We start from the raw sequence: 60,948 nt of genomic DNA, 5'->3' as shown, positions 1-60,948 counted from the left end.
TTTAGAGGGAAACCTCATGGAATCCATAGCTGAGGGTAGCCTTTCCTCCAGGCTCTAAGGAGTCAACGCCCATTTTGGTCTCCCAGCGCTTGACTGAGCAGCCGAAACAATGAAAAAATAACACACAGAGCTTTTATGCACTTGCTGATGATGTATTGTAGGGGTGGATTCTCCTTTGCAGTAAAGCAACTAAGTTTACAATACTGTTATAAGAACATAAGGACATAAGAAAGTTTACAAACGACAGGAGGCCATTTGGCCCATCTTGCTCGTTTGGTTGTCAGTAGCTAATTGATCCCAGAATTGCTCACACATTGACATACGGTCATGTTTTTCGAAATAGTTTTGGAACCGGAACTGGAATCAAAACACCCGTTTCAAAACCGATTCCAAAAATCTCCTCAAATGCACATCACTACAACAAAGGATTTAAAAATCACCTGCTTCCACTTTCAGATCATGTGCTCACATATGAAAAGGGGCCAGTGGCCAACTGCTATTTAACCCCGGGAAGTCCTTCACATGGCTATGTCCTATAATGAACAATAGAGGAGTTTATTTTGCTGCAAGACATCTTAAACCAAAGTGAAATATAAAAACGTTCCTTCTGTTTTTTGAAAAAGGAGTCACATTTTAAGCTTAGGTGTTGATAACACATTTTAAGGTTAGGTATTAATATCTGATGAATGGCTTATATTTTGTTACATTTTATGTTCGATTGCCTTAGGTGTTTGGTGAGTGTAATCCATAACTTCATAAATATTAAGTTGTATTACTGTAAAAATCAAAACATAGTTATATAAAACTAAAAAGTTTACTTTAACAACTGAACATTACATTTTTGCTTGTGATTTATTTTTTATTCAAATAGACATTTCAGCTAGTGCTTCACCAGTGGACTATTCTTATCAAAGACACAAGGATACAATAAGGAAATCCTATTTTGTCAATAGTATTGTTGAGCAATAGAATACAGTATTTGGTAAGCACACAAAGTGCTGTTGTAGGACGGTTAGTAGGCTGTCCTTACTAATTATTTGCCAGTACTTTAAGTGTGGGTGTGTGTGTATGTAATACTTAATTGTTTGCAAATTAATTGTTCGGGGTATATAAGATCACACATCAACGGAAAAATCAGTTGGACGTGCCTGGAAAGAATATTTATTGAAGACAGACATTAATTAACATAAAAAGAAAAAAAAAAAAAAATATATATATATATATATATATATATATATATATATAGCTATGGTAGAAAGGAGAAGAATTGGGTGTGCAGCACCTTGTCCAAATGTGGTCTCTTGTGCATTTCTGAAGACAGCTTATCTTTTAGTAATAGTTGTTTTATTCATGGTCCTGCTGCTGCAATCTGGGAGGCAGTCCTGCAAGCCCGCTGACATCTCAGAGAGATCAGTTCATCTACTCAGTGGAAAGAATCAGGATTTTTTCAGCAACTGCTCCCGAATCATCAAAGGGGACGTGGAAGCCATTGAGCAGGCACTCTTGAGCCAGTTACTTATTGCAAATAAGAAAAAGCCTTTAACTGAGAATGACTATTTGGACATGACTGTGGATTGTCCTGCCTTTGTAAAAAACAGAAGATTCCTTACCTTCCCACTCAGCCAGGAGGAAAGAGACTTCCCAATCGCCTACTCCCTTGTGGTGCATGAGAAAATCGAGATGTTTGAAAGGCTTCTGAGGGCCATTTACAATCCCCAGAATGTTTACTGTGTCCATATAGACAAGAAGTCTCCAGAGGACTTCATCAAGGCTGTGAGAGCCATCGTGTCCTGCTTGCCAAATGTCTTTGTGGCCAGTAAGCTGGAGAAAGTGGTCTATGCTTCTTGGTCAAGGGTGCAGGCTGATCTGAACTGTATGAAGGATCTTCTTGCAGCAGGTGTCCAATGGAGGTATCTTCTGAACACCTGCGGGACTGACTTTCCAATCAAGACCAATGCTGAGATAGTCCGATCCCTCAAAGTGCTGAACGGCAAGAACAGCTTAGAGTCTGAAACTACCTCAGAGCATAAGAAAACCCGTTGGATGTACCATTACGAGGTCACGGATTCCATAGGCAGGACTGATACAAAGAAGAGCCCACCTCCTATTAGCTCCCCAATGTTCTCAGGCAATGCTTACTTTGTTGTCTCCAGGGAGTTTGTGGAGGACCTGTTTGAAAACCCTGAAGCACAGAAACTTATTGAATGGGAAAAGGACACCTACAGCCCTGATGAGCACCTCTGGGCCACTCTCCAAAGAATGCCTGGGGTACCGGGCTCCAACCCACCAAATGAAAAATTCCACGTCTCAGATATGAACTCCATTGCCCGGCTAGTGAAATGGTCATACTTGGAAGGGGATGTCAGTAAAGGAGCTCCCTATCCACGCTGCACTGGGATTCATCGAAGAGCAGTTTGCGTCTATGGCTCTGGGGATCTTCAGTGGATGCTCAGACAACATCATCTCTTTGCCAATAAATTTGACCCTGAAGTGGATGACACTGCAATCCAATGTCTTGAAGAGCATCTCAGACACAAGGCTATTTATGGAGAAGGGTTCTAGACACTGAGTTTGATGACTGTAGGAAGACACCAACCACACAAGGACTCTCAAATTCCTACAGGAACATTATTTATTGCAATAAACATCTTTTCATGTGTTGTAGTAATACATGAATTTAACCTTTTTTTAATTGTATCATGTGGACTTTAAAGGAGGTATTTATTTGTTATTTGTATACCATTTATATAATCTATACTAATATCTAATATTGTATTGGTAAAATCACTTGCTAAAACTTTATTTTTTTTGAGTGGTTTATTACCTTAACCAACTAGATTAGTGGCTAGAATGTTATTTTATGTTTAAAGTTGTAGGCTCCTATTAGATGTACTATGTATTACTAGTATAGTTGAAAGGTATATATATTTTCGTTCTTAAATACATTGTTGTTCATTCATCTTCCCATACTTTGACATTACCGGGAAGCTGTACTTTATATATGGATGCTTTTTGACAGCTTAAAAATGACTTGCAAACGACTACTGTTGTATCTACAAATCAACAGCTGTTCTTTTTCTTTTCTACTGTAGGATTCTAGATAGGAAACTATGAAGTTTTTATAAATAACAGGATGCATGCAAGAAACAAATATATTAATCATTCATGTGAAGGATCCATTCACAAGGGTGTGCCACATATTGCTACATATTTATAGAGAATTGCAACATTAAGTACATTTCATCTCCCTGGACCAAGATCCCATCAGAATAGGTGGTTGTGTGAAAGTGATATCTTATCACCTCATTTCAAGTTGCAGAAATGCCATTAGTTCACAGCTAACTTTCTCTTATTTGTTTTATCCTTAGTGGGAACAAGATAATATATAAAGCCCAACAGACCTTTTGTAAAAGGGTCAGTTTTGTTGAAACCCATGTTTTATCTTGATAAATAATGTTTTTTTTCATTTCCCAGTGTTGTAAAGAGGGTGCTGACTAAACAATTCTTGTTTGTTTTAGTACTGTACGTTAAATCAAACACCAGTAAACATAAAATTATAACACTCAGTTGTAACAATTGAAGTACACACCTCAACTGCAAAGTCTGGCCTACAAAAACAATACAATTGCTAAGTGTCCTCTATTGTGAAGCTAAGGGGTGCTTTAGATTAAGATTTCTCTACGGCTGACATCAATAAACAACACATTTACCTCCAAAGGCTCAATTCAATATAGTTTTATTAAAAACCAAAAAGATTAAGCACCATAAAATAACAAGGGAAATTAAAATGACATGTGAAGCTGCTTCCTCTTTATTTAATGAATGTACATACCAAGTGTGACCATTTGTAACAAAAGCTAGAGGAGTCTTGCAATATTTATCTAAATGTATAACTTAATTTTCATAACTATATTCCTTTCTGTCCAAACATTTGCAGGTGGGCAGTGGAATGCTTACCTAAATGCCATTTAGCTGTTACAGAACACTCTCTCAAGACACTGTTTAAATAAAAGTTTATTAATTAAATCTTAGGGATAAAAGAACACTGACAAACTAAGACAGAAAAAGAAGATGAGCCAGGAATTTGAAATCTCTTATTAAAAAAGGTAATGAAATCTTGCAATCCCTGCCTGACCCACTTGGCACTGGTATTTCCATTATTCCCGCTGTCCCATTACTTACAGGGCATCTCAACAGAGAAACCTCTGGAATAAATTATAAATACAGTCCTGTCTGTAAGTGTGTCCTCATGAGCCTGGGCTCCTCTTCAAACAGAATTTTTTTACACACAAATCGCATCTTCATTTCATTCAGCAGTATTGGAACCAGTATCTGTGAAGTAAACAAAAGTTAACAGTAGGGGTGCATCGAAATATTTTCTTGGCCGATACCTATAGCCAATGGTTATCTACCCATATCGGCTGACACCGATTAGATGCCGATAATAATAGCTATTGATTTGTGTGTTGCGATAAGTATGGCAACATAGTTATGTGACCTTAATTTTGAAAAAGGATCCTACTTGCTCGACACTTGTTAAGTGTTACTACAATAAATCAGACTCATGGCTCTTGCTAAGTTACTCTTCAGTTTATCAAGGGAAAGATCTAGGTTACTATGAAGGGCCTGACATATTAACACACAAGTTAATTAAAAAAAAAACAAACAGCTGGGTTCTCTCAGAAAACGCTGCATACAGTCAAACACAATTATATATAGACAAGAGGTATTTAATTTTGTAAGACGCACATATAGAAATGCAAAATATATTCCAAAGCATATACTTACTTTTTCCATCACAAGCTACGATCTTCACTTTATCGACTTTGACCAGATCTGTAACCTCTCTGAACTCAACATCATTCAACACAAAAGTCCAGACATTATCACAGAATCGATAGGTATTGAGGGAACCCTGAGGGGGGAGGGGGGGAGAGAAACGGTTTTAAATGAAATCTAAATTCACATCACCTATTTATTTATACAGCATCAGTCTCACACAATGTACAACGTTTGGGAGAACTACTGAAATATAACCACAGATCAGTTTCTAATTTTTTTAAATAACTGGGAAAAAAAATAAATAAAAAAAATAAATAAAAAAAAAGCTTCTACAACAGAATCCTGTTCCTGAAATTCCCTAGGTTGTGCCAAATCCAAAGTTTTGCATTGGGCACCCCCTAGTGTTTGGAAAAAGATCCATCAACAAATAAAAGCTACCCTCTTGTAGTCCAGATAGGGACTGCATCTAGCTTCAAGAAGCAAAGGGTTTAGATGCTGAATATAACGTAATTGAGACATTTTACTTTGAATTCAAGCCAGGGTGAAGAAAGCCTTTACACTTGTTTTTGAGTTTCATTTCCAATGTTGCTTTATACTGTACCTCTGTCAGGAATGTATTATTGTGTTTAATGGTCTGGCACTCGTTTCAGATTAATATACACCTTGGTTCAGTGTTTTCAAGCAGGTTTGTAGACTGTACTGCTGTTAAACACCCCGTATAATCAATTACTCTTATGCAAGCTGTATGACTTTCTTCAGGACACCAACTATATTGTTGTCCATTTTTTTCACCCATTTAAGAAAGATACTAGACAGCAGTTTCCCTAATTCTCACACAGCTGCAGTGTGCCACTATTTGGAAGCCAGACACTCACCCGGAAGTTGACTCTGTTCCTGACCCTCTGTGCCAGCGCTGTGTTTATAGCTTTGTCAAACTGAAGAAGCACCTGGAGAGCAAGCTGGGGAGTGATCTGCTGGGACTAGAAACCAAACAAACTCTTATTGAATTACAATAAAACAAAACAAACAAACATCCAGGGATATAAAGCTACAAAAAACCAAACAATTCTTCATTTAGATATTTAATGTAAGGTGCTGACTGAAGAGGATGTATATGTTTGTATAGAACATTAATCTACAACGAACAGTAATAGAAAAAACTAGAGTGTGCAATATTTTGCATCTAATCATCTTTACAATGGACACAAGTTTAGGCACTGGGGATGGCCCCCTAACTGAATACTGAATCAGGGAAAGTCCTAAAGGTCAGATGTACTGGCATAATGTATTTTAATAATGTCTTCATATCTTACTATTGTGTTTTATATAGTTATTTATTATGCAGACCTAGCTAGCTTGCACAGGAAAACCTGTGTCACACTGTGCCTCAATTACCAATGGATTGGTAGTGCTTCACTGTTCACCATGGACAGGACTCCATCAATAACAATAAAAAAGAATCCACAAAATGAAATGTCTCCCACGGCATAGCGGCTTTCGATATTCATGGTATACAGTAATGGGGTTCATGTGAGGCTGCCACCATGCCACTTATATTAACAATGTTTGTGATAATTGCTAATAAAATAACTAATGTCGTTTTTGCTTACAAGTTCTTGAAGAATATAACAGGCAACAGTACCGTTAAGAGTGAGTCGGGTACTGCACGTAATTAAATCTACCAAAATCTCACTAAGCAGATATTAGACAATATAACAGGGATCGCCTTACTTTAAAAACAAAACAAAATAAAACAAAAAAAAAACCCCACACATTTAAGACGAATCAGGGAAGAGCTCCAGCTTTCTCTTTTTATAGTTAGATTAACGTCACTCGGAGCTGGAAATGAAAACAATAACAGTACTTTTGATTTAAAAAAAAAAAAAAAAAAAAAAAAAAAAAAAATCTTTAGTAGCATTTCATGTTTGGTAATTGCTTTCTGCACCATTGTATTTGCACGTTGGAAAATTAAGGAACATCGCAACCCAAGACAGTACCAGTATGTGCAGCATTTAAAACCGTACTGTTTTTTAACGAGAATTTCGGTTTGTTTTGATGTATCCCCGGAGCACAGAAACGATTCGCAGAATTAAACATCGTGTATTTATCACCTGAATGAGCTCATCCAGACTTTCCTGAAGGCTGTTGCCAAGCGTAGTATTTCGGTAAAGTTGGTATGCCATCTCTACTTGATATTAATAGGGGGGAAAAAAAAAAATCATAAATGTACAGCTCATCCGTAACAGAATGGAGAGTCCTTTACTGCTTGTCTTCCCCCCCAGGAAACTGACTCCCAGAGACTACTGCACGACGAAGAGGACAAAAATAACAAGAGGCGAGGAGACGCGATTTATAGGGACTGTACTGTTCATTTCCACATACATTAATCGTCCCCTGGAAGGCAAAATGTACAGTGAAAACAATACTTTTGTAATCATACTGTGACTTACACGATGTTGTTTCCATATGATATTAAAGTTATCAAGTCTTATGTCTATTTTAAGTTCTATAAAACACAACCAACTATATAACTAGTGTATAATGCATCCAGGTGTAAAGCAAATCAAAACATGAAAACAACCACAGGAAGATGGACTGTTTCTATAGTTATTGTAGTGTGGCGGGATCCCCAAACACATACATTGGTCGGGGGGGATTATTGACCTGGTTTGTACACTGAACCAACAATGAGACCCCCCCAACAATGAGAAATTATTTTAATGACGTTCTCAAAATTAAATGTGATTCCTCTGTGTGTGTATGTGTATGACATGCAGCTTTTCCCCTTACATTAGAATTGTAGTGATTCAAAATGAGTTATTTTGTTAAAGCAATCTTTGAATGTAAACATCAATCTCTCTTTCCTACTTTCACCTGAAGAAGAGACCTTTGAGGTCTTGAAAGCTTGAGAATAAGTATTATTTAGTTAGTCCAAGAAAAGGTAGCACATCTCCTCTTGATCTGTGTATTTTAGTTGAAAGAATAAATACGTCACTACCCCCGATTTCAGTTTACATCAAATATGTTTTTATTATGGCATTTTGAGGGAATACCCATTGTAACAGAGCTCATGTTATAATTCAGGTCACACATACAGTATAACTTAAGGAGGTGTATCACACTAACAGACAGAAACATAACTAATCGCGTGTTACTGTTCCAGTTTTCGATTAATTGCATTTGTTGTCTGATTACCTTTTATAGTTATACATATAAATACGCTCTCTCTCTCTCACTCAGATAAAATGTTATAGCTTTTATGGATGGAAATCATTTAAAGCAGAATTTCAGACTAATATATGAAATATTTCTTACATTTTTGGTTTCAAATCTCTAATTGAATTAAAATGAAAGCAGACTGTTGTGGGTTTTAGTATAAATGATTTACAGTAACAGTAACAACTGACAGCTTCTACATAATACTGTCAAACTGTACAGTAAACTGAAGACGTTTTAATTTCCTAAAATACAAAACCTATTGCTTACAAAAAGAAAGTGCAGTTCAAACATGATTCCACCTCTACAGCATGTACAGCAAGGCTTGGCACTGTGCTGTACAATGTTCACGTAAGGCCAGCATCATTAGCACAAGCTGTAGAGGTTACCCATTGCAATATCCCCAGCCAATAGGATTTGCTCATTTCTCCACCTGTTAAATACCCACGCTGATTAACTGGGCTCAAAATACATTTTAACAAAAGTTAATGCAGATGTGACAATAGCTGTGCTAAACACTGTGGTAGTCTTGGACGTTTGAGCGTTACTGAACAGACTGACAGGGAAAACAAGAATGTACTGAACCAGTTGGGAGGGGTAGGGAAGTGTAAGTAATACTAAACAAAACAAGATAACGTTAGGATTTAGACAAACGCTTCACAAAGTCTTTCTCAATATTAAAACCCTTCTCATCAAAGATTTTGTCAGTTTTTTTAGTACAGTTACATTATGTGGTTTTGGATTAAGTGAATACAATGTACAGCGTGAACAAACTGCTTATTTAGTGAGCAAATCCACATCAAATTTAAAAACCCATTCTTAATATGCTTAAACTTCTCAATAGGTTTCCACCAAGTCTCTAACTATTACACAACTATGAAGGTATATGCAAGAGAGCAGTCCTGTGTTGGTTTGTACGTGTTCCAGTCCCCCAAGGCTCTCTGCGTTGGGCACAGTATTCCTTACAAAAGAAATGTTTTACTGTCATTCCCTGTTCCTCAGTTTCATTAAAACTCATTGAGCGTTACTCGCTAGTCAGTGCTTGGTATGTTAAGGGGTATTACCAACAGATAGCTGAAGGCAGACCTTCATGTGAGAAAAAGTTATTTGTGACGAGAAGTTGATCTGCATAATCATAAAGGAACAGGGAAATGTTATTGAAACCAGAAAAGAACAGAAAATAGATCTGACCATACATATTTTCGGAGCTTCCATATTTAAAACACAACCTTCAATTGATAAACACACTCAGATATTATTTTAAACAGTAAAATGACCAGATACAGTGTATTCCTCCTGGAAGAAATGCAGCTAAAATGTACCATTATTCCTGACTAAGCAGCAGCTGTCCACACACGTCTTGAGCTCACTGGTTAGAGAGCTGTGCTGCCGAGGTCTAATCATTATCTAAACTTAAGTCATCAAAAATGCATAACTCATAACTTGCACAGTACCGGAACCACATAAGCTCAGGAAATGAGTTGTCACTTTTTATAGCTGAAGCAACTTTTCCCTTGAGGTTTGTAACAACATTCTGGCGCAGCTGGGATTAACTGAATGGGATCATGGATATCTGGCACCTTCTAGTGGAGCAATGTTTTATTCAATCTTGCATTCCAGCACCAAAAGGGTTTATTAAACAGCCGGTAGAGTCCTATCCCACCCTACAAGCCACAATCAATACCTTTTATTACAAATGTACACTAGTACTGTATATACATAAATATTTTTAGATACGCACATTCATACATACACAAAAATACATAGATATGATTGGGTGTTTAAAAATAAATAACATGTAGTGGGCTAATTGAAGTCTTTCAACACTGCAGACCTCTACATAGGTCTAGGAGATGTAACACAGCAGACAATTTAATTAGGTCTTTGGTATGACCCTATGTTTTTGAAAGACTTCTTTTTGTGTAAGACACTGAAATGAATGAACAAATTATCCTGTAGAAAAGGGTTGTCTTTTTGCAAAGTTACTGCAGAGAGAGTTACAACTAACTCAAACTGGGATTTGTGAATTTAATATAAAATGTGTACAGTAATGGGCTTTTCTTGCAATAGGCAGTTTACTTGCAATCAGTAAATGTACAATAACATACTTTTTACATACATTTGACAAGTCAGTAACAGACTACAGAAGTTACATTCCCAAGTGAAAAACAATTCTTCTTTCCTCATTACATCTACATTCTCCCTTTTACTACATCTAACTATTAACAGGTTCCCATAATGGCTTATCTTTTATTGCATGCACAACAAACACATGCGAGCCTTTTAATGCAGACCACTAGCAGTCAAAAGAGCAAAGAAAGTCTCTGCCTTAGGCTTGTATAATACACATGCTGCAGGTTCACAGACCTATAAAATATTGCTCAATATTGATCATATCCACCATAAAAAATATATTAATCTCTATCCTTTTCCACTTATGAATATAAATATATATTTTTAAATGTACTGAAGAACATGCATCATTCAAAATTAGTGCCACACACACACACACATTATATATATATATATATCTTAAAGTTTGGCATGATAGGTACAAGATGCTTGTAGATCGTCCTGTACACAAGTGTTTGGCATACAAATACAAGTGACCGTTGCAATGACATCACAGGCTCCCACAATATTAAGAAAGGCTCTTATTTTAGAACAATAACATCTAAAGGCAATGGCTGACCAATGCAATGTAAATACATTAAAGCAGCATTCTTCCTGCACATTCTTCAGTCTGTCGCATCTTTCCATGAAGCAAGAGGATTGGGTCTCTCACTGTTGGGCTGCTGCTGTCTCCTGTTTCCCAAGCATATCCTTGTCAAGTCTGTGGATTCAAAATAAAAGCAAAACAGAGGTAGTTGGGGAGGGGGTCCCGATTCCACGCTGTTAATATGAATTCCGTACTTGCCCCCCTGCTTATGATAATGAAATTAAATACATCATGTTCTACAACAAGTGTCGTTTTTCACATGCTGGGCAACTGTACAATTCTGTCCTGCGTCTTCAGTCTCTAATGCGCCAAAAAAAAAAAAAAAAAAAAAAAAAAAAAAAGGAAGCTTCTGGTATGAGATTTTACTGATCTCCACAGAAAGCTAGTGAGTGAGTGCAAATCCTTGCTAAATCACTATGATCAATTAATTTTAATCAATTTTTCCTGCTTTGCTTTTTGCTTTGTAAGTGGATTAACCTTAACTGTGACGACCATCTCGTTATTTGTGCAAGTTTACAGGTACAATGGCAACCCTTGATTTGAAGAGAATTATCAGGAGAGGACAACATTTGTGTAACGCCTGTTGTCTAAACTAACATGGAAGAATGCTACAGTACTTACAGGATGAAAATGAAAAGAAACTGTACAGTTGACTGCGTATCTTATTTTGTCATGAAGGAACCACAATTCATGAAAGAAACAGCAACTGTTTTAATTTTGTCCTATGTACAGTAATCGGCCTATGCTTTCCTGGTTACTAGAATCTAACCTAATCACATAACACTTAGGAGAAACAGCAACTGCAAGAGAGGAAATCTCCCAGCAGCTTTTGCAAAGAACAAGCAATCGCTTTTTGCTTTCATAAAATATGGTTCTGTCATAACCAACAATTGTTGGTTTAGATGCACTGCCTTTAAAGGGGTCTTGAAGAAAAGAGTGCTACGTGACTTTTACAACCACCACAGTGCCACACCTAAGAACACAACAACCAATAGTCCACGGTCACCAAATAACCAGTGTGAACCCTGTCCTCCACAAACACAAAACAGCCACTGACTTTATTACCAAGCAAAAAAGATGCTAATTTTCCATTCTGGGGCTTCAGCGTTCAAACCTAATTTGCAGAATGATACAAAAAACATCCATTATCTTCCCGATGCAAACAATTTCCACTGTTTGTTGTTAACACTGGCAACCAGTGGGATTTTAGGACATGTCTAAACATTGCGTCATGCTGACCTGTTAGGACAAACTCATAAACCACAGGATAATTACTGGAAAGAACATAAAGAGCTTCTCTGTAATATTTCTCCATCAGTGAAGGATGCATTCACAGACTTTTTTTTTGTTTCGAATTCATATCGTGAAACGTTTCCAACACCATTCAAGCAAAGCTCTGTTCCCTTGCAGTATTCCTGCAAGAATACATTTTGAAGATAAAGTTCTTCAGTAAAAATGACATTTGTTCAAGTGCTCTAGAAAGGCATCTGCTCTGTGACACAACTGAGCGTTCACCCAAAAAATGTACTCTTGAAATGACATCACAGAGCAAGCTGACATTACTAACAGTAGTTAACTTTTCAGTAATTTGCTTTATCACAGTGCAGTAAACGTTTCAGTAAAATGCAACATCATTTGCATGAAAATGCATCTCAGGTTGTATTAACGTGTGAATCAGGCTTTATTAGTTGTTTTGTTAGCATCAGTCCCGTGATCTCCACCCTTTCTTCTCATATTGTTGTAAGAGGGCTGCCTTATGAGTTCTACATATGCAAGGCCTGTAATGCCAAAATGGCTACATCAATTTGTCTACTTCAGATAGGCCTGCCTTTGACTGAAAATAATTAAAAGTATTCCAGTTTCCTGTCATGAATTATGTCCAAATTCAATTCTCGTCAAATTCAAGGCAAGAAGGAGGAAGAGCACTGATTGATTAATCCAAAAACCTTTTCTTAATCTCACTGTAATAAGTACAACCCAATAAATCTAAGGAATATTTTGTGAACAGTGCACAACTGAATTATCTTTAAGAAGGGTCAAGTCTTTTTACATCAAGGATATGGAGGTAGTGGGTCAGTCTGTGGTTTACAGATTTAGACAAACCGATTTCAGCAGTGTAATGAGATTGGAGTTGATTGAAGCTCAGCTAGGCATACTGTTCAAATCAAAATATTGGTTAACTCACAGATTGAGACACTACTTTTTTAAAACATAAAACTATAGAGCAGTGAAAGGGGGAAATTGGGATGTTTTGAACAAATTACATTTGAGATTAAATGAGCAGGGTTTTGTGAAACTGATGTAGGATGAGAAGAAATGAGCAATGGTGAAATTATAACTAAATAGCCTTTTGACTTCCGTTAACAATTATAAGTCACATCCCCATTGAAACCTACCAGTGCACTTAGGATTTCACTGGGAGTGTAGATCTTGCACTCAGAATTTCAATGACAAAGCATTCTGTTTAAACTACAACAGATTACATATAAACAGATTAAGTGCGTAAATATCACATTTTTGTCTAAGATTTTGATTTAATGACTTATGGTATGTTCGATGGCTACCCCTAATCACGTTGAAAGCGTACTTTCTCTTGCCGTCTTTGTTATACAGACCCAACTCACTTCACTCGTGGGCCCGACACAGCAAGGAGTGAGTGAGAAATACACTTGCAGCTAGATCAGAGGTAGCCACCCCCCACCCCCCTCTCTCCTTGCTGCTTGGTTCCTGCAGAGTGTAGGGAGTGTTCCAATGTTCCTTCAGAGCATGGGACTGTCCATTCTTATTATGAGGTGGAACACAAATAGTACAATATCTTAATGTAAAATAATATACTGCTAGGGATGCAATACTCACAGATGATGTACTGAGCTTCCCTGTCTTAGCGAAAGAGAACAAAATAGAATTCTGCAGAAAACAGCAGAGCAAATGGTAAGAGACGACAAAGAACTTCAAGTGAAGCTGCATTTGTATTAGGAGTCTCCCCATTTTATAGGAATCGTGGGACGACCAACTGGTCTTTTCTCAATTGGGTACACCTGGGACTCATGACAAAAAAAGCTAGAAGCCTCAAGCAGATAGTTTAATGGATAAAGCTGGCTGCACCAGTAAGCACTATGGCTATAACAAATGAATTGAGCAGTGGTGCTGAGAATGTGGAGTCATTTTCAAAACTGAGGCAAAGCAATGTGCTCCTTTTTGGGGGGTTGGGGGTGTTTAAACAAAGCGTGTGTCACATTCCTGCAAGCCAACCAATACAGTAATTGCAGAGTTAGTTTCGTGCATTGCAATCTATGCAGGCCTAGCCAATTCCCTAAATAGGGGTACAGATACCTTTTACGTGTTTTCCTAAATTTTTCTTCTTCGTACCTTTGAAGGGTAGGGAAAGTGGTTATGGAATTAGGTCAAAGAAAATTGAACAGCCAACAAGACACTCAAGACAAACAAACAAACACTTGAAAAGAACAGAATTAAAATGCCGATTACCAAGTAGCTTATTTAAGTTTATAACGCAAAATCGATTACTCAGAGAAAAAAAATCAGTGTCTTGAAGACTACTCAAATTACGAGGCACTGAGAATTTAATGTCAAAGGGGTTTGATTGACAGACCATATTTTTTTCCTCCCAGAGAAGAGGTTGAGTACATTTATGTTCTATAGGCATTTTCGATATGAAACAAGAGTTTTGTTTATTTGTTACAAAACAATGCAAAGAGCTGCAGTGAACGGATAACAGCATCAGAACAGGCATTTCATGTTAAAAGTACTTTTTTCTACATATAACAGCAAACTATGAGCTATACAAAAAAACATACTATGCATATAAAACATATTGCTTACTGGCCTAATTAAAAGAGAAAAGATCACACTTACTGTTTGATGCACTCTGGTATAGAAACATACTCCATAGGGACTAGCTCAGCTAGCTCTGTTAAGGTGAAGACATACTTGATTTTTTGGCTAAATTTTGAGCTGGGGAAACAAGAAAAGACAGAGCCGATAACCCAGCTGTACATAGCAGGTATGTGTTATGCATAAACTGAGCTGTGCTAGAATGGGATTTCTATAACATTAAGGAGTGGTTTCACAGACACTGAATAATCTTAGACTACCTTACCCAAGGTAACATTAAGTGGTTTGAGATTAGTGCCAAGACAACCTAGTTCCTCTTGAAGTAGGACAAGGTAACACAAAGAAATATACCACATTACAGCTTCCATATATAAACAGACCACACTACAGCTTTAGCATCTGTCACACCTTCTCTGTGCATAATTATTATTAATATACAGACAAGGGGGAGGTTTCCATGTGAGGTTTCTCACATGTGAAGTGGCGATGTGCATGCATGTTTGGGAGAACAGCTAGACAGGATCAGATTTATGACCGAAACTAACGTCCAGAGAGAGGGGTAGGGTAAATCTAATTTACCCGTGAGTGTAACATAAAACCTGGGAAATCCACACCCACTTTCACATGGAAAACCGCATTTCACATGAAAACATCCACTGCTCCCAATCCAGGCAGCCTTGGGAGCATACTTGTGCTGGCACAGATCTCTACATCTCCACTGGTTTTCAGCCATGGTGATCTGCAATAGCTGGGCTGAACAGTTTCATTATATACCCCCGGGTTAATTATTTAATTTTTTCTTAATACGATGTGTTATAAATTAGTAGAAATATTATTCACTACTAACGATATGCCAACCCGCCAATGGATATCTGAAAAACAATTTGGGCAAGAGCAGTAAAACACATTATTAAACAACCAGACACAAGACATTTATTTATTTATTTATTGCATTTATATAGCGCTTTTTATACAAAAGTATCGCAGGTGAGAGTCTCTGGTCTACCTGTTCTCTGTGCATGGAAGACACATTTTCCCGAGCTGTCTGTGAAAACAGCATGAGAACGCTACGCATGGCTAATTTGCGTATCAACCTCCTCCTTTCCCCTTCATTTGCATGACGTCAGGTGAAAAGAGGGTCTTGTCAAGTAAAATAAACTGAGCCAATTGAAACCTGAAATGTATAGGGTCACTTTTCAATTTGCTTGAGCACAATGTCTCGAGAAAAATTAGAACACACATGGAAACTCCTCACAATGCCTGCCAACACACCAGAGGTGTGGCGATATCCCACAGTGACAAACACCCTGACTTAATCATCCTACTCCAATGCAGCTATTACTCGTTCAGCAGTGTTTTCAACACAGGATCAACTGTAGTACTTACCTTATGAACGGCCGTGTGACAGCCAGAAGTGTCCTGATAAACCAGGAAGGGTGAACAATTATTAAGGATTTCAGGTTTTTCCGTAACCTACAATGAGAATGCACTTTCTAAGTTCAGCTGACACAAATAACACAACTACCAATCTTTCCTCAAAGGTGGCCTAAATTTTACTCAAAACAAAAAAAAACCCCAGAGTTACAAACAATAAACAACTCATACTTTTCATTTTGGCTCAAGTTGTTTCTTACACATTTCGAAATGTATCGTGTGTTCCACAACGACGATGATGATTTGTTTTTCTAACATTATAACTACATTTCTTTTTTTAACGTTCCAGTAAAAGTTCATTCTTCTGGTGACCTTACCTCCTGTCGATCTGCTGATAGCATTTCCGGAGCCAGCCCAAACTTGGCATCTTTCGGCGCGTTGTAGCACCATTTAAATACACTATCATATAGTTCTCAGCGACCAGCAGTTCTAGGGTACCAATTACATACCTAAAGGGAAAACACTGGTTAGAGCTGCTCTTCAAATCAACCCCCTCATGTTTGAAGAAAGATGCTCAATAATAGCACACTGACACAATCAAAACCTGTATGAATATGAATGTTCACTTACTTAAAAAGATTGTCCATAATATATCTGTAATTGGGCAGACTGCCCTCTGGCATGAAACACACAGCAAACACGATGATGGCATTCAAGCCATCTCCATAGTAACCTAGAACAGAAAGCACAGTGCAGTTTCATGGTGCAAAATCCAACCTTTCTGCTGCATAATGACTGAAAGACATCCTTGAACACATGTCTAAAGTGGCATGCAAGAAAAAAAAAAAAAATATATATATACATTAATATAGAGCATCGGTTTTCAAACGGGGGTACACGTACCCCTTGGGGTACGCAGGCTCTCGTCAGGGGGTACATGAGAAACATTCTGTAATGGCGGACAACGCATTATTTACTACGACTTGGCAATCTAATCAATGTTAATCTCCTTTCTATAAAACTGCTGCTGTACTGATGTATGTTTCCATTCTGCTGAGTCAGGTTAATGCTAAACACCAGACTGCTGTGCTGACATCCAACGGTCAGTGCACACATGGCTAATTTACATTTTAAATTAGCCCCGTTGTTTATGTATATATCATATTTAAATATGTCACATTTAAACAGCTGGGTGGTTAAGAGAGTGATTATATATATATATATATATATATATATATATATATATATATATATATATATATATATATATTGTGAACGACGATCCTCTCACTCACGGAGTTCGTTGCCCCTTTAAGACCAGACCCAGGACACAGAAATGGAATTGATTTAAGTGCTGACGCGCACTTTTAATAAACACCAATCAAATAAATTAAACAAAACAAACAAACACCTAGCTCCTTCTTGGAGCACTAACTATACAGTCTGGAACCTAACTCAACCAGGACAGCTAAGCTGTTTACCTGTAACCCAAACACAACTCACAAAGTTTAACACAGCACTTTACCTTGACTGCTTGGAAGCAGACCACACCTTCTGCCTCCCTACGCACAGCAGCCTCGAACAGACTGGCTGCTCTCTCAAATACCCTGCACCTGGCTCTAATTTACAACTACCATCAGGTGCAGGGGATTACTAAACAATTAAACAATTACACAATTAAACCCCATAATACCCAAATGTGCATTCTCACAAGGGTTCACGCAGGGAAGGATTTTAACCCCCTCCCTGGTACCTTACAATATATATATATATATATATATATATATATATATATATATATATATATATATATATATATATATATATATGAAAACAATCTCAAACAAAGCTTTGTTTTTAGTTTAATTTAGTTACTTAAACAGGATGTTTTCATATAGTACGGCTGAGCTCTAATCCCTTCTCTGTGTGTGTTTCTGCCAGCCAATCGAGAAGTCTTGTTTTTTGCAATTGCCCGATTATTGGTTCATTTCAAAATACAGAATGCCTGGCCAATTAGAAGCCGAAGTGTTGCCTAGCCTGCAGACTACTTTGCCTCATTTTTACAAACCACTACACCCCATAGGCCTAGTGTGAAAGTTAAGTTTTTGTTTTCGATTTGGATAAAAAATATGGATCGTTGGCTAAAGACTGGTAAATTAGCAAAGGGTGGAATACATAGGGATCAGCAGGAGCTCAGTGCAGCCCCAATTTCAGCTGAGTCAACTACAACTGCAGGCTGTAGTGGTGCGAATGCGGAGGAGGCCTTGCATGATTTATGAGATGCCCTTTCTTTGTCCTGCACTGTCGCACACTTAGGATGTAAAGAATGCTAAAGAATTGATTAACGTTCTACAGTTTTCCTGTGTTTTCCAGCGTTTATTGGCAATTCACCTATTTAATTTTTTTTTTTTTGCATCAGGGCTGTTTTATCTGGAAAATCAGAAGCCCTAATTAGAATTGTTATCTAGCATTGGAACAATGGCAAACAAATAATGTACAAGCTGGAAACCAGGGGAATCGAACCGTTTATACTGGGTACATAGGAAAAAGCTTGAATACAAGAGAAGTAGGAACTAGAGCACCCACCACCTGTTTATTTGGTACAGTATGACCCACACTGAAAAAGAAAAACAATGCTCCCCATATTACTGTCTTTTGGTTCATTACATTTTACTTGAAGAATTTTCAAGTACCAGAATATAAATTTAAAAGTTGAAAATGACCTTTCCAGTACTACAGCCTCACAAAAAGGATCTAAAACAGGCTCTAAAGCAGCATGGTTGGCAAATTAGAATATGGAATACAAAAAAAAAAGAACAATAGAAAAGAAAAAAAGCAAGTGGAGAGTTTGTAATGTTGCAAATATGAAGTATTTTAAAGCCTTGGCTAAAAACACCATACTTTTGTAAAATGCAGCAAAGAGGCCTTACAGTTAAAATTTACCATCCCTGTAGTTTAACAGCAAAGCCATGGTCATTCCCAAGCCACTACACACATTGAATTAAACCAAAGAAGAAATAAAGCGCCCCTCATCACTGACCTCCGTGACTGATCACCCTCTTGTAGGGCTCGATCGTCTTCATGTCCACTCTGTGGTCCTGATCTCCGATCCTGAACAGTCGCCAGCGCCGCCCCTCCTCCCTCTCGTCCGTGGAGGAGTACTCCTGGATCGAGTCCACGCCCTTTCGGAGAACCTCAGTCGTCTTGGGCTTTGGAAGATCATCTGGAAAATTCCCCCCCCCTCAGTTACTGTAAACCACTTCAGATCACACATGATTCACAAGGTACAGTTCAAGACTCCCGGTTTACAGAGGTTTGAGACATTCCAGCTTTTAATGTAGAGACTCAATTAGACACACCTGAGTCTAACGAGACTCAGTCTCCCTCTTTTGTACACCTACTCCAAGACTCACGGGAAACCTGGAATGACTTCACCTGCTATGCAGTGGGAGTCTTAAATGATTCTCTATTTACAGGTGGTTTCCTTGTTCACTGAAATGAGTCGTCCCACATTAGGCTAAGAATCACGACTGTTATCGTTAGTCAGTAAGCACATTTGAGGCCTGGTTGATAAGCAGTAGTAGTTCTGAGTAAATATTGGAATCATCCAACCAAAGTAAGTATATTTTTCAATGTGGACTGCATGGTCTGTCCCCTCAGTAGGACCAAGGTTGGATTCATTATTTAAGCAAATGTTGTGATTCTGTACAATGTCTCGCTTGTAATTTGTCTTTCACGGTAAACCACTTTTCATCCTAATTTGGACGGTTTCGAATTTCACTTCGGTCTTATCTCTGGATTTTAACACAGCATTGATTTCAGAAGTGCAGATTTTATACATTGTGAAGTTTTTACATTGTTTTAATTTTAATAAACCTTTTTTTATTGACGGTCACTAAAGTGTATTATTAAAGCAGTTCTTTCAGATTGTATGAGCAAAGGAAAAAAAGGCATGCTTTAAAATTAGGATCAGAAGTGGTCAAACCGTGACTTTAAACAAAAATCTGATCTTGATTTTCAGTGACATTAATTTATCCAAGCAAATTCACATGAAATAACATTCATATAATTACAATAGGATTGGGGTAATGAATATAAATCAGGGTTTACATGTATCTGTAGGTATCTGATGACTTGATTTTATTTTACTGAAGAAAAAAAAAAAAACTTAAAATAAAGCAAATCACTTCTTCAAAACTTGGCCGATTTCTGTGTGAGCAAAACAAAAAGACATTTGTCTTTATGTGCTGTGAACCTTACCACATAAGAGACAGGAGACAGACCTACTGCCTGCCTGGAGCCTGCTTCCAAGACAAAGCAGTGAATGGAAACAATCCTTCCAGGAGAGAGAGCAGAAAGCAGCATTTGGAAACACAAAAACAAGACAGACACCCTTTTTAACATGTGATGAACTTAAAGGACAAACTAATGTTAGTCCACTGGGATATATGTTAGGGTTGTCAATGCTGTAAATACCAACAAACACAACACAGCTAGCTTGAATATCGAAGTGAAGAACAAGAAGACACATTTAATAGATTTCTGTTAGAAACGTCTCAGCATTAACTAACCGGGGGTTGTTTTAACCCACAGAATTATTATTCTTGCTAAGAAAACTTTACCAAGGCTATGACATAAAGCACAGAATCATGACAGTCCTGCATTCAAGATGAGAATGTCTTCTGTAGTGTCAACATCACAATCAAGCCTAGCTATAATACTTCAGTATCATAATATGACAGTGTTTTTTTAGTTTTTTTCAAATTGATTAGCAAGTCTTTCCTTTTGGTACTGTTGTAATACAAAGCAGCAGGCTAAACGTTTTTTTTTTTTTTTTTTTAATGTAGAAAAACACCTGGCAAAGTTTCCAAACATATTGTGTATTCTACTGAGTGTGTATGTGGTTCATTTCAGAAAGGGACCAGACTACCCAGATCGCCATGGTCTAGAAGTGAATGCGTCAGACGCTGTGCAATGTGCTTACCTTCCCATTCAAACTCATTGCTGTTGTCAGAGGGGGTGTCCATATCATCCAGATCCAACTCCCCGCTCTCCTCCAGCTCATCTGACAGCAGGGACCCATCGCTGCGATTCAGTGTCAGACTGATATTGGGGGCCGCTAGCTTCTTCCTGGGTTTCTTATCGCTGTTCATCTCAAAAGACTGTGGAACTAAACCACAAAAGTAGTACAATAAACAAACCCATAACATCTCTCGTAAAAAGCCCTATCAAAAACAGCATATAACATACTACTCTGTATACTACAATCCAAGTACATTACGCACTTTGTATATCCCCTTCGGTCACAAATGATTCATTTATTTTACTGAAATTTTAAAACAGTTTGAGTGAACTCTGTGGAGTTCGTGAAGTTGCTCTGCCATAGCTTTAAAAAAAACATACATGCATTATAAAACAGACAGTAAACTTACATGGTAAAATTGTGCACACAGGGACTGAAGGGGATAGAATGTGCAACATGAATATATACTGCTTTTGAACAACTGCATGCAATACTCCTAAAAGTATGACAGAGAACTTTATAAAGCTTTTTTTTTGACATACTAAAAACGTATTATATTGCATGATCAAAAAAGGAAGTACGATTCAAAATTAGGATCAGAAGTGGTCAAACCGTAACTGAATAAAATGTTTTTATTCATTTTCGTACTTTGTGTGTTTATGTATTGTCTTATTAACTTGCTGTCCATTGATTTGTACTGTAGCAGCAATCCAAACAGGATTCAAGGGACAGATCACTGCTTCTGCCTGCTTACCAGGATGGTTTTCTCTCCCAGAGGCTGTGAAAAGCTCCCCATCCATGTGGATGTCCTCCTCTTCTGGAAGTGGCCTGTGAAACCAGAAAAATGTACTGCATGTCAGTAACAAGCATATACCCAGACACAGAATATAAACCAGACAATGTAGAGTTAATGAGCGCCAGAACAAAGTCTGATCACAACTGGATTACCAGTTCTTTAATACATCTTATAGAAAATGTAAGCAGCGCTACCTACTGTCTGTACCTGTGCCACCACTTTACTCTAGGATAGGTTTTAGTCGTTCAAAGTTGTTTCGGTGATTTATATAACAATTATTGAAAAAAAAGCTGCTTTTTTTTTTTTAAATTAGTTCTGATAATCATGTTTATGACAGTCATCTAAAGCTAGAAAGAATCTGTGCCACACTTCTACCAAGAGGTTTTGTCCCTCTCTCTCTCTCTTCCTGTATACAAATAAATGTTGGGCATCTGAACATACATTTAATTCAGACCCCCCTTCTACTGTGGGAGAGAACAGTGGTCTGGCTTCATTATAAACACGAAAAGCAGACCAAGAAAAAATAAAAGCGTGTGAGAGGAAGAACGGCTAACTAGGAAGAAAGTTGCAACTAATAAGTTAAAAAAAATAATAATTAAATAAATAAAAAATGTATATAATCGTCTAACCCAACACCCCAACAGAGCTTTTCACAACCATCTTAAAACCTGTCCATAATCACAGCTCTGAATGGCTGTAGTGCGACTGTACACCAGCTGTTACTTATGGAGGGGGAGTCTCCTTTAGTTGCAGCAGTAAATACAGGGTCTGTCATCTGCTGTATCCTGGATTACTTTACCCGAGATAAGACACCCTAGTAGAAACAGTGTATTTACCTGCTGAATACATCAGTGGATTACTTGGATCATATCTGCTTATATCTAACGGTTAGCTGGGAGAGTGTCTGAAAAACACTTCAACACGAGACCACAAGTGGTTCTTTGTCCCTTACATTACAATTAGGAAAATGAATTGAACCATATTCACTTTAAAATGACTGAAATTGAGTACTGTTTTTAAATAATTGTCTGTATGGAAGCGGAGAGCTCCATTTGTTTAATTATTGGAATATTTAAACGATGTAAGCAATACATTGGGTCATGCAGCACTGCAGTTTAGAGAAAGGTTGTATATACTAAAAAAAAAAAACAGGCCTCCTCTTAGAAAAAATTGTCAGAATCTGAAGTATAATGCTGGTCCTTTTCAAGGTGGCATAATGCAACCACAGACCTACCTTGCACAGCTGTAGCTATGTAGCAGTCCATTGAATAAGGGGCTAACTAATGACTAAGCTTACTGCAATAAAGTACAATACATGAAAGGTTTATTTTGGTGATGAACAAATGACAGTACAGGAACCTGGGAAGGTTATGAAAGTTGTTTATGCATAGTTTAACACATCTATAAAAGTTACAGTAGAATTTTGGCACCAGACATATCATAGCATATCATACACACACACACACATATATATATTTATTAGAGGCAGGGAATAAAAAATAAAAATAAATCTGCAACATCAAAACCATTTCTCAAAGGAGAAGCACTTATTTCAGAAAAGTTACAGTAGATAAACTGTGCTTCACCTCAGAATTTCCGTTTAGCTTCCCTGAGAAAACTGTGCCTCACTAATTGCAACCTTCTAGTGCTGCCTGATGTGGGTTAGAGTTTATAAACAAAACCAGGGGTGGCGTTTGAAAAAGATCAGAGCCTCATTGTTTGAGTACCTTGGGAAATCTTCATCCTGCCATTCTTCTTTCAGCTCCACACCCTCCATCCTCAGCCTGGCCTCTGTGGTGGCAACCGACTCCTGCCTCTCGAGCAGGCTGCAGTGCAAACGAAAGGAAACCTGTTAGAAATGGACTCCTGCACACAGCCAAATCTTCCTTCTCCTCCCCTCATTTGGTCTGTCATGTGACCACTTGTGAAGGAGCATGTTGACCTAGGCCATAAACCAAGCCCTCTCTGAAAACAGCAGCGTTTAAAGGCCTTTGGTGTATAGAGCTTCAGAAGGATGAAACAAGTTGCATTTATAAAACACCCATGACTGTCCACGATATTTCTGGACACAAAACCTCTGGTATGAAGGAACACAAAGAAAATAATTTGCATAGGAAACAACAGTACTAACACCAGATCAGCTAGCCCTGTGCTGGTTAAGGGAATCAGTGAACTGTTTTCCATGCGCCTCAATTTTTCATTTTGTGTTTGTTATACAGTATCATAAGTTTCAATCGCTCTGCCAGATTGTACTAAATTGGTTTTGGTTGTGGCTCAGCCCCATGTACCATCATAATCACTTGATACTCATACTTTACAACGTTCATTCATACAGTATTACGTTAGAAGGGTGTACAATAAAAAACACATGAAACCACCATTAAACTTTGTCATGTTGTTGTAAAATTGAAGTTTTTTTTAAGTGTAACTTTTAGTCTGATTTATCGTAGGAAATATTTCCCAGTTTTCAGTTAAAATGTCAATATTCCACTGTACAAATGTTTTTCTTGGTCACTAACAGAAGCAGGCTTCAAAGAACTTCCTTAACTCTTCACAAGATATGTCAAGACAGATTACACCCTTCCAGAATGATCTACAGCTAGGGCCAAAAATGTAGCCTCAACCAGATTTTTAGGATTGAGAAAAAAACACAATGACAAATTTTAGTAGGGCAGCATTTCATGTTTGATTTCAAAATATCACATTTTAAATTTTTTGTCAGCTGTTCATTAAGTACATGGAAAACTGCAAAGCGGTATGTATTCCAACACGTAACATTATTCAGCAGGTTTCTTTCGACTTGATGAAGCAACATTTCTGAATTCTAAACAGTGATGCAAAACTTTTGGCCACAGCTGTATAATCCACCTGTCTTCCCTGAGTCTCTGCATTATCCTTAATGTTCAGTATTTATTCTTTAGAAGTGTTGCCCACTTCCTTCATTTTGAATTTGGTCCTTTGATAAGATGTGTGCATCATTCAAGGGTAGAATAGTTCTTTTATCAGGGACTCAATCCACACTGTGCACTGCATCTCTGCTTATCAATACCCCATTCACAACTCCTTGAATCAAATCAGACTAATCTTCTAGAGTTCATGTTGCATCCTTTAGTACAATTAGGACCCCCAACCCCGGCAAACCACACAGCATCATTATTAAATGCTCAGCCTGCTCCAACTAGCGTTCAAGTCCAAATCCCTCTTAAACTGCAGCTGCTTTCACTCCGCGGTGCCCACTGTAGTTGAGTTACTGCATTTACTTATTAAATATTACCACTGAGTGAACTGGAACACAGTAATCAACCGTTGTGTTGGATCTTTTATGGAGGAGTAACCCATTAAATGAACCTTTGACAGTAAGAGCTGCACCCTAAACACATCACATCAACTTATCGGAACTAATCAAAAACATACATAAGCAAGTGACCTTATGTTTCCATTCGCCTCCTTCCCCTTATACAGTAGCTACCCCTCGGCTGATCTGCAGTAATCCACAACACAGGTGGGGGGTTTCATGCCTCATCAGGTAGACCAGGTGGTGACATTAATGTTTCATGCTTTCATGTTGAATAAATAATACATTTTACTACAAATTTCTGTTATACAGTACAGTTACCATGTGCACTGTATCATACCTGTATGCAGGTCTTACTGTGATTTGTTGCAGAGACCTGCAGAATTTGATCTTTTTTGCAATTCATTTCTTGCAATTCATTTCTTCCTCCAGGAAATTCCATGTAAAACCCTACGGGATTTTTGGATCATATTCCCTGCACGGTGACTGCATGCTCACTGCTCAACATCTTGCAGTACTTTCTTTCATACAGATGTGCTTCTTTGTGTGAGGTTAACAAGTAAAACATTAACACTCACTTGTTAGGATTATCAAACCAAGACAATCATATCATGTCAATATAGTGTACTGTACTCCTTTTCAGCAAGTTTAACTTAGCTCATCTTTTTTTTTTTTACATTAACATAACAGAAATTAAAAAGCAAGGACGTACATTATCATTTTCTTCATGATTTTGCAGACAAAAAAATATTGTTGTTAGAATTTAAGGAAATTTAACACAGTAGAAATAAACTGCCATTACACTAGCTGAGGCATCTGTTACCAAATGATCTTCCATGGTCATGTGTCAGTACAATGGTATTAACAGACAGTGGGGAAGAATGATGGCACATGGTAATGGTAGCCTGGCGCTGTGAATCCGGTACTGTGGTCCAACAATTCATCAGCACTGCTGTAAGGACTGCACTGTAAAAGGGCATCCATGAAAGTATACAATACTGGTTCCAAATCCACTGTGATCAACTGCTACAGTATGCTTGCTATTTTTTTTTGTTTAGCTGAGGTTTATTCAAGGTAATACTGTTCCCCATATTAGTATAACTTCTCTGTAAGGGATAGCGACTGCTTTGACACGTTTTAAAGTGCACAACATTTATTTTTTAATACAATAGTAAAACACTGCTTGACTCCAGAGAACTAACCACATGCCGAAACTAGTGCAATCAATTTAGTCACATGTTATTTTTTTTTTAATCCTCACAACCACTATGGCTTCAGACAACCCCATCCATGCCAAATGTGTTCAACGCAGGATTCTTAATACAGAGGAAGAAGAAATTGTTTTGAAACCACCAGGGTGGATGGAATGTCTATAGAATGAGTCACTCCCTTAGAATGTGATGAAAACAAAGGCTTTCCAAAATGCATTTGGGACTCGCGATAGACGTGCATGTTGCTCTTACAGTAGATCTGTCTTGACAGGTAACAGATCAGGGAGCAGTTATTGCACTATTACAAGGCGTTTCCTTCACAATTTGGCCAAATTAGGTCTTGCTGTATCTGACTGCCATTCAAAACATGTACAGCCAGGCAAGAGCTTAAACTCACTTCATTACAGACCAAGGCATTCATTTTAACCACTACAGCGGTGACTGTCATGTTCCTGTGACCTGTGTCCTCAGATTACTGAAGTACTGTAGTGAATGAACCCAACTGTCTGAGACGATCTCCAAGGTTTATAATTGTATTATATATTTGTATTTCGATTGTGTATTTATACTGTGACTTTGTACAGTTGCTAAGTGTTAACAAAAAAAGGTTACTTAACCTGTACCCATGTTGTCTGTATTGCAGCGATACATTATTTCAAAATAATCCGAATTGCTTTGATATCTCTTACAAACACTGCAGTCTATCAACATAATGCTCCTTCCTGGAAATTTCCCATCATTGCCCCCATTTCCCATAATGGGAAAGCCAGTAACAGAAACCCACTTGATATGACTGGTATGATTTAATCCTGAGCAGGGAATAAGAAAGTCAGCTTGTTACCAGATTTCCTACTAGGAGTTCATTGCAGTGGGTGGAAATGTCTCATTTTGCTCACCCTTTGACCTCGTGTTTCTCCTGGCAGTAAAAATGTCATGTTGGAGCCACTTCCTAGCTTTGCAAAAAGTTCATTTGATTACTGTCAAAAAAAAAAATCTTCTGATTTTTTTTGAAAATGTGTAGTTTTGGACACCGAAATAACAGCAGCCGTTAAGTTTTATCATCTGTATTTTCCCTGCGCTTTATAAGTTAAGCTCATTGGTGAAGTACTGAAGCCTGTACAATACTCATATGCTTCCCCACAATCAGCCCGAGGAGTCTTTTCTGGAGCCATTCTGCTTCCCTGGTTAGTGAGCAGATTGTTTCCCTTTCCATTATTTTTTGTCAGGATTTTAATAATTCATATCAAGCCTAAATATTGATGTGTTTGCATACTGAAGCCTCTGTACAGTATTTGTGCTACTGTGCTTTACCGAAAGCAAAATGCATCAATCACAACCAAGGAGCTCAATAATGATCCTTACAGATCGATGTATCTTCTGATGTTTTTGTTGTCCATTAGGCTATGTGACTGGTTAGCAGTGAGTGAATGGCAGGACAGGTAGAGTACAAGCAAGCTGGTATACATATACAGTATACAGGGATAAGAGACTTGTCCAAAATGGAATGTTACCCTTGTTATCCTTGTAAAAACGTGAAATATCATGAACTGAGGCTATTGTGGGAACAGAGAAGCTTGGGAGCATGATCTGAGGAAGGCTCTGAGAAATCTATGTCCAGCTGATTTGTGTGTAAATAAAAATACTAATATCAAGACTTTTTTTAAAAAAAAAAGGTCTCTGTGATATGAGAGTTCTGAAATTGAGGACTAGGTGCTGGACTTTAAGTTCTTTAAGTGCCTGAAAATGTCCAATCCAACTACTAAACAGGCACCTTGGTGGAAGTGGTTGTACTGTAGTTCTGTGGCAGCAGCTATGAAAGTACTGGAGTTACACTTGCAGGTCTGGTACAGTACAGCACGGCAGAAATTAGTGCTCATTACAATATCTGTGTGGGTGGTTTTGCAATGTACATTTGTAAGAGGATTGAACTGTGAAACTTTTGATTTTATGTGGTTGCTACAGTATACCTGCCTAGATGAAATACAATTAATTCAACTATTATATGTGCCAAGAAAATGGTAAGCTACTGTAGCCTATGATGAAGCCTCTGTGTAACCCCCCCACCCCCCACAAAAAACCAAAACAAACCCCTATAATTAGTGAAAGGTGTTTTATTTAATTGTTTTTGCAAAAGGACACCTTTTCAGTGGACTTGCTGCAGCCTGAGAAGAAATTAATTACTTTAGTGTTCCGCAGCTCCTGACCAATGGTAGTGCCTGCTTTGTGTGTAGTATGTTCAGTGTACAAGCATTACAAGCCTAAACTAGACAGGGCCTGTAATTATGGCACTAAACATCAGGCTGAACTTTGCCAAACACTCAAACAGACATCTGACTGACTTGTCTCACCACAATACTGCAGCTGCCCAAGTCAGTCTTGGCATACCCCATTCTGGACAACTAGTTCTGCTCAAAATTGAAGAGGTTCTGCACATTATTTTACTTGCATTCTTTCAACTGTAATCTATACCCGAGCCAAGACACCAGGGGTATATTTGGGTAATTTTGATGAACTAAGTATTGCCTTTCAAAAAAAAAAAAAAAAAAAGACTGGATTTGAAAACTACTGTAATAATTTAGTAGCAATTACTCACTGGCACTTTTTTAAATTAATGTTAGCAGCCTCGCATGGAGAACCATAGGGCAGCCTACAGTACATCTCCATTGTGATACACCCCAGTACAACCAACAGTGGTCTACTTTAGGTTTATACCAGACCAGGGTACAGCAGAACCCAATTTCAACACAGGTCTCAGACTGTATCAGAACATTTACCCCTTACACTGGTAAGCAGTACATTAGTCACATGATCCACTGTGGTCTTGGGGGAAGTGTGGGGGAGGGCAGCGGAATGTAGCAAGCTTTTGTGATAATTCAAGTCTATAAAGGGTGTGGCTAACAGCTTGGAGTATTTGTACAGTAACACCAGACACCTTTGGTGTTGGTGGGTTTTCTGACTTGCACGTATGTATGCAGGTCCAATGAGCATTTTAAATATTAACAATACTGCTCATTTTTGCTTTGCAAGTACTATTATGATACTAACGCCCAGTTTTCAAGTATTATTCGGCAACCTCCATACCCACAACATACCGAAAGGGTAATAATATAGCATATCTTGCCAGTTCAGTCCAAAAAAAAAAAAAAATGGTATGATAAATGCAAGGAGAATACATAGAAGAATTCATATGTTAAAACATTTTGTGTTTACAACAACAACTTATGCAACATTTAACAACAGCTGTTTAAAAGGGGTTAGATCGACTGCTGACAGATGTATTACATTGCAAAACTAGTTTGGGGATGGAACAGTAAGACAACTGTCACTCACCTTCCATTCTGTTCTGAGGAGAGCGGTTCATAACTTCTACCAATGCTAGAGGTCCTAACGTTCGCAGCCTCCTGTAGCGGACCTGCTGTTTTGGTTGGAGTCGCTAAAGCTGCACCATCAGTAGTCACTAATGAAGGTGACATCCTGTGCCGTGGCGATTCAGAGACTTCATCTGGGGTCAGTGTTGCTGCTGGTGGCCTCGGTTCCACTTTTTGAGATACGACTAGCCTGGGTGTGTCTGAATCTGATTCCGAACTGTTTTTAGTCGATCCAATATCACCTACCACTGCCTGACTTTCAAGTGCTTCGGCTGCCATGGGTACCAAAAGATTATGGCTTTTGTTTAAAATAGTCAATATTCAACGATTAAGATAGTTGCTAATAGCAGACCACAAGTTTTGTTTGCAATGCAACACTCGTTGTCAAATCACGCGCATGCAACTTTTAAACCAACTCTTGCTATCCTCCGTTTCGTACTTCTGCCTTTTTTGGTTATTTCGCTGGCCTGCTGTGTATAAGAAGCCTGCCGCTGTCCTTTTTGGTTGATTCACACTGGGAGGGTGCTTTTGTGGCGCCGGTCTATATATCCAGCCCTTTTTTTCTTTCCTTCCTGTGTGTTGGAAAAGCTAGACGGCTAAACTACCTTAACTCTGCGCTCTCTATCATCTTCGGGAGCCATCCATTGCGTAAATTTTAATTTTTGCACTCGATCTATCTTTCCCCAGCCTGCCACTTGTAAACACAATTAAGTATGTTTTAGAAAGTAATCGCGCATTGTGTAGCTCACGTCCCAGCTCTCAGGTTTGGCCGATCCTGCACTTTCCGCTTTGTTGCTCTCAATCTGTCACCGGGCTGGCTTTGCTCAGCCCCGTTACTCAAGCTATTTTCGCAAATGCAGCTGTCTCCTCCCATAAACTGCGAGGTTTCTCCGCTTCTGCCCTCTTGCGTCGAAGGAAGACTGAACTAAAAGACCACGATAACTGTTTTAAATGTGTAATTCATGGCAATCAGGAGACAGACTAGTTGTTAAAGGACACCTACAACGTTTGGAAATAGGCGTGTTCGAATTTCTTTACGGATTAGAAAAAAAAAAAAAAAAGTTCACTTAAATTCCCTTTAAAGATATAAGTCAACTGTTTGGTTTATACACTCTTAAATTAATTATTTTCAAGAAACTTGTCTGGGATTGTGTACACCTTTTTGACAGTCTAATTCTCCTAATCTATTACACATACAATAAATAATATATTTTTAACTGTGCCTTTAGAGTGTCTAGATCTAAAAAGACACATCTCAAGAGATTTGCAACAGTAGGAAAACTGCGGTAGTCAGGACAGATAGCTGCAACATAACAGTAGTGCAAACTTGTCACCTAGGCAACTGGATTAGAATGAGAACTTTAAATCTATTTGTGACACACTTCGCATACCTGATAACATGCCCAACCATGCAGCTCGGCTGAAAACAAAACGTTTCACATATACCGTGACCTGAACCCTGCACAACGATTCTATGCACACAGGAACTACAAAAAGCATTTGGAAAGAATGTGCTGTTGTTGTAGAGCTTCTGCACATGTGATTTAGCCACTTTTTATATGGGAAGTAATTATATTTAGTATTGGCTATGATGAAATGCATTTAACAACGTGCTATTATTTTAGAAGCTTTTTAACGCCGCCAACTGATCAGGGTAGCAAACTACTATTACAATATACAGGTATATTTTGAATTACTCACTGAATGTTAATAAACTCATGATGTACGGTTAAACACGGCGATGCCACCCTGTCAGTTGTTGTTGAGCGCTTTCATTTTACATAATATCTACCAATATAATTACACAGTTAGTAAATTTAACCCACTACTGTGATAGGGAAGAGGACTATCTTACATGTATTTGTTTTATGTTCTTTTACTAAAACCTTTTGAAGTAATGTCAGACTGTATAATTAATCCTAGACCGTTCAAATGGTCCGTCTATAAAGTGTTGATATACACGTTCAGAATTGAAAATAAGAGGTACAATTTATTGTTAATTTACTCATTCTTTTGGCGATTTTTTAAAATTCATGAATTAAAATTCTTAAAGAAACAAATTCATTTTGCACATTTTAAAACTGAGCTAAATAATTGTTTCCAATCCATGAAGTCAGTTAGGAATGAAAAAAAAAAAAAACAAAACAAAACAGTAATTTCTTTTTTTTTTTTTTTTTTTAAATCTAATTGAATTATGTATACATTAACAGTTATATTAACATTAACAGTTTGTCACAGCGGTACAGGTTCCTCCGTTACAAGAATCACGTGGAAACTGACTTAGGAAAGACAGTAGGAGACATGTTTTTACAAAGCGTGTGGTGAGAGTTATGGGTTGGGTTAGCTAGTCATGTTGTTAATGTTGAATGATCTGGACCCTTTAAGATCCAACTTGATAGCCTATTGAGATCAACCAGCTCCTAGGATCTGGCTGAGCAATGACAGCCGAATGGCCTCCTCTCGTTCATACATTTTCTAATATTGTTAAGTTCCTAAGTAAGGACCTTCACAGGCGTTTCACGGGGCTTCACAGGAGTCAGTGACAATGAAGTTCACATAAAGATCCATCCACACTACAGCTGAAGCAGGGTGTTTGTGAGTCTCAGCAAACCAACACATTTCCATCTGCCACTGGGATTGATTTGAAAGTTATTTGAATTCAGACTCATTTCCATCGGCAGCAGATCGATTTTTTTTTTTTTTTTTTTTTTTACAATTGAGACTCTGTCAGCCCACAACCTTAACTGTCTCTCCAGTTTGCACTGAAGGGGGAAATTACCTTGTGAGTGTTTAATGAGAAGGACTTAAGAGGCACGTTCTAAATCTTGCAGAAACAAAAAAAAAAAAAACGTTTCTGGAACGTGATGGCTGTGAATATATTGTACTGTCTCGAAAACATTGGAGGTGGAGGTTGGTTCAAAGTAGCAATTATAGAAAAATGTGATGCATACATGTTTACCATTGACTCTTGTGCTGTGCCCTGGTTTGAGATTGGCACAAGATTTTTTACTAGTTTCATGGTGCAGTTGGAAATGTGGCAATACACTGCAGTAATCAAATAATCAAATTGCAGTTTTTAATATTGGCCACTGGATGGCAGAAGAGAACTAGTCCTCAAGCGTTTCTAAATGTTGTCCCCGGTGATTTTGTCCTGCAGAACAGATACAGGTGGTTGATAAGGGTTTAAATAATAAAGACAGGAAGATGAACAATTGAAAAAAGAAGGCAAAGTGACAACTACTTCGAAGAAGAAGAAGAAGAAGAAGAAGAAGAAGAAGAAGAAGAAGAAGAAGAAGAAGAAGAAGAAATTCTGAAACAATTATAAATGTAATCCACATTGATTCATTCAATACAGCCATCGACAGTATCTTAGCATTACTTCCTTGCCTTTACCTCTCCTATCAATGTTAATAATCAATGGTCTAATTTTATTTTATTCAGTTTTTGTAAGGTGTACTTTTGACTTTGTTCCTCGGCTGCCAACTCCAATGTAATAATAGCAGGGGATCTATATAAAGATCGTTTGTATATATATATATATATATATATATATATATATATAAAGGCAGTGCTAATAATCAATATGTTTAAAGCCCTCTAGAAAAGAAAATATAATTACATTTTTTTTTTACTTTTAAAATCCTTTTACTAGACTACCAAAAAACTGTTTGAAGGCAGATGTGTATAATGCACAATTATTCATAAGAAGTGTTGTGTCCTGAAAAATGTCTAGGGCTACAATTGCTGGAATAAGCATTTGCATGTTTTAAATGGTTGATAAATCACTGTTTAACAAGATTTCTGTAAACTACTTACATGTACTTCAGCATAATAAACTGTCGTTTGGTAATGAATGGAACTGTTAAGAACTGGATTTAAGGTGACAAGCTTTACCATCACTTTCATTATTTAAAGAGAATGCAAATAGAGAAAGAGGCATTGTAAATAGAAAAAAAAAACTGTATGCAATTATTTGGACACTCTGAAAGCACTCAATATAAACTTTGCTATTAAAATTAATGTACAAATTCAGTTTCTTTCTGTAAAATGTAATTGCATTAATTTAACTTATTTATCTCTATATTATTTATAAAAACTGGAGAGGAATACAAAGAAGAAAATTATGATACATAGAGAAAATACCCAGGAAATGGGAACTGCTTCCTTATTTAATTACTGTGTCAGACTAAATTACTTCTGAGATCTACAAACCAACCACCTACATACAGTATAGCACAGTGGTATGTAGCTTCATAGTCAGCTATTAGCATCTGGGAGGTTATTTAACACACAATGTGTGTTATTCTATTGAGTAGCTGGATTAAATCTGATGTTGTTCTCATGTAATTGCTGAGTAGCTGGTTAGTTATTGCTTTAGGTAACAAAGCTTGTGAGTTCCACTTATGGACTTACCAAATGCTTACTTGTATGAGGATACAATACATAAACACATAAAGGCATACACATGTGAACATGTTTACTGATATTAATAAGGCATTCTTTAATTACAGTTGTTCCCAGCCAGCCAACATATTATACGTTATAACTAAATGCAGGGATTTATAAAAGGAAGATGAAGATATATATATATATATATACACACACACACACACACACACACACACACACACACACACACACACACACACACACAGTCAGCACTCACATATCAGACCCTATAAAATTGTAACTTAAGTGCTGGTTAAACGTGCGTGAAGCAGATCTGATTATTTCATTTTTGACCTGTTCCAACCCTTGTATTTGTCTGGGCACACAAAAAAAGATACAATGTCAAAAATACATAGCTGAAAGGACTTTGTTTTAAAATAAATAGGCTGCTATTTAGATGTACTGTAGTTGGTTTTGTTGGTACAGTACTATATTTTCAACAGAAGAAGCGTTTTTAATTCAGAACGATATGATTCTGAAAATATCACTTGCCAAAATAAATCATAGGATCTAAAACTTAATGATGAACTGTTTTACATTAGAGTAGCTGGTCTTGTTTGCTTTGTTTCTGCTGCATTTTGTCATGTGAAATTGGAGAAAATGCTATGCAACTACACAATAAAGACAGACTGATTTGGCATGCAAAAAAACCCTGTCTGTGATGGATAAACAAATAAATTATAACACTGAAGAAATGGGTTTGTATCAGGAAACTGGTGTCTGAAATCACGTGTGACTAGGAAATGCATTAATTTACATAAATATATAACAGGAATTGATTTATTCTTTTATACAAGGATGGTAAAACGCAACTAACATATATCCGAGTATCGTGTGTGTGTGTGTGTGTGTGTGTGTGTATATATATATATATATATATATATATATATATATATATATATATATATATATATATCTATATATATATATTACCCTATGGTGTACATTTTCTGTGGTATCGCTTCACTTGCAGGACACTGACTAAAGGAAAATACATTGCCTGGTTATCTTGTTGTTATGCAGAAGCTGTGTGATAATTAGAGGTAGAAATACTTTAGAGGCAAACAAGTACCTGAAACAAAGAACAATTCAGAGCTTCTTAGAAACATATAGTCACACAACAATTTTTATTATATCTTCACTGACAATACAATAGTTATGTTTTTTTTAAGATTTCAGTCAATTTTAGTTAACTGACAATTCTGAACTGAACATCATTAGAAATATAAAGAATGTTTTTATTTTGTAATGTAAAATATTGAGAAAAATTCTATAATAAAAAGCCTTGATGGGATACAGTCAGGAACAGTAAGCATCAGTTACCTTAAGTCCCAAGATAAACAAGTCTTTTGTAGTATAAGGCATACTAGCAATTAGTCTATTAACCCTGGTGCCCTTTGAGTTGCCTTGAGATGTTAAATTCTCAAACCTCCCTTCTTTTAATGATTTAATCAATGACAATACTTAGATTCAACGCCATTTAGATCAATTTGATAATTGGGTTTGAATCCAAGCTCAACCACCTGGAGACTTACACTGCATTCTGCATTCAATTAAAAATGACATCCACAACTTTACTCAGTTAAAGGTAAAACTTGAACAATGTTGAAGCAAGAGAATTCATTAGTGCTCAAAGGTACCTCTTCTCACGAGGCTAGCTTTATAGTGTTTCCATCTTGGAAGCAGAGACGTTTGGAGAAGAATAGCAAGTTATCTGCCCTTGCTACGCACCAGTAAGTTCCAAACTCTACGCACAGTCTACACAAATGAAATGACTCTATGTTATCACGTCTCTAACTACTGAAATGATCATCATGGTGTGGTAATCATGGCTTAGTTCACCAGAACCACTCTCACCTTTAGCAATAATGAGCCTCTCTGTCTGTGATTTCTCAATCAGCCTGGGACTGGTGGTCACGGAATTCTCTATTGTATCCTACAAGAGAGGGATTCCCCAGGTGAAGGTTTGAAGAGCACTGGCAAGAAAGTATAAGAAGCACATAATGAATGCACTGTCCATCTGGCGTAGCTAGGTCTATGGAGACCTCAGCCTCTAGTGTTTGCAATCTGGCATCTCTCACGTAGAAAGACTTACAAGTTCAGGATTTGTAATTGCAGGTTTAAAGCTGCAGTTTCCCCACAATCATTTTCAGTTTTATTAGTAAAATGTGATTCCTGGGTTGCTCCACTCTAACATAGTTCTGTGAGCTATAATTCATAAGAACCCAGACTGTGTTGGAGTACCAGTTGGTTTACATTCCCTGAAGGCAGTATCAGGCTCTTTTTTAATGAAATAACTTCTATTCGTGTTACTACCTGCAGCAGGAGGAGGTTAAAACACGACCTGAAACTCCACTGTAGGGCACAGATTAATAAATCATTACATTTCTGTATTTAAAAAGGTCAAAACAGGATCACCTGGCCAAAGCCACATACTGTACAGTTATCATCCATCACAAAAATAATAAAAAATACAATCAATGGTGTTATATTGCATATATACAACAGTTATCTCACAAACACAACAGACCTACTATAATGCAATAGTAAAATACAGAAAGTAATGCAATAGTAAAATACAGCATGTTCTGTGATAACAGTTACAGTCATTAACAAGTTATGTAAAGCATTCCAGCTATCTGCTGCTGCAGATTCAGATGCACCAAAACGTTGAAACAAAAAATTCAAATATTGTTTTTCTAAATGGTGTTTCTGTGAAATGCAACGTGAGCTAATATAACCCTCTTAAAACCAAACGGTGTGCATTGGACATTGAAAGTTGCTCATGTATTTTTTTTTTTTTTTTTTTTTTTTTTTTTTTTTTTTTTTTGCTCCAATTGAATTTGGCCAAAGTCTTTTTGGATGGTAACTCATTTTTCCATTCTTTCCTCTAAGCCAGTGCATTCTAATTTTAACCCACTACCACAAAGCATTAAAATGATAAATGAAAGAAACAGGCAGTTCCGATGCTTAAACCAAGTTTAAAGTTGTCTTGTCAGTTTCCTGCTGTGTTTGAATAATGGAGTCTCCTGATAAAAGTTGAAATTTATGACTCTTTTCTTACTATCAACAATGGTGACCACACACTGGTTAACGGGAACTGGCAATTAGTGTATGCAAATCAGACAGGGTGAAATAGGCAGTTCCTGTCCAGAGTTAATTTCTAGGAATGTATGTCACGGGGTTATTTGAACAAATCCATATTTCAGATCAAACTGTCAGTGATTTTCAAAAATCACGTTCAATCTGAAAACCACAGGACCACCAGTATTGTTGTGCCTTTTTTTTTTATGGTAATCACTCTTAATGCCCGAACAAACATAGCTAATACATCCTAACAAACCATCATACACTAACTAATTATATTGATCTAGTCACATACTTACAAAAACAGAGCGCACTGTAAAAATATTGTTTCTAATTTGGTGAACAAAGGCTGCTCTCTTTTTTTTTCTTCCTGCAGTCTAATTATTCCAAGCTGTTACAGTTTTCGATTACTCACGCTCAAATTGTAGGATTCTTCGTTGCTTTGGCTGAGGTGTGAGTTGTGGGTTGACTCCCAATTAAATCTCCCCCTTCTACCGGCAGGCAGTCGCTAATGGGATTTAAATGTTTGAAAGGCTTGACTGGGATGTGCGGAGTGCAGAGGGATTTTGGCAGTGATGAAATATGCTTCCACTACAACAGGCAGAGACGAGAAAGAGATATTACCACCACTACCTGAATGAGTGAAGATAATGCTTTAACATGTTTTAATGCTCTTTGTCATGGGGCTTTGATCCTATGGAGGGTATTTAGAGTAAATCTCTGACAGCAGCAACAGGAATGTGACACCTTGGTCATAAGCAACAGTGACATAGCTCCTGTGTCACAGCATTGTGGGGAGCCTGAACATTAAAAACAGAGACACAGACCGCTCATTCAGTAACAATATTCAAAGTTGTTTAATTGATTAACGTCGGACTAATCGATAACCAATGCTATTTTGAATAGGTTTATGTGCTAAAATAAATCAGAATAAACAGTCAAAACCTTTTAATATCATTTCAAAAGAACTTAGCAAAAACGATGATTTCACTTTACAGGAGTTCTCCAACAGCCTGGCAAAGAGTTACAACACAGTAGAAGTGTTGGCACTATACAATGTGTCTGTTTGGCTTTGTAACTCTAAATATACTATCAGGTACTGCATTTATTACAATAAAGGTCATTCATGGAATTACTTTTATAATATGAAGTATATTATACACTGTACATACTTAAAAACGTAAGAAAGATGCATGCTGTATACAGTGTTTTGCATGCCATATACAGCAACTTTCTTATGTGCAAACCTTTTAATGTTATGTTTGTATTTCTCAAAGTGATATTAAGTGCGCTGGAAATGAGTGGCATGACTGATAAATGTGAGTGATATTAACCAGAGTCTTGTAATAAACAAAGTGATAGTATCATCATTTCAACAGGAGTTATATTAAGCAGGTTTCACTGTAAGTCAGTATAATGCAAATGTGGCTTTGATAAGACAAACATATAATTGCACTGGTTAATTTAAGTAGGATACACTTGCTTTTTATACTATAAGTATACAGTAATTTAAATGTAACCAACGTCATTTGTCAACATCTTTTTGTATCTAGTAAAACAAAGTAAGAATTATTTTATTTTTACAAAATCACCTAACATTCAATTAATTCAATGTCATCGATGTCTTAATTTTAGGAACTGTTTGAATATTTAACATAATTATTCAACAAAGACAAAGGTTAATGGCCATTCCATAGCTACTATAAAAGGTAATTAGCTTTAGTGACAAACAGCATAACACCAAGAACAGCATGAAAAATGAACAAATGCAGTCCCTGTTCACTAATGCTCAGTATACACTGGATTCAGCACTGAAATTACTAATTAACACATCCATATTTACTCTGCCACATCAGTAGCCCTTGTTAATTTGCCAAAGATTCAGTTAAATTAAGCAGGATATTATTGTGTTTTTAGCACGCCTATGTATTTACTGAGGATTTAGTGGTGTGCAACTACAAATTCAGCTAGCAGTGTATTCCTTTGAAGTCAAATCTAATTTAACTCTTTCAAACGGATTCACTTGTAAAACAAAAATCTGGAGTTTCTAATTAGCTGAAGCAAATTAACATCAGAGGTGACCTTATAATTCCAACTTCAATCCAACTCTTTTCCATAGCAGTAGTCTGCACTAAACAATTAACAAGCTGTTGTGAAAATGTTTTTTTTCCTCTAAAAATGTAATTGATCGACATTGTTGCACACATAGATCTCATTTACAGACATTCATATAAAAGGGGAAAATTTATAAAGCCAGAAGTCATTAGCACACTTATTTCTTTAAATTTTATTCACAGGTGAAAAAAAAAAAGAAAAAGAAAACACCCACCCCATTACTAAGCAACTGTGTTAGGTAAACAAATTCAACCATTCTTGTGGTCACCAAATAGAGCAAAATAGAGGTTTCTAAAAAATGTCATAGGCTGTCTAAAGTTATTGTCATGAAGGTTCCCCACATTTTGAACATGCACTAATCAAAGTAAGATTTTCAGAATTAGAAAAGGCCATGAAAAAAAGGTAAAAACAATCTGAAAATGTTCTCTGGGAAACAAGAAATCACAACCATGTTTTTTTTTTTATAATGGTGGGTTGGTAGCTATGGATCATACAGCAGAATTGTCAGCAGAAATAGGTACACATTTCTAAGTACTGCCTGAGTGGAAAAATGACTGAGCTGCTTGAAAGATGAAGCCCTCTCTGCCATTGCCATCAGCCCTGGTATCCCTTGCTCTACACACACTGGGGCTTTGCTAGGTCTGTTGGGAATCTTTGAGTGATATAACAGAGGGTACAAAACATTCCAGAGCTATCCAGACAGCAATACAAAATGTGGTATAAGTTTAAGATAAAGAAGAAAATGAGTGCCCCAAATACATACAGAAAAAATCGGCCTGCAAATGAGACTGACACTGTGCTTGCTCTGTATTATAACACATTATAGCTTATTTTTTAAAATCTGACATATAATGAAGAGGGCTTTCCTAATTTATGAGTTCTTAATGAGGAAGCAATTAAGCAAATGCATTTCCTTACTGAGACAGAGCGAAGAAACCATTTTCAGCAAAAAAAAAAAAAAAAAAAATTTGATTTTGTCTTCAACAGATAATCACCTTTTCATCTCTCTGTACTTGACAAATGTAAAGAGGTAAAGTCTGAAATGTCTAAAAACAGGATATTATCCACAATCTACCCTTTCCATATTCGTACTTTTATATACCTCAATTGTTTAAAAACCAAAGCTGTTTCCTCTCCACTTTGTAAATGTTACTTCTTCTTGTCTTTTGCTAATACTAACACAACTGATAAGGGAAACTAAAACAGAAATTCAAATTATTTTGGACGTCTCTTGCCAAGGGTGCCTTTTAACACATAATTCATAATTTAAATCATAATTTGCAGACTCCATGTAGAACATGCATACGTCTTTTATATAACAAACAACTCTTTTATTACTCGCACCTCTTATGTAGAATATTTTAACCCTAGTATACTGCACACCTTGTATATAATGCAAACCTCTGTACAGCAGACAAACATTGTAATAAGGTTTGTAAAATGGTGCGTCTTATAGTTGTAAAATTACGTTATGTCAATCTTGCCAAATTGGTGATCAAGTTTGATCAGTTCTTTGAACTTTTCTGCAGTCTTCAGTTTAATTTTATATACTTTCTGATGCAAGTGATAGATTGATCTCTATTTCCTCTGCCTCCACTGCTGAGGCAATATGAGGTTGGAATTAATTCTCTTTGTGAAATCTAAGCATAGGAGGGAAAATAACATAAAAAAGTGTATTTTGTATATAGCAGAAACATTTTACAAACATCAAAGGAGTTTATGGAACAGAAGAAAAAAACTAGCAATGATTAAAAATGTGAAAGTGGAATGAAATTAATATTTAAGGGATGAAAGATTAAAGGGGAAAAAATACAAAACACAGACACAAAAAAGTACAATCTTACAGGGCTTAATTATCAAGATACTAATTATTTTATAAAGGAACAAATACTAGAGCAAACAAGGATAGAGTGTGAAATTTTAACATTGGTCAAAGGTATATATCCTTCAAAAACCACATTCATGTGCGTTCCCTTGTTAATTGACAGCATTTCCCCCTGCAAGCACCATGCTGTCTTATAAAGATTTCTTTACCAGCCAAAAAAATTATTAAAAAATACTTTCTTTGCCAAATGAATCAATACATTCCCATGGTAAGTGAAGTTGTGTACTGTAAAATTGTTTGGAGAAGGTAATACTAATTGCAAAGCATTCATTTAGGGTGCAGTTTCAAAACATCTGCATAGACAGGGTTTTGGTTTGTGCACATTTGGGAACCCTCAATATCCTACAATATTTTCCTGTGTCTCTATTATGTAACCAGGGCATTACTTTGTACTTACTGTACAGCAAATTTAAAAAAAGCATTAATGCAAATGTGTTTTTCAGTGCCATTAAAACATATTGATAAAAGCACCAGCTTGTACCATTGATGCTTTTAAAAATAAAACCACAAACGGTAATCATTTACTCAAAAACAAAACAGCAAAGCTAAGGAAACATGAGCCGCAGTGTTTGAAATGTTGATTTCTAGAAACCGTTTACAAATGTAGCGGCCGCCCACGTACCCAATTCTACTACGGAAAACTACGGATCATATATGATAATATAGTTGACTACGCCACCCTTACTAGATGTTATAATTATATAAAGGAAATAGACTATTAAACCCAATCAAAGATCAAACTCAACACAGATCCCCTTCAATTAAATGAAAGGCATAGACATATATGCAGTTCAAAATGCTCCAAAGGAGCTGTTTATTAAAATACAATAAACGATTAGAAAAAAGCTCAGAATGTATATTGTGCAAGTAAGGTAAACAACAGCAATTCAGAACACTGATTAGATATCAATGCAACTCGAGACAGTAGTTGTACACAATTGGTACTATCCAATAATAGAAACAAGACACTAGGCTGGTGTAGTAGTATGCAAAATATCCAATATCATGTGGTGTTTAATATTTATTCCCTTAAAACACAGACAAGGACTATGTAGCAAAAGTGCCAAGAGCAAAAATGATATCAACACTCTTATTTAAATGCACACACTTGAATATGTAAGGTGCAGTAAAGAGCAAAGTGCAATAAGTGCATAGCAATATTGGCAGCTCAGTAAATATTCAGCTACACCCAATTAATATTCTAATACAAAGGAATCTGAAGGATTCAATTAGTGTATAGCAATAATAACAGCTTAATATACATAGTTTAACACATACTAGTCAGTGTAGTAAAGCAACATAAAAAATAGTCCTCAACGACTATACTAGTGTGTGTGTGTGTGTGTGTGTGTGTGTATATAGAATAGTGAAAACATAAGTCAATTTATAGTGAAAACAGCTTAGTGAAAACAATACAAAGAAACTAGTGAAATCATAAGTCAATCTATAGTGAAAACATAAGTCAATCTATTATGAAAACATAAGTCAATCTATAGTGAAAACAGCGATTTGTGCTTGCTCGGGCATACAGAACAGATATGTCGACAGCAGATATCCTGCCTGCTGCAGTCCACCAGCTACACTGATATTCATAAGAAAGTGCACTGTTTAAATAACTTGTGATATGAGATTAGCTGGTAACAGCCTCAGGAGCCAACTGAAAAAGTAACGTCATTCTGAGTATTAAATTAAAGAACATGTCTGAAGAAAAGTGACCATCACTAGTGAATGCATACTGTATTCTCATCTGTGTGTCTGTCTTCTATCTGTGTATAGAATTTGATATTGTGCTGCATTCATTTTTAAATGTGCAGGGCAGAATGCAGTTTTAATAGGTTTTATCAAAAGTACCTTTTAAATTAAGGCATTTCTTGCCTTTTGTAGTCAGGGTAGAAACTAAGAAACTCTCAAAAAAATCTGTCTGGGGCATTTTCCCCACAGTATATCTGTTGTTTATCTGTTACAACTATTCACTTGTTATTGGGAAATGCAGGTCCCATATCACATTATAGACATTAATCACTGGAAAATGAATGAATCAAGTCTGAAATGTGACATTCAGAGAATATCTCAAAGATTCTACTTACTCATGTATTATGTATTTATACAAAAGTCTATAACACTTTAGTTTAGGGATCCGATATAAGTGGTTATAATTACAACAGAAAATTAAAATGGCAAAAGTGTATACCAACTGTTTTGCTAAAACAAAGCAACCCCATACAACTGCTGAGACAGACCTATAAAGACAAACATACACAGGCATACTAAGACAAACAGACCTTGAAAGACAGACAGACAGACCATATCTGTTATAAGCGAATATAAACAATAGCAAGAAAAATGACAAACGTGAATAATAGTCTTATTATTCCAAATCGTATTTGTTAATAGCATAAGTAATAACATGCTTATAGATTGTTTATAATCACTTCCATCGGATCGCTAAACTAAAGTGTTACCCAAAAGTCTCTCTACTCAACCCATTTTGTCCTTCTGGTATGAAATATAACACAGGACCCTATCACTGGCATATAACAGAAAACTCTCCTGGGACTCACATTAAACTGTTCAGTATTAAAATCCAGTTTACCTGTGAGATTTATTTCACTGTGCTATGAGCCTCATATATCAGGTTCTGGCTCTATGATAACAATGCGCTGGGGCTTAAGTCTCTGACAGATGCATATTTGCTGACATATAACCCAACCGAAGCCAAAGATCATTACCCCCGTGACTGATTGGAGGGCAGCCGCGACTTAACAGTTTGATTTCCCTCCTGCAGCTGAGCTTCTTGACCATGCTAGCTGAGCGGACGCAGCCTTTCAAGTCTTGTTACCAGTTCAATGGCTCTATCATAAAAATACCCCTTCATCTTGATCATCGCTGATGGGTTATCAATAATTTCAGGCTGGGTGCGCACTTGGCTGAAGGTTAAATAATTCTGCTTGATTGTTTGTACCCAAGCAGACGAATTCCAATTTGCTACAGATTTTCTTACATGCAGGGGCCGCGCACTGCTTGTAGGAGTCATGCAGGTTAAAGGAAGCTTCTGTAAGCACTGTGCTGTATACCCATGCTCCAGGACAATAGAGAATGCAGAGAGGTGAATGATCTGGACTGCTGGATACTATGCTTCTAATTTAGATTGTATTGTACTGTATATAACACCATTACAACATTGTTTTACTTGGTTTGCATGCCAGTGGAGCATCCATTGATTTTGCACTGTTTAAAAAGTGGTTAGTATTCAGAGTTAAACTAAATGTTTAAGAAAAAGAGAAATCTTCACATATACATTACTCTTTATGTATCATAATGTTGTGATGCAGCACAAACAATTGTTACTGTAAACATGTGTTTAAAACTAGTTTATTTTATTTTATCCACTGGTACATCTCAGCAGTGCAAGCACTAATATAAAGTGAGACAGAAGTAGACCATACTTAATAAAATAACAATACAACAATAAAACACCACACACACACACACACACACACACACACACACACACACACACATATATATATATATATATATCTATATTATATATATATATATATATTTTACAGTGCGAGTCAGTGCTTTTATTAATACTGATAAAATGCCTCTAAAATGCAGATTTTATTCATGCTAGTCTGTGTGGACAACAAAGATGAGTCACCTAATAATTTTTCACAACTGAATGCACTTGGCCATTCACAAATGCCCATAAAATATTGTTCAACCTCTAAGGTATATAAAAACTGGGATTCTATCCATAGAAAAAAAAAATATGAAGGCTTTTATGAGCCACTGACCCGCATTCTCTTTTGTAGGTTGCTGACTGTGTCCCTAAACCATTGCCCTTTACTCTTTTAAGTCCTTCCTTAATTCTTCATAATACATCAGAATTCACATTTATTACACTATCTAGTAAACTGGAATGTAGCATTCTCTGTTTATAGCCCTGAATCCACACCCACACACCTAAGAACTTTCTAATGATTGCCAGATTATTGGTCTTCCGAGGGTGTATAAAACATTGTAGTTTTATTTTTATGGTCCGTAAATCATCTTGCACTTTCTAACCTAATAATAACTAGGACAGGTTTAAAGTCACATTATTATTAAACCTTGTAACACCCCTTTGTGAACGATACTTGCTGTGAAGACATAATGCAGTCTTCAAGAAGACCAGCACAAATACAGAGCATATATTGAACAATATATGCAGAAAAGGTCATTTACGATGAGCATGGTTTGTCATTTCATATAGTATGTATTCAGGTTATATATAATTTTGATGCTAAGTTTCCATGTTTTTGATGCTGTTGCTCAGTGTCTCTTGTATCCAGCAGGATTAATGGGTGTTCTGTAATCTCTGTAGGATTCTAAGGATTTGAATCAAAATCACTCTCCTTCCATTCTGTGTCTATTCTGTCAGTCATTGGATTTGTATAGTTTTTAGGCATTCAAAAAATAAATAAAATAAAGTATGTCAAATTTATAATTGTAGTTGGGTTTTAGACACACTATGATCTATTTGATTGATTTAAACGAAGGCAGTTGTAACACTGATTCAATAGTTAATAAAGTGAAAAAGCTTCTAAAAATCAAATCCAACATTTCATTTTTATTTTTGGGTATGATTTGAATGGTGGAGATATTCAGATCAGCTGCTGTTCAGATCAGTTTATTAGACCCCAGTAATTAAATCAATGCAATGCACTGCAGGAATGCTGCACAGCCAAGGTAATTAGATTGTTTTACTGCGTCCAAAATATGGCAGACTTGGTACTAATGCTTGGAAGGTGGCAATATTCATGAGAAGAATTCTGCTTACCTCAGTCACGCATTCTCACCATATTAAATATATATATGATCCATATCTGGCCTATTATTAAAGCAGCAAATTACAACATATTTAATGACAAAGAGTTCATTAAACATGACAAGCTTTCTAAGAGCCTGGGTGGTTGAAACACTTTCTGGGATAAATGCTTTTCGCTCAGCCACTGAAAGCTGTTCCAATGTCAACAGCAAGTGCCAAGTAAATGTCTAGTGTTTACTAATTATGTCCAGTGTTGTGGTACTGTGGGTGCAGCCGGCTGAATCTGTGAGTCACGGTTGGCATTTCTGGGCCACTGGGCTAGAGATCTTCATGGGTCTACCCGGACCCGAGACGAGACACGAGACCCGACCCGTACCGAGTGCTTTTCGGATCGGGTCTGATTTTGTTTACTAAGTAATACCTTGGTACTAAAAAGTATTGTTTATAATTTGTGTCACGTAGATTAGCTTCCCCAGCAGCACATGACATGGCTTGGAGAGCACAGCAGCAGACATGTGATCCATATCAAAGGGGGTTCTTTAGATCATTCTTAAAAGTCCGAGTAACGGATTTGTTTATAAGGACATGAAAGAAAAACTTAACAAAAGCTCACAGAAAAATACAAGTCTGCAGTGTGGGAATCATTTGTTGTTATTGTGGACAAAGGGAAACAGGTTTTGCAAAACATAAATTTTCCATCTCAATTCCATGTTCTTGTGTTAAGTTTGTAATAAAATCACGCATTTACGAGAATCTACTTCAGTTCATTCGATTTTGAGATAATACATTTATCTTTTACACAAACATATTATATATTTAATTTTACAGTTCTCTGTGTAGGTTCATGATGGAATAAGGACTGTCTGTAGTTCAGCCAGATTTCCAGGTTGACTGAAAAAAAAACACTGCTTTAACACTGTATCTAGCCAGTGCATATACTAAGCTGGGGAAAGGAAAAGCGATCCACAGTCGGGTCTAATAACAAGGATTGTACATCAGGTCGGGTCGGGTAAATAATTGTCAGTATGTGGTCGGGTTGGGTTGATTACTTTGGACCCGTGAAGACCTCTGCGCTGGGCACATTGCTCTCAGTCTTCGCTCACGTTTCAACACTAGATGGTACTGAAGGGTGATTGTTATTTCAATTTAGAGGCCAAGGCATGTAGAAACTTCAAATCATGTTTTACAACAAAGGTGAAGAATGGTGCAATAAGACAGGCAGGCATATATTATATATTAAAAAAAGAGAGTGGTCGATAGTGTTTTTAAAAATGGTCATAAAACAAGAATAATGATGCTGTTTTCAGCTAAAAGACAGCTGTCAGCTTCAATGGCTGTGATTGATGTCCTAACACCCTAGTGTGAAGAAAAAAAAAAAACCTGAGCCCCCCCCCCCCAAAAAAAAATGAATGACTGCGATTCAGCATCTTTAAATGTGCCACTTAATATACTGCCAGCGTAATTAAATTTCCAGCCCTGTGACCTTGAGACCATTTCCAGAGATAATAAATGAGATCAAGAGTTAATCAACGTAGACACAACTAGCACTGTCCAAGGAAGCACGACTCTGTCACAGCTTTGTCAAGGTCATGACAGGAATTAAAGAGACTGGCAAAGCCAAAGAATATAATATTTAGCTTTTGGTGGAGACTGAAGATATCTGCCTATTGCCTCCCAGGCACCAAATCCACAGTTCACAGAGTCTATTTCTTTTTGTTTTAATTAGATCATTAGAAAGCTCAACCTACACACTGTTATTAGGTATAATATTTATAAGTGGGTTGAATTAATCACAGTGCTTCCTTTTGATTGCCATGACCAAATACATTTTCAGGCTCTGCAACACAATGTTTGCCTGGATTTGTTTTAGTGAATGAACAGTGATATGTTTTATTCAGGAGAGTTATTTTCTGAGAATTGATACACTTGTAATGTTGTTTTAAATGAGGAAACCATTTTTTGCTTACCTGTTAATATTAAGATGATAATTTAGGGGACAATGACGATCCCAAATGTTGGATTTTTATTCTTTTTTTTAACAGATACGTTTTTATATGCAAATAAAAATAATGTTATATTGATATTCAATCTTACCAAGTTATATTGATAACATGCGATTGCTTCTCCTTTACTACTACTACTACTACTACTACTACTACTACTACTACTACTACTAATAATAATAATAATAATAATAATAATAATAATAATAATAATAATAATAATACCATTATATGTATCCTATCAGTAATATAAAGCCATACAATGTAGATTAGTCATTGTGTGAAACGTGCTGTATTAAACTGCAGGTCACATCAAAAAATAAAGAATCCTCAACTTGTCATGGAACTAATTTAAACAAAAACTAAGGTGTGTATTATTCACCTTCTGTCTCCCTAGAAATACAGATAAAAGAGGCGTCCCCTAAAGAATACTGTGAAAGCGGTGTACAGTCTACCTGTCGGCTGCTGTCTCTCGTAGCAGTAAAAGAGCAGCAGAAATAGTAATCAAAGGTTAGCAACATAAGCAAAACTTTGTTGATATGCTATAATAGCAACCTATTTCATTATTAGACTTGTAAAAGAAACATTTAAGATTGTCTACTGCTCGGGTTTATTCACTCTGACTACAGTGGATACAAAAACTACAAAAAATGGTATTAAAAAAACTACTGGAGTTTTGCAATGTTACTGACCTAAAAAGGTTGATCAAAGACTGTTGGAACTCTCGAGCCTGAAGCGAGTATTAAGTTGGACCAGTCTATGTTTTGCTCTGACAAATTATACTCCAGAGTCCTAACAATCGTGGAAGCAACTTAATTAACAAGAGACAGTCATAGGAACCGTTTCAGACTTCTTTTTAATGTATTTTCAATATTTTCTTATTTTGATCCTTGATCAAATCAGGGAGAAGTTAGAAATAACTTAGTAGAAACTATTGACTGATTTCTTCCTGTGTGATGATCTATTTATCTAATAGACTGTCTAGAAGAACCTGCTTTATTCTCATGGCAAGTGGCTTGAGCATCTATTTACTGTCATACAGCTGCTCTGGTAGAACCCAGAACCAGTTAGAATGATGATGGAGATGCATGTAGCTGAGGCAATCCTAGTGGATTCCCTGCTACCGTAAAATACTCTAAAATACCATCTGCAGTAGCTGTGGCTTATCCTGGCTGGGTATAGAATCTGTCTTTAAGAATATGTAAACCACTAGCTAAGGTCCTGTTCTAATTCTTGCAGATTCGGTAACTTTCTTTGATCGTCTTAAAGAGTAAGGGCCCTACTCTGACGAAATCAGTGTAATCGCAAACGCAGTGGTTGAAGTCAATCGCGTCTGCCCCGCAAGGAGTGGCTTCTTCAAAAGTGTGATTCTGATGAAATTAAAAACTCAGCGCAAGTGCGTTTAGTGGTGCACTGACAGCGCCCAGCCAATCAATGCTGAGAAGGTTGGTGAATCTTTTTTTTTTTTTTTTTGGTTCTGTATCATAATGTTTGGTTTATGATTTCTCTCCCATTGTTCTGGCCTTGGAAGTGCTGATTAGGTCCACAAGTTGTACTAAAATTCATAAAATATTTTCTTTGTGTACCATACTTTTTGTTTCATAAACCAATCTAGCCTAACAACGTTGTTTCTCTTATAACGCATTATGAAACTAATATTACATACCTGATATACCCTTCCTTTCAATGGATGAACTCCTAGTAATAGCAAGCATATCATCCATGATTATTAGGAGTCTGCTTAAAACGCTGAGAGTTTACATATTTTTCCATGTAGGTCATGGAAAAAGTGGTACTTGCTTCCTTACTAAAGTAGAGTGCTGTTGTTTGTTAAAGGCAAGCATGCAACATCCTCTAGGAGCCGTTGCAGACATTCTCTGTCTCTGTGTTGTGAAGACTTGCCCATACATTGAGACTGCACAGTCTGCATCCACTGAATTGGTTGGAAGTGTAAAGCAATGCTCTGCCCAGTTATACCAATGTGGAAATCACTTAGAAACAGTCCCAAAACTCGGTTACCCTCTCAAGGGCATTTGGCATTCTTTAATAAAGTCTATATATGCAGCACGTTCATTGTCATGTTGTTTGTCCCATCCAGGAATTAATTTTATCAGTACCAAGCCAAATGAAAGAAAACATGCTATTTGGGTCTAAAATTCTAACTGTTTAAAAAGTAAGCAGAGGGTTGTTTGAAGCGAGGTGGCTGTGCTGGGTCGTACCTTTAATACTGATTTCACTTGGATACAACCAACAGGAATACTTTTTGTCCGCGCTGACTTGCAGGTTTGTTTTCTGAAAGCTGTTATTTGTTTTACGTTCTGTTTAGCAGCCTCTGTAGTATTTAGGATGTGATTCTGAAGCTAAATAGCAATCAATCGTATTTTCTCCAAAGTCACATTACAAGATGTGCAAAACAATTTACCTCCATCTGCATGTAAAGTTTTTTTGGGAAATTTCTTGACCTGATCCTCGGCCCAAATATACTTTGCTTTTTTGGTATTTTACCTCCAATGCTGAAAACAATGCAACACTGACTTTGCCCCACCCCCTACTACACAGTGACAACTAAGCAGTTGTCACTTAGGACTACTTTGCTTGTATAGCCACTACCTGAAATTAATGTCGACCTGTGGCTATGGGGCAGGCGATCTTTAGTGGCGCAAGACATGCCTTCAGAATACCATTTCAGTGCGGTGTTTATTTATTTATTTATTAATTTTTTTTGCATATTTTCTCCATTTATGCATCATAGAATCAGGGGCAGGCAACGTTGTGTTTGTACTGGCATTGGCGCTGTAATCAGAATACAGCCCTATGTCATTTAAAATGTGATTTTAATTTCCTTACTCTTTTGTGTTTTGCCGTCATTTTGAGTGCTCCTGGGTTCTGGTTCTTCAATACTGAGCCATTTTTTGCAAAATCAGCTGGCTAGGGGAATCCTAAATTCCGGCACTGCACAGCCTTATTCATTCCATTCAAATCATGTGACAATGTGATCTTTCAGTTCTGGCAAACCCACCTACTCTGGTAAGATACAATTACTTCTTCTGAAAGAGTTAATCCAATGCCTATGAAAAAAGACTAAAATCCAACAAGCTGAGATAAATCACATATTAACTTTTTCATGCAATAAAATAAGGATGACCTGCCTTCATGCCATCATTAATGTTACTTGAAATGTAAGCAAATGTCTTTTTTTAATTATCATAATCCCTTTATGATACATGACATGCCCAACCTTTGAAGCATTTTCTGTATTAGTGTAATTTAAGCTATCAATCATATTAATCCAACAGGACCTGCTTTCATTTTTTCTCTTCTTCTTGGGAATTTGGTTAAATGGCAAAGTGGATTAATGAATTGCCTTGTTAATATATCTTTCTGCTTGCTATCTGAGCTTGAATCATGGCCAAATCAACAGCAGCCAACACTTTAATGGCTAATCAGAGATCAAGTGGGAGTAAGTTCTGAAGGGCTTGACCCAAATGTCTATCAGGTTATATCTGTGCTGCTTAGCACTGTAGATTTCAACTACCTTTGAGACTGGTCCCAAAATATCAACCATGCCCTTTAACAGTGTTAGAATATCTAACTGCTATGCTATGTGATTGAGACTAAAATGCACACAACCCCAAAACAGCTTGAAAAAGCATTTGCATTTGAAAATAATTACTGAGGATTGTGTGAAGGTGGGCTGATGTCTCGTTTTAAATGAATGCAGCTCTTATGTAATGCATAATGTGTGTTAGATTGAAAGCTCTCAATGACAAACTTGTATGTTATACAACTTGTGGTCCCAGGTTGTCATATAGATTCGGCACTTACTGAATTACTATTTACTCTAGTAGAGTTATTTTATCAGTAGAAAATTACAGAAGAAGCCACACACATTTCAAAACGTGTTACAATGTAAAGTGTGTGTGTGTGTATGTGTGTGTGTGTGTGTGTGTGTGTGTGTGTGTGTGTGTGGATGTAAGATTGTCAGGGATCGGGTTAAATCTGTCCCATTCGGGAATGGCCACACCTGTGATTGCTGGCAGGGACAGATTTAACCCTACCCCTGACAACCTTACATCCCCCCAAACACATACTAGCAGGGCTTCTGCCCAGCTACAATCAACATATATTTGTTTCATATTTCATCAGAAAATTAGAGAAAACCAATTATGTAACTTTTTTAAAATGTTTTTTTACAAGAGAGATAATTAATTGAGGGTGTTATTTAAATATAATGTAAGCAAATATTATGGTCAATCCGTCAGACAAGAATGATGCACCACACCAGCAGTAATAGATGTCATGTTGAAAGAACGGTTTCATTGAACTTTAGCTCATAAAAAGATTCCATCAGCACCTGCATGTCAGCTGCTTTGTCTTTATTTAACATATCTGCATCGAGGACAGTCATTTTTCACTCTGTCAGAAACCCCTACAAATGGCAGATCAAGTGTGTCGTTACTATACCTAAACTCTCAGCCTGTTTGGCATGAGGGATTAACCCTTTAAAACCTGTATATTCTCGACCCTCCCAGCTATTCGTTTGCCTTTCAAGCACCATTTACTGCACAGGAAAGCAATAGAAGAGTCTTGGCAATAACTCAAAGCGCCAGTGCTACACCTTTCACACTGAGGAGCTATGACACTACCAAATGGGTTATGATCTCCAATCGAACAAACTGCAAAGCACATTTACAGTCTTCACCATATCAGTGCTTAGCATTTTTACCCAGGGAAAGCTTGATAATCAAATTCTGTTGTGTCAACTTAGGCTATGGCAGCGCCTTGCACTCTGAGTATGAAAGGGCTGCCTATTTTAGTTTTGTGCTATTTATTTGACAAAACAGCTTTACAACATAGTCGTTTTGTAAAAGCATCTTCCAATACACATTAAGCAAGGTTTAATCATGGTTTTTGGCCAAATGACTACAAATTGTATTTAGTCATATGGTCCATTGCTTGAAAGCTGAAGCCATTGGAGTCTATTTAACAACATCAGTGTGTAGATCCGCCACTCAACAGATGAACTGAATAAACCCTATTGTTCAAGGTGGCTGGTTTAACAGAACCTATGTAAAAGAACCAAGCCACAATTTGTTATCCTTTAGTTTTGTTGCTGCCCTTCTCCAGAAAATGTGAAAGAGAAAATGTGAATTAAAGCATTTATTAATGCAGCTGTAACTAGTTTTCTTTTTTGAACAAGGAAGGGAATTAATTGAAAAATATTCCATTACCACCACAGTCCAAACGCTGTATACACGGTATTTGTCTTAAAGACATAAGCCTTGTGGTAACTGCAAAAGCCAATGCAATCTATTCACTCAATCAATCAATGTTATTGCTCAGGTCTCATTTTCATTTACTGCTGGGTTTCAAATGGTGACTCAGTGCAAGTCAACGATTTGTATACATTATTTACAGATATAAAACTTTCCAAATCATTTTAATGAAGTATTGGGACTTATTCATTTCCATTTGTTTGCACAGAACACAAAGTGTTTAACTCTCATTTCAATTTCAGGTTCTGTTGCTCCAGTAGCAAATTATTAAAATCTTTCGCTTAATCTGCCTTTACCTGGTTTTGAGCTTGTCTGGAGAATCCTAAATGCCAGCACTGACCAGACTGCATCACTGCATTAAAATCATATTACAATGTGAACTTCAACTCTGCCAGCCCCATCTACTCTATATTCATACAGACAGAGAGTAAGTGGGGCTTGCAGAGTTGGAAGGTCATATTGTCACATGAATTGAATGGAATTAGGAAGGCTGTTCAGTCTCGGAACTTATAATTTTTCAGACAAAGCAAGTTCAAAGCCAGGTAACAGCATATTTTTTTTTTAAAAAAGGAACACAGAATGATTACAAATACCACACATGAGTAAGGGGAATGTAAAAATGAAATAAGAAAAAAAAGTAATGTAAGCCTTGATAAAATTAATGTTCAACACAAGAAAAAAAAATACTCCAATGATAAGTGTTAAAAAGAGACCTTTGATGGTATGTGAAATTGTATTTATTTTCAGCATTATATATATTATTATTATTATTATTATAACACACTGATAGCATAAAGCAATGAAAAGCGCTCTTAAAGACAGTCACGGTGCAGATGGTGTGCTTTTACAAAACCTTAGGAAATACAACCTTCATGTCGACAACAGGATTGCTGGGATTGCTGTGTTTCCAAGGGGAATGTGCGCTGTGTAAATCCAAGCTAAACTGTAGCTTCCCACAACGGCTGACAACCGCTCACAGAACTTGTTAAACACAGAAACAGAATTTATCTCCCATAAAAAGTCAACACACAGCTAAGAAAAGAAATTAGTGCAGGCAGCAATGCCAAGATTAATCTAAAAGGACGCCGGCAAGTCTTTTGAGAGAAATTACAGTAGACAGCCACAGCCTGTGTTTGTACTGTTTACTGATTGATGGTAGACAGCATAGCAAACAATCCATTTACTAACTCCCAACAACTAAATAATCTGCTCGTTTCTCTGCCTAACTCGAATGCCAATAGAATATTGACAAAACGTCACCAGCCCAACGGGAGCTGAGCTGATCTCATTATGGTACCATTTTTCTTTCTGAGTGGTCAACTGCATGGCAGCTGGACAAGCTACTGTATAACATTAAGTCATGTACTTTAGTTCTTACTTTCAATACACTGGCTATGGTCTATACATTCCATTCGCACAGAGAATGCATATGTGTTTAAAATACAGATTCGGTATCACAGACATCACAAAAGATACAGAGGTTGTGTAATAATAGAATCACCCGCTATAACACTGTCAGCATTAGTCTTGGATATTGAAGCATCTGCCAACTGAGCACCTGCTGCCAACTTTTCAAAACCTGCCTTGTCCTTGCAACTGGGAAATACAGCTTCTATGTGTTACAAAATACATGTCAGAGATTTGCATGACAAATGGATCACATTTTTTAACAAAGGGTTTCTTTAGATGTCATAATGATTTCAGACCTTTGAACCCGAAAATGAACAAAATAACCACTGACCACGACTGCAATCTATTTAAACAACTTGACCATCTTACCCTTCCTGGATATGGAGTTTGAACAGGTTAGCAGCTATAGCAACCAAAATTACACCTTTTGTAAATCAGGCTTTTATTTGGAATCCTGACTTCTGTCAAAGGCTCTTGATATCTCTGTTCTTTAGTGCTGCGGCAGTAATAGGGGAAGGTTTAACCATATTACCCAAGACCTTGAAAATACCGCAATTCAATAGTCAATGCACTTTTGCTGAGGAGCTTTTTTTTTTTTTTTTTAAAGGCAAAACATCCCCACAGTCAAAAAAGAAAAGACTACAGATTGAGAGGTTTTAAAAAAATACAGCTCTGTAGGATGTAGAATGTAACAATTTTATAGCTACACATTTTCACCGTCAGCCCAAGACTATTGACGTGCATAATTAACTGCAAAGGAAATACTCCCCAGAGTCAATCTGTCTGCTGCATTAACAAAGTAACATGGTTATGTTTTAATTAGACATTTTATTGTTGATCAAATTAGGCCGAATGAGAAAGCACATGGTTAAAGAAAGGAGACCACACAGCACTCACATATGCACACTATTCTTTTAAAAAAAAAATAATAATCACTTCAGCTGTACTACAAAACCAAATGCCTTGTTATCTGTTTTAAAGCAATTCAGTGCAATTATTATATTTCACATTCTGAAACTCTGCAGTTCTCCAAATTTAAAATCAAAAGTTGTCATGTTTCATCTCAAGGCAACCCAAGTGTGGTAAAAAATAATATAATCCGATTACTTACTTAACTAATTACTTAGTAAATGAATTACTTTAATTAATGGAATGATTTATTTAAAGCACTTGAGATAACACTTTATCAAACGAGGAAGAGATTTGAACAACCTAAGATAGCATATGATAGGCATTTGCCTTTTTTCATTTACTTAAAAAAAGTCTAACATGTCAATTTCATGTTTTCCTTGAAATGAGACTAAAACAATGTTTTTGTAAACTGGACACATTTAACTCTACATTACCGCAGGTTTATTAATTCATTTTTATAGTGGTAGAATGTATGCATTTTAAAAAACATTTTGTTTTAATTTTTTGTAACTAACAAAACTGTCAAAATGACATTCTGGAATTGGTACAGTACACCTTTCACTTATTGTTCAATTTATAACTGTCAATTTCCTGTAAAACTGTAGTGGGACTGCATTTCCCACAGTCCATTGATGACACAGATTTGTTGGTTGTTGATGTGTGCTGAAACTGATGTCCCCAATGAACAACGTTTAGCTATAATTGTGTGGTGTGTCCGATTGCTTAGATATTTTTTTTCAGATGTAACTGTTTGAGGCTTCATTATTGAATAGGTTCTTCACAGCAGTAATACAATTAAAATAACAGCCCACTACACAATTCATCCAAATCTTACACAATTAGCTGTCTCTACCATGACTACAATAAATATGCGCTGGGCCAGTGTTTTATTTAGGACTAGGGAGCTTGTATAATGTTGGCCTGACTGACTCCATCTCTTTCTACAGAGCTGTCATTGTGATCAGTCCTGCAATTTTCATCAGCACTACAATCATAAACAACCTTTGAAGAACACAGTTTAAAATACTTCTTTTTGGTTTTTACTCCAGTTTGGAATGCTGCAACACCCTGGCGACTCAGGAAACAGAGGCTGAAACACACGTCCTCAGAAACGTGTTCCTGACAATCCGTCATTTTTCACACTGCAGAGCCACAGCGAAGCCATTGGACCTATAGTGCCAGAGGACAACACAGATCTGCATGGCCCTATAAGCCACAGGGGTCGCTGGTGCGCGGTGAACCGTGGATTCCCCTGCCAACCTGAGCCCTCCCTCCCCTGTCAAGCCGTCAGCTTTCATCCCCCACCACCTTGCGACAGTAGTAGCTGATCCCGTGACACCCATCCACAACTATCTAGCAATAAGACAGCTGCCCCAAACAACACACTAAATAACAGGGCTTAATGGCAGCCTTTCAAAATATCATAGCGTGGCATTTTTAGAATCGTCTAGGATCATATGACGCTGTAATATTAACTTAAAGTACTCTGTTCATTTAAACTCTGCATAGCCTGGAATTATAAGATTGGCACAATAAATAAATAAATTAAGATAGTGATTCACATAGTTGGTTACATTACACATTGATTACAGAATGAACAAATGTAGTATTGTGGCAGAGCAAAGCTCTGCCCTTTTTAAATTGGCAGGGATGGGGTTAATTTCCCCTACCTGCCTGGGTTTATTATGTTCAGGTGGCTGGGGTTGATTAGTTGATTAGGTTAATTAACGATCAATCAGCCCCCAGCCACCTGACATAAAAGGAGGCCTCTGCTTCTCATTTGGGAGGAGGGAGCTGAGGAAGTGGGTTGGTGTTTTGTTGGTTGTGATTTTTCAATTTTCTAAATCCAGTGAAGGCATTGCCCAGCCTGGAAACCTTTATTTTGTACATTTTGCTTTTTTGTCTTTCTTTTTGTGTTTCAATCCCTTTGTTTTGGCCCTTGTGCCTTTTTGTTTTTGTATCTATTTATAATAAAAGTATATTTTTTTGAACTGCAGTCTGTCTCTGGGCCTCTATCCACTCGCCAGCCTGCCACAAGTATATTGTAGCCTTTTGAGTTCGTGTGTGTGTGTGTGTGTATGTATATGTGTATATATATATATATATATATATATATATATATATATATATATATATATATATATATATATATATCTGGGAAGTTTATTTATTACAACATGAATGATCCTAAAATGTTATTTGTTTAAATAGAAGAAACACAACTAATTATTTATTACAACATGAATGATCCTAACTATAATTAAACAAAAATAGTTTTTAGAACAATCCAATAAAATATGTTATAACAAAGCATTCTATGTGCTAAATTTTTAACTTTAATAAATTAAATATGTATGTAAAGGGAATCCATAAAAATCTGATTTATCTTTATGAACTGAATAGGCTGGAATACACACACTTATTAAAAATAACTAAGCTTTTAATAATCTGAAGCCAATATTTTACTAGGATTTTAATTGTTATATAAATTAACATAAATGAAAGATTTCTTTGTGGAGTGAAATCTATGCCTACATTTTTATTCAACATTTAAGAGAGTCAAAAGTTTATAAAATTATTAAAAAGAGCCCCAGGGTTAACTGTATTTTATTTTATATATAAGACCATTTCATTAAATGACATGAAGTTGAGCTCAAGATAAAATTGAGTTTTAACTCACACACACGCACACACACACACACACAGATGTATGTATATATATATATATATATATATATATATAGATATATATATATATATATATATATGAACTGTGAAAAGACTGTCATCCTGAACGGACATTTTTCAGATCAAAAGTCTAGTTGCACAAAATATAGAAAGTGACCAGAAAGTAAGTCTCTGAAGCTATCAGACACCAGAGCACACACATAATAGAATATTTTTGCATCTTAAAAAAGATTTCTGACAAATTCATTACCGGTATGCTTGTATTTTTTATTTTTTTTATTTTTTTAATTTTTTTTGGCAATGAAGCCTTTAACTTTGGTGAATTTCCCAATTCAAATGGACTCTAGGCTTTTCAAGCGATGCTGTGTGGAGAATGGCATTCCTATACAAGTCCTATTTGAATGTCCTTGCCCATTGTTCATTTTAAATTTGAATATTTATTCATTGCATTTGTTGTGATATTTCCAGACTGTTACTATTGTGCTCCACAGCATTCAAGCCAAGCTTTTCAATGCAGGGCCTGTTCACTCGGACCCCTCTCACAAGTTTATTGACAGACATGAGAAATGCCTTTTTTGTTTATCAACAAGAGAAGTGTTTTTTTTTTACAAGCTACTGACAGAAATACTTTTTTTTAACTCACTAACTTCAGATGGAGATATAAACAGGCAACTTTAACACTAAATATATAGGATACAAGTTGTGCAGACCTATAGAGTTCTTTGTAAATTGCAGTAGTAAGTGATTGCAGTAGTGTAGAGATATAAATAACATAATTTCAAAGCTGACATTATGTTGTCTCACCACCCAATAACAATATTACTGTATTTGTTTTATTTTAAAATGTTATCGAAATGCCTACAAGCAGAGACATAATAATAACAGTTTGTATCAGGCATCAGCTCTGGAAACAGTGCCCAGAGTCTCTCTGGCTAATTTTATTGCACTTGGCACATTTATTAGCTACTTTTACTCTAACATTTATGACTGTAAAGCTGATATTAATCTCTGCTGAACATACTTAGACAACATATAATACCCACCATTAGGATAAGGAAAAATTAGCAACAGGCAATAATATTTTACACTTCTCAAGTGTTAGCTAGGTCAAGCTTCATTACAATATACTGTAATAAAGTCAGGAAACACTGGCTTACTTTACAGAACATGCATCGCTCTGTCGTTTTTATGTCAACTTCAATTTCTGATTGTCATAAAATACATTAGAGCTGGCTTCTCCTGTGAGTACCATGTTAATTTGCTGACAGCCACAGCTTTAGGATGTATAGTAATATTGAATTAGCCCCATTTTAAAAGATTCAAATTTTAAAGACCAAAGTAACCTATCAATCTAACTTAAATACACAGACAACACAGCACTAGAGGTGCTATTCCAAACCAGACCTCGAGTTTTACAGGAGAACCTATTTATCCTGACTGCAGGGGGAAAAAACAAACCATATACAATAACAGAGTGTTTGAAGAATATAGAGGTTTATATCCAGTTGCTAGCGGAGATGTTGGTAGCAGTTTAGATTGTATTTCTATCAGTTAGAATATGGTGTATCATTTGGCAAAACCGCCAGTTTAACACTGTAAAGTGTAACATACATAGTAGGTCCATGACATTATTCAAATTCAAATGCACAGTTTTAATGTGCTGTTCTTATGGGACTGGGTATGTACACAGCTGTTTGTTTTTTTAACAAGCAAATACTTCCACTGTATTTTCATAGACTCTTCAACATACATTGAGCTGTACATAAAGAGGGATCTTTATTAAGAGGCATGATTAACGATTATAAATGCTTTAGATTGATTTATAATTACAAATAATTAAATAATCAAATACATATAATAATTACTGTGTACTAATTGAGACCATTATAAAACTCACAGCAGGTCCAGGACCCGTCTCCGCCAGCAGGTGTCGCTGCCACGCAACCAAGTCTTTTAAAGGCATAACTGGGTGCTAAATAAACAACAAGCAAAATAAAATAAAAATGAGATAAAAGACATAGGTAGCTTCTTAGGAGCTTCTGTGCTGTGTGTGATGCTTCCTGGAGAATATGTGTTAATTAGGTTCTATGGTGGGTGGCGATCCATCCAAATTATATGTGGTCACAATTGATTAGACAGTTTTTGCTTCCTTCAGAAGAGGGCCTTGATAACTATTCAATGACAAATAGCCTTTTAGTTCTAAATAGGCTTATTTTATTTGTTTTCATTATTTAGTAAAATATATGGGAATCTTACTTTTTTGAGAGTGGCATGTCAATGTGATACAGTGCTTTGAAATCCAGTGTTGATGACAGGCACTATGTGAATTACTTAATAAACAAATTAGAGTCTTATTTAATACCATTGCTAAGACGTGCATATATTTAAACCTATTATTCTCTCAGTTTTATAAAGTTATTGTCATGATATCTGATTAGGTTTTATATATTGTTTCAAACAAAACATCAATCAATAATGCATTCAAATAAATAAATCTGTACAACCTGTGATTTAAGACCTTTTTAAAATATAAAATACTACTAAAAGAACAAATTAAACTAACCTAAAAATACATTTTAAAATAAAAACCCACAATTATCCATCATTGCTTGACTGATAAATGCAATATCATATGACAAAAAAAATCTAGTCAGCTAAGATATAAGATACATTT

The 60,948-nt window shown here is 36.6% G+C and overlaps 3 protein-coding genes across 5 annotated transcripts; 1 reads left to right on the top strand and 2 right to left on the bottom strand.

Moving 5' to 3' along the window:
* The first annotated feature begins 1,167 nt into the window (after nt 1-1,167).
* Nucleotides 1,168-2,711, top strand: LOC121294493 (beta-1,3-galactosyl-O-glycosyl-glycoprotein beta-1,6-N-acetylglucosaminyltransferase 3-like). Its single transcript, XM_041218242.1, has one exon. It carries the CDS (start codon nt 1,249-1,251, stop codon nt 2,560-2,562), a length of 1,314 nt encoding a protein of 437 aa, XP_041074176.1. The 5' UTR covers nt 1,168-1,248; the 3' UTR covers nt 2,563-2,711.
* A 1,009-nt stretch (nt 2,712-3,720) lies between these two features.
* On the bottom strand, nt 3,721-7,073 carry LOC121294388 (transcription initiation factor IIA subunit 2-like). Its single transcript, XM_041218017.1, has 4 exons — nt 6,894-7,073; nt 5,658-5,762; nt 4,789-4,915; nt 3,721-4,332 (listed from the first exon to the last, which is right to left on the bottom strand). Exons 1-4 carry the CDS (start codon nt 6,963-6,965, stop codon nt 4,307-4,309), a joined length of 330 nt encoding a protein of 109 aa, XP_041073951.1. The 5' UTR covers nt 6,966-7,073; the 3' UTR covers nt 3,721-4,306.
* Nucleotides 7,074-7,787: 714 nt separating this feature from the next.
* LOC121294650 (BCL2/adenovirus E1B 19 kDa protein-interacting protein 2-like) lies at nt 7,788-30,523 on the bottom strand. 3 transcript variants are annotated; one of them, XM_041218585.1, is made up of 11 exons: nt 29,599-30,523; nt 23,490-23,588; nt 21,721-21,794; nt 20,928-21,113; nt 18,984-19,166; nt 16,574-16,676; nt 16,321-16,452; nt 15,956-16,042; nt 14,591-14,689; nt 14,051-14,086; nt 7,788-13,624 (listed from the first exon to the last, which is right to left on the bottom strand). In XM_041218585.1, exons 1-11 carry the CDS (start codon nt 29,913-29,915, stop codon nt 13,570-13,572), a joined length of 1,371 nt encoding a protein of 456 aa, XP_041074519.1. In that variant the 5' UTR covers nt 29,916-30,523; the 3' UTR covers nt 7,788-13,569. The 3 variants fall into 3 exon arrangements, with proteins under 3 accessions (XP_041074519.1, XP_041074520.1, XP_041074521.1); XM_041218586.1 differs by having other exon boundaries at nt 7,788-10,831; nt 29,599-30,520; XM_041218587.1 differs by lacking the exon at nt 14,051-14,086 and having other exon boundaries at nt 7,788-10,831; nt 29,599-30,519.
* Nucleotides 30,524-60,948: the final 30,425 nt, after the last annotated feature.

Source organism: Polyodon spathula, chromosome 19 (genome assembly GCF_017654505.1).
Source record: "Polyodon spathula isolate WHYD16114869_AA chromosome 19, ASM1765450v1, whole genome shotgun sequence".
In the NCBI taxonomy this organism is placed as follows: domain Eukaryota; kingdom Metazoa; phylum Chordata; class Actinopteri; order Acipenseriformes; family Polyodontidae; genus Polyodon; species Polyodon spathula.
This window is presented reverse-complemented; position numbering and strand designations above follow the sequence as displayed.

What these genes read in the sequence shown, in the direction of transcription:
- LOC121294493 (XM_041218242.1), top strand. Translation starts at nt 1,249, where the DNA reads ATGGTAGAAAGGAGAAGAATTGGGTGTGCAGCACCTTGTCCAAATGTG.
- LOC121294388 (XM_041218017.1), bottom strand. Translation starts at nt 6,965, where the DNA reads ATGGCATACCAACTTTACCGAAATACTACGCTTGGCAACAGCCTTCAG. An exon ending in GTCTGGATGAGCTCATTCAG is followed by an intron (nt 5,763 to 6,893) that starts GTGATAAATACA and finishes TTTGGTTTCTAG; the next exon opens with TCCCAGCAGATCACTCCCCA. An exon ending in GGAACAGAGTCAACTTCCGG is followed by an intron (nt 4,916 to 5,657) that starts GTGAGTGTCTGG and finishes CTCCCCCCTCAG; the next exon opens with GGTTCCCTCAATACCTATCG.
- LOC121294650 (XM_041218585.1), bottom strand. Translation starts at nt 29,915, where the DNA reads ATGGCAGCCGAAGCACTTGAAAGTCAGGCAGTGGTAGGTGATATTGGA. An exon ending in GTCACACGGCCGTTCATAAG is followed by an intron (nt 14,690 to 15,955) that starts GTAAGTACTACA and finishes TTGTTTCCCCAG; the next exon opens with CTCAAAATTTAGCCAAAAAA. An exon ending in ATACCAGAGTGCATCAAACA is followed by an intron (nt 14,087 to 14,590) that starts GTAAGTGTGATC and finishes TACCCTTCAAAG; the next exon opens with GTACGAAGAAGAAAAATTTA.